Here is a 72,089-nt window from a genome sequence, read left to right as displayed (position 1 = left end):
CCATGTTGCCGGTGGTTGCAGTGTCTGCTCTGCATTCGGTGCAGAGCTCTTGCTCTGCGCCCTTTTCCCGGAGAGTTGCTGTGCGATGAATCTGTTGAAAAAGTCGAACAATTGTCTGTGAGCGGTAGGAGTGGTCCGTTGGCGTGGCTGGATGTTGGGATCTGCGGCCAATGCACGTGGGTGGTCAACCGGCTGATGGGGTCTGCCCCTGCTCCTGGTCCCGCGATCTTTCGACCTTCTGCGCCTCCGCCATCTTGGTGAGGCTGCTGATGATGATGATGAAGAGGAGGGGCAGGAAGATGTTCTGTCTCCTTCATGTTCCCTCCTTGCAGGTTCTGGTGTGTTGGCTCCTGTGAGGCACATTGTCCTGTCCCTTTAGGTGTGCAGAGTTCTTTTCCATGCTTGCAAAGGCACTGTCTGTATCCAGGCTTGCCTTTTGCTGTGTCTGTGCCTTTAAGGGGGCGTGGCCCAGTGCATTGATATCATCCTGGGATGAGATCGAGGCAGTTTGAATCTCAGGGCTAAAGGCAGCATGGCCGCATGGCTTCGATTTTGAAATCGGAGCAGTCCCGAGTTGGTGCAGCTGGAATGGCCAGCGGAGGGGATAGGAGACCCTCAGCCGTTTTTGCCACTGTCTGCACTTCTATGCTCTACCCTAGGCCATGGAGCAGCCGTCGGGGAGATATCCTGTAGTCGGAAAGTTTCAGGAGCAGCCTACTTTGTTTTTGCTGGGCTTCCTGAGGCAGCAGGTAATCAGGGGTTGCTTTTTGGCTGCATTTTTTTTTTTTTTTTTTTTCTTCGCTGGTCTTCCCCCATGGTGTGCAGCTTTTGGAGCCGATTTCTTCTAGCCCTCTGAGACATTTTTAGGCACTGAGGGCAGGCTGCCATGAGGTGTGCTTCTCCTAGGCAATGGATACACACCTCATGGGGGTCCAAGGAGCTCCTTTTTCGTTTGCAGTCTGGGCACTTCTTGAAACCTGGTTTTCCTGCAGGCTTTTCTTTTTTTGCCATTCTTCTTCTTTTCTTTCTTTCTGGGTCTTTTTTTTTTTTTTGAATGGAGAGCTGTGATCCGTCCGTTTGGGAAGGGCGGATTAACTAAACTGGATTAGTGAGGGACAGCACAGGTATATATAGGGCTACCTGCACATGCTCAGATGAGGCTCCTAAAGCCTCACCCGAGCTCTGGGAGAGCAAATCCGAATTGGGAACGTAGATGACGTCACCAAAAGTGGGGCTGACTTATACTGCTTGTCCATGGAGAATTAACACTTGTTTGAGAGAGAGAAAGAGAGGCGTAGTCAGTAGAAGGAAGAAGGTGTTGATGCCCCTGTACAGGTCATTGGTGAGGCCCCACTTGGAGTATTGTGTTCAGTTTTGGAGACCGTATCTGGCGAAAGACGTAAGAAGACTTGAGGCGGTCCAGAGGAGGGCGACGAAAATGATAGGAGGCTTGTGCCAGAAGACGTATGAGGAGAGACTGGAAGCCCTGAATATGTATACCCTAGAGGAAAGGAGAGACAGGGGAGATATGATTCAGACGTTCAAATACTTAAAGGGTATTAACGTAGAACAAAATCTTTTCCAGAGAAAGGAAAATGGTAAAACCAGAGGACATAATTTGAGGTTGAGGGGTGGTAGATTCAGGGGCAATGTTAGGAAATTCTACTTTACGGAGAGGGTGGTGGATGCCTGGAATGCGCTCCTGAGAGAGGTGGTGGAGAGTAAAACTGTGACTGAGTTCAAAGAAGCGTGGGATGAACACAGAAGATTTAGAATCAGAAAATAATATTAAAGATTGAACTAGGCCAGTTACTGGGCAGACTTGTACGGTCTGTGTCTGTATATGGCCGTTTGGAGGAGGATGGGCAGGGGAGGGCTTCAATGGCTGGGAGGGTGTAGATGGGCTGGAGTAAGTCTTAACAGAGATTTTGGCAGTTGGAACCCAAGCACAGTACCGGGTAAAGCTTTGGATTCTCGCCCAGAAATAGCTAAGAAGAAAAAAAAAAAAAAAAATTTAAATTGAATCAGGTTGGGCAGACTGGATGGACCATTTGGGTCTTTATCTGCCGTCATCTACTATGTTACTATGTTACTATGTGCTCAATTTCCGACCCCGGCTCAATTCACTCACCACCCTCCAGACCTCATCCACAACGTATGCGATCAGCGCATGCAATTGAGTAAAAATACATGTAAATTTCTTAACGCATCAATTCATGAAACCATTTCATCCAAACCGACTGGCCTTTCTGTTCCAAAAAGTTACGACTGCTGAGGACCAGTCGTTTACATCCTCGTCAGCTATTTCTGCCTAGCAACTGACACGTGCATGTTAAGAACCCCATCAAAAAAATCCAACATATTTCAAAACTTTTAAATATATGTAAACCTTCATGTACATAAGCGTTAGAAATAATTTTTATTTCTTTTTTTGGAATGCGCATAGCGAGCGCGGGAGTGAATCTCAGATTTATAATACGCATTGCAAGAAAATCGCGGATTAACTCCGTGCTCTCCTTGCGCGTTGTACATTTGAAATCTCAATGCCAAATAACAAAAAAAAGTCCCGCTAATGATGTCCGCAATTAAACCACGCCCCATTTCTACGCAGTGAAGTCCTAAAGAGCTAGCGCACGCGCTATGAGCTTCAAAACCAAAAAAGGATACAGGGCGCACGCACGTCGATCAATGTTTCAGCGCCGGGTTTACGATTGAATCATTTGCATGGACAAGCTTTACTGAATCGATCGGCTACAATGACATGGAAATGGATAGCACATGAATAGGATAGATTTCGGGACTTTAGTGAATCCTGCCCCAAGTATAGACAGTTAATGGAGTGGGTTCATTCTTAAACAGTCAAAGGTTTGTTTTTTTCTGTTTTGCCTTTCCCGGTTATCAACTTGTTCGCCTGCAGCCTGGGCACAATTAACAGTGAACCGAGGGAAGTCCGTGAATGAGCTGATTGTGTGGGGCTTTGACACTTTGCTTAAAGTCACCTTATTTATATACTCATTGACTCCTCTGGTGTTTAAAACTTCAAAGACCAGATTCCTTACAGTATATGTTGATCCTGATTTAAAAAGGCTTTTTTTTTTTCCTGTCTAGAAAGCATATAAAAGGCTTCCTAAATCAGGGCCTTAAGTGCCTTACAACCTGGCAAATTTGCACCTCTATTATGCTCCGCAAAGCTCATTATCCATATGCAAATGAAACGCAATGGCTTTACATCCTGTATGCAAAAATCTTATAGAAGGAACCTCGTTTGCATATGTGGTGAATGGTACCCTGAAGGGGCATTAGGAATCCCTAAAGGTTTGGAACTTTTATTGCATTGGAGGTGGAAGATAGAAATCCTTGCCACGCTATTTTATTGTCATTTTCCCCTGTATCATTTCCTCTACCTGTCTAAGATTGTAAGCTCTTCTGAGCAGGGACTGCCTTTCAGCGCTTTAGAAATAATAAATAGTAAGTAGTTCCTCCTAGCTAACAGAATAGCCTTCTTCTAAACTAGGAACCCAGAGAACCAAAAAGAGACAAACGGACACAGTACTACTCGAAAGGGTCCAGAGAAGAACAACAAAAATGGTTAAGGGACTGGAGGAGTTGCCGTAAAATGAGAGGTTAGAGAAACTGAGCCTCTTCTCCATTGAAAAGAGGAGACATGATCGAAACATTCAAGATAATGAAAGGAATAGACCAGGGGTCCCCAAAGTCCCTCCTTGAGGGCCGAATCCAGTCGGGTTTTCAGGATTTCCCTAATGAATATGCATGAGATCTATGTGCGTGCCCTGCTTTCAATGCATATTCATTGGGGAAATCCTGAAAACCCGACAGGATTCGGCCCTCAAGGAGGGACTTTGGGGACCCCTGGAATAGACTTAGTAGATAAGGACAGGTTGTTCACCCTCTCCAAGGTAGAGAGAACGAGAGGGCACTCTCTACAGTTGAAAGGGGATAGATTCCATACAAAAGTAAGGAACTTCTTTTTCACCCAGAGAGTGATGGAAAACTGGAACGCTCTTCCGGAGGCTGTTATAGGGGAAAACAACCTCCAGGGATTCAAGACCAAGTTAGACAAGTTCCTGCTGAACCAGAACATACGCAGGTAAGGCTAGACTCAATTAGGGCATTGGTCTTTGACCTAAGGGCCGCCATGGGAGCGTACTGCTGGTCACGATGGACCACTGGTCTGACCCAGCAGCGGCAATTCTTATGTTCTTATGCATAGAAAAAAAGACTTCAGCTTCTAAAACAGTGTATTACCAACTGTGTGCTGTGGCAGATTCCAGGTGTGACATGAAAGACCATGGGCGCTTCTCCCCCGCTCCCTCCCCCCCCCCCCGCGGCAATTGAGGGATTTCCAAAACCCAGCAGTTTGTCTGAGTTTTGAAAGGCCCGTGAGTTCAGGGCTGCGTCTACAGGGCCTTTGAGCATGTGCGGACGTCGACGTGATGATGTCACATACATGCGTTTGATGTCACCGGTCGACGTTAGCGCATGCTTAGAGGCCCTGAAGACATGTCCCGGAGTTTAGAGTGCCAGGGCAGAAAAAGTTTGAGAGATGCTGTTCTAAAACATTTATGAGGAAAGACTAGAACGGTTAGTGCTCTTCAGCTGAGGGGAAATGTAATCGAAGTCTACGAAATCCTGAGTGGCGTAGAACGGGTACAAGGGATCAATTTTTCATTCCGTCAAAAACGACAAAGACTAGGGGACCCTCAATGAAGTTGCAGGGAAATACTTCTAAAACCAATTGGAGGAAACTTTTTTCACTCAGAGAATAGTTAAGCTCTGGAACGCGTTGCCAGTGTTAAGAATGGATAGCGTAGATGGTTGTAATAAAGGTTTGGACAAGTTCCTGTACATTTTGACTGGTAACATCCCTTTCCTCAGAGCGATCTCCATTGACCTCTACTCTCTGTCGCCTACCGGTTCCTGACCCAATCCGTCACTTTGGGGCCCGTACCGAGGACAATCTCTTACATGCTTGTGTGGAACACTGTCAAAGGCTTTGGAGAGACATCCACAGGCAATGATGAACATTCTTGCAGAAGTTTGACAGAGGCTCGGCATTTGGAAGAGGTTTGTAAAATATAGTAGGGATTTTCCACTTCCAGATTTGGATATCTTAATTCCCTTCTCCAAGTCCTTTCTAAAACTGGCCTTCAGTTGTCTAGCTGTCAGGAGTTACTTATATAAAAATATTTATATCACATACATCCCAGAATCTATGCGGGATACATACAGGATACTACATTCTAAATAACAACCGCATCACATTACAGTTTATGCAAAAGCTTCTCATAAGTAAGATGTTTTCAAGCTTTTACGAAATAATAAAAAATGATGTTACTAAGGGCCAGATTCTCAAAACTTAAGGTTCTTGTTAATGTGGTCGCTAGACCGGTTCCAGCCGGTTTAGCATGGTCTTTTCCGATCTTTCTAGCAGTCGCCTATTCTGCCATGCAAATGGGCTCATCAGTAATTTAAACGAGCGCTCCGGGCCATTCTTCATCATCGCCGAGTGATTCTCCAAACGTGGCATCAACTTTTTGGCGACCAAAATCAGTGACTGGTCTGGGGATGCTGGTTCTGTGAAAAATGCATCTGGGGTATGTGTTTTGACTGTAGCTCATGACCCCCCCCCCCCCACACACACAAAACAAACATGATTCACATAAATTATAGTCTTTTTTTTTTTTGGGGGGGGGGGATGACAAAAGCATGCTTCTTGAGCATGTGTATTATAGCCATGTCTTATGTGTTTCTGTCTGTAGTTCATGATCAAATTTGACATTAAAAAACAAATTACAAGATTTATGTGAATTATACGAGTTTTGGGGCGCGGGAGAAAAGACATGTCTTATGCGAACTTGTTGAAAACCGACGTTGCATCTCCCCTCTCTTCCCTTCCCTTCATCCAATAGCTCTGGAACACCTATGATTGACACATCGTTTACGGCGTTGCTTTCCCGCACATTTTCACTTCTTTCAAGAAATCCATTAAAACAAACTAACACCGCATTTCAATCTTCCCCAGATCCTACAACCTTCTAACTAAATTATCTATCTTGTAATGACCCTGATACAATGTCCAGACCTCCCCCGAAGTAACCCGCTCTACTTTGTAACCTTCCTGGAAATGTCCAGATAACCCCTTGTGTAATCCACCTTGAACTGCAAGGTAATGGCGGGATAAAAATCACGAATGCAATGCAATGTATTCTGCGCTTCTGCCGATCCCTGTCACCAGCGACTCATCTCGTGTAAATTTAGCGAACCTTTGCTACTCTCTGCCAACCTCATTTGCATACGCAGTTTTTGGAGAACGACTCGCCTCTTTGAAATCGTTACAACAACGGCTGTGACAGTGGCCCATCAGTTTTGAGAATCTAGCCCTAAATCCCCTTTCTTAATTCAGGAGTGAGCACACTAATTTGAAATCATATGCATTTAGTTGTAAGTAGAAAAATAAAGTTCATTTGCAAAGCAATAGATGTTCTCTTTAATTTTCTTTAGACTTGTAGGGAAATACCATTGTTGTTCTGTGATGATACAATAAATTTCACTCTCAAAATCACAGCTCTGAATATATTTGAACAATTAAATGTTTTAAAATATTTATAAAGTGCTCAGACCCGTAACCATTTTAATCCGTGATAACACAAGACTAATATGGGACCATCATCACTCTTTACGGTCCCACTACCACTCGCTGTATACCAGGGGTGTCCAACCTGCGGCCCGAGGGCTGCCTGCGGCCCAGGTCAAGGGTGATTCCGTGTTTTCCTCTGCTGCCCCCGGGTGTTTACCGTCTTGCGGCAGCGTTTGTGCGTCCCCAGAAACTTTTTCGGGGGCCAATGCGGCCCAGGGAAGTCAAAAGACTGGACACCCCTGCTGTATACCATGTATGAAGAAATATAACTGCTTATCTGAACTGGCGAGTGGTTGTTAGAAGCTGGTATCTGTAGTCTTGATTAAAGTGCAAGTGCTCAAACATGCATCAGTGTAAAACTATAGCCATCATAAAATCGATGACTCGAGTTTCGTGGGCTCTTCCTCAGGAGGAGACACCATTGCCGGCTATTACCAACTCGGAAGGCAAGGAAATCAAGACTTTAATTTTTTTTTTTTTTTTTTTTTAAATTCTTTATTCATTTTCATAATTACATTAAATTAATCACATTAACAGTAAATATATCATTTAACATTCTATTATTTGTGCAGTACATCCTTTTTTCCCCCCTTCCCTTCCCATCCCTCTCTATCATATGTTCTATAATCATATAAATTCTTTATTCATATTCATAAATTACATTAAGTGTTATTTATATCTCTATTCCTCTTCCCTCCCTCCCATCCCTAAACTTCATTTTTGTATGATATATGTTAAAATAAAATATCCCCCCCTTTCTTCATAAATTAATAAACATAAGGGAAATATTTCTACTTAATCTTGACAATATTGTGTTAATGGTTTCCATACATCCTGAAATTTTTTAAAATATCCCTTTTGTAACGCAGTAAACCTTTCCATTTTATATATGTGGCATAAAGAATTCCACCAAAATGTATAATTTAGTCTTTTCCAATCTTTAATTTTTTAACACTAATAAGAGGAGAATCATTTTTGGTAAAGCATCAGCTTGTGGGGTTTTTGGCCAACTAAAATGTCTTTTATTTCAGAAAGCCTGTATGATTGGGCATAAATGTATTATGCAAATTTTGGTTGCAGAAAGAATCTCCAAGTTTTGGGCATTGGAGGAATCAATTCCATCGCTTATTTTTATTTGAGAGTTGGGAGGTTCGAGGTTCGCCTAAAAAAACTCGTCTTTTTATGGAGGTTTGGGATCCTTATATTCGGAATCTTTTACCAAAAATACGAAGTTTGGTTATCAATGATTTATTATGAAAATTAGGTTTACTAATTACATTCCAGTTATTCATTTTAATTCTTTATTTTTGTCAACTTTCATCCAGGGTGAGGGATTTCATTTAGGGGAAGATAGTGGGTAGGGGATGGAATTAAGGGGGGTGTAGATAAGATTGAATTCATTCATATGGAAATTAAATTTGAAAGAATGATTTAAATTTGTATGAAATTTATTGTAATTCTTATTGTATTGAATGTATTTTTGTATTATCCTATTGTACTGATTATTTGATTGTTATACATAAAGAGGAGTTAGGTGGACTTATGGTTACCTGCCCCCAGGCTCGCCCTGTTCCACCTACATCACACCCATCTTGCCTCCAGCCCCACCCCCCTTACCCTGTTCATGCGCCGGGATAGCATCCGCACATGTGTGAATGCGAAGCGATTATGTTGTACACATACGCGGATGCGATGTAATGAAGTCACCGCGCTGCATCCACATTCACGGACGTCATCCCAATGTTGAAAGCTTTTCAAAATTCGGACAAAGGGCAGGGTTTTTAAAAGCTGTCAGGACCCCCCCAGACATGTCCGGGGAAATCCAGACGTCTGGTAACCCCAGGTGGAGGGTGTGTATGGGGGGTGGGGGGGGAACACTAGAACTCTTTGATCTCTGAAGTATTCAACGCTACATGCAAATCCTATGTGTAATGGTTCCTTAAATCTAAACAAAATAAATGCTGTTGGTCTATCAAAACAAGCAAAAGAAACTGAAGGGAGATAGGTTCAAAACGAATGCAAGGAAGTTTTTTTTCACCCAAAGGGTCGTGGACACTTGGAATGCGCTACCGGAGGACGTGATTGGGCAGAGTACGGTACAAGGATTCAAACAGAGACTGGACGGATTCCTGAGGGATAAAGGGATCGTGGGATACTGAGAAAGCTAACCAGAAAATAAGTATAGAAACCCGACCAGGTCGTGCATGTGCAAGACCGGAGGGCTAGGACTTTGATGGGAAGATAGGACGCAATAGGAAACCAAGGTGGCATGGGGGCCCCTTCTGGTGACTTGGACAGGTCGTGACCTGTTTGGGCCGCCGCGGGAGCGGACTGCTGGGCAGGATGGACCTATGGTCTGACCCGGCGGAGGCACTGCTTATGTTCTTATGTTCTTAAATCAAGAATTGCACTAAAAACGTCATCTTCCATCAACACGTAAAGCACATGTTTTATGCCATATTTTGCTTTGAATATCTTTTGATGGTAAAAGCAGGGGTAGGGAACTCCGGTCCTCGAGAGCCGTATTCCAGTCGGGTTTTCAGGATTTCCCCAATGAATCTGCATGAGATCTATTTGCATGCACTGCTTTCAATGCATAGTCATTGGGGAAATCCTGAAAACCCGACTGGAATACGGCTCTTGAGGACCGGAGTTCCCGACCCCTGCTCTAAATTATGTTATTAAATTCAGTGACATTTAAATTATAGATTAGAATCCCAGATCCACTGTTTTATTAAAAGGTGGCGCAGGTTTGTAATTGTAAGTGACAGATTATTTCAGGGGTCTCAAAGCCCCTCCTTGAGGGTCGCAATCCAGTCGGGTTTTCAGGATTTCCCCAATGAATCTGCATGAGATCTATTTGCATGCACTGCTTTCAATGCATATTCATTGGGGAAATCCTGAAAACCCGACTGGAATACGGCTCTTGAGGACCGGAGTTCCCGACCCCTGCTCTAAATTATGTTATTAAATTCAGTGACATTTAAATTATAGATTAGAATCCCAGATCCACTGTTTTATTAAAAGGTGGCGCAGCTTTGTAATTGTAAGTGACAGATTATTTCAGGGGTCTCAAAGTCCCTCCTTGAGGGTCGCAATCCAGTCGGGTTTTCAGGATTTCCCCAATGAATATGCATGAGATCTATTTGCATGCACTGCTTTCAATGCATATTCATTGGCGAACTCCTGAAAACCTGACTGGATTGCGGCCCTCAAGGAAGGACTTTGAGATCCCTGGATTATTTGATATTTCATTTCCATTCATATCTTTCTAATCTGTATAGTTCTACACCAGGACTGCCGAAGTCCGGTCCTCAAGATCTACTGGCAGGCCAGGTTTTCAGGATATCCACAATGATCATGCATGAGATTGATTTGCCTACCAAGAAGGCAGCGCAGGCAAATCTCTCTCATGCATATTCATTGTGGATGTCCTGAAAACCTGGCCTGCCAGTAGATCTCGAGGACCGGACTTGGGCAGCCCTGCTCTACACAGTTTGCAAACAATATTGATAACAAGCAGTCAATAGATTGGAATTTTATAAGTTCAGTTTAGACAGGTTAATGCACACCTGACTCAGCTTATGAGAAAATGCCCGACAGATCTTTAGAAATGTTTTATTTGTGTAGACACAGCATAGGAATGACCCTTTTTTGAAAATAAGCATGAGTCTTTCCCAGAACTGACTACCACAGAAGAGTAAAGTAGCATCTTCAGTGCTCCTGACTCAAAGAAATGCTCTTTTTCACCCAGAACAAAAGTTAACAATAACAGGGAAGGCTCTTTAAAACTGCTTTTCGCTTGCCACTGTTTTCAGAAATGACCGCGTAATGACCTCTCTGCATTGAGAAGTCTTTATGAACTCAGGCTCAGATGCTCTACGAGCGCCGTTATAATTCTGTGGGTCGCTTTGGTGCCGGTAAATTGTCCGATTTGAAAATGGGGGGTCGATGTTCAAACAGCTTCGCACGCCGATGAGGTTCCTGGAGGCCTGCAGAAATCCCGTGCGATCAGTCGGAGAAAGTGACCGACGCGCGCGCAGAATAGTCCACAGAAAGCGGCATGAACGTGCGCATAGGTGTACCTTAAAGGAGCGCGTCATAGGTGCACGTCATAAGGGGAGGGCCGAAATGTGAAAATATTTATTTTTACACTGCTTCGGTGGGAGAAGTGCTCCCCTCATGCAATCAAGTTTCAAGTTGTATTTCGGTTTGAAATACCACTTACAATTTATCCTAAGCAGTTTACATAAAAACATAATCTAAAAAATCAATTTAAAACAGGGAGACTTGAAAAGTGATAGGGAATATGTTTTGCGTTTATATTTCCGACATATTAAAGATAAGTTTTTGGGCTCAAATGTTAGAATTTTTCCAGACTTAGCTCAGAAAACCCAGAAGCATATGAAGGAGTTCTTGGCCCTCCGGCCAAGAGTCCACACTCTTAGGGCTCCTTTTTTGCTTAAATTTCTTGGCAAAATGTTATATTTCTTACCAAAATAGAAATTTCCTGTTTTTTGTGCCCAAACAGCTTTTAGACTTTATAGGACCAAAAGAAGGATTGGTATCAGTCCATGGATTAATGACCTGTCATAACTGGCTGTAGAATGGATAACCATTGCCATTACTCTAATATAAATGTGTTTAGTTAATTAAAATTTCATTTCCTTTCTTGTTGGACTACCGTATTTTCGCGGATATAACGCGCACCATTGTAAAACGCGCACAGGGGTATAGCGCGCAGAAATCACGATGATATGTACAAAAACTTTTCTATACCGCGCTCAGGCATATAACGCGCATGCTGCCCGACTCTCCTTTCGCCCGCCCTGACTTTCCGTGCGCTGTCCCGACTCTCCGTTCACCCCCCCTTTCCGTGCACTGTCCTCCCTTGAAGTCCTGTCCCCCCTTGAAGGTCTGTCCCCATCCTGAAAGCCTGATGCCCCCCCCGACGTCCGATTCATCCCCCCCCCCGGCAGGACCACTCGCACCCTCACCCCGAAGGACCGCCGACTCCCCAACAATATCGGGCCAGGAGGGAGCCCAAACCCTCCTGGCCACGGCGACCCCCTAACCCCACCCCGCACTACATTACGGGCAGGAGGGATCCCAGGCCCTCCTGCCCTCGACGCAAACCCCCTCCCCCCAACGACCGCCCCCCCCCAAGAACCTCCGCCCGTCCCCCAGCCGACCCGCGACCCCCCTGGCCGACCCCCACGACACCCCCACCCGCCTTCCCCGTACCTTTGTGTAGTTGGGCCAGAAGGGAGCCCAAACCCTCCTGGCCACGGCGACCCCCTAACCCCACCCCGCACTACATTACGGGCAGGAGGGATCCCAGGCCCTCCTGCCCTCGACGCAAAACCCCTCCCCCCCAGCCGACCCGCGACCCCCCTGGCCGACCCCCACGACCCCCCCACCCCCCTTCCCCGTACCTTTGGAAGTTGGCCGGACAGACGGGAGCCAAACCCGCCTGTCCGGCAGGCAGCCAACGAAGGAATGAGGCCGGATTGGCCCATCCGTCCTAAAGCTCCGCCTACTGGTGGGGCCTAAGGCGCGTGGGCCAATCAGAATAGGCCCTGGAGCCTTAGGTCCCACCTGGGGGCGCGGCCTGAGGCACATGGGCCAAACCCGACCATGTGCCTCAGGCCGCGCCCCCAGGTGGGACCTAAGGCTCCAGGGCCTATTCTGATTGGCCCACGCGCCTTAGGCCCCACCAGTAGGCGGAGCTTTAGGACGGATGGGCCAATCCGGCCTCATTCCTTCGTTGGCTGCCTGCCGGACAGGCGGGTTTGGCTCCCGTCTGTCCGGCCAACTTCCAAAGGTACGGGGAAGGGGGGTGGGGGGGTCGTGGGGGTCGGCCAGGGGGGTCGCGGGTCGGCTGGGGGGGAGGGGTTTTGCGTCGAGGGCAGGAGGGCCTGGGATCCCTCCTGCCCGTAATGTAGTGCGGGGTGGGGTTAGGGGGTCGCCGTGGCCAGGAGGGTTTGGGCTCCCTTCTGGCCCAACTACACAAAGTACGGGGAAGGCGGGTGGGGGTGTCGTGGGGGCCGGCCAGGGGGGTCGCGGGTCGGCTGGGGGACGGGCGGAGGTTCTTGGGGGGGGGGCGGTCGTTGGGGGGAGGGGGTTTGCGTCGAGGGCAGGAGGGCCTGGGATCCCTCCTGCCCGTAATGTAGTGCGGGGTGGGGTTAGGGGGTCGCCGTGGCCAGGAGGGTTTGGGCTCCCTCCTGGCCCGATATTGTTGGGGAGTCGGCGGTCCTTCGGGGTGAGGGTGCGAGTGGTCCTGCCGGGGGGGGGGGATGTATCGGACGGCGGGGAGTCGGCCGGGCAAGAGGGCTTGGGCTCCCTCTTGCTCCGATCGTGGATGCGGGTGCGGGTGGGAGCGCGTGCGAGCGGTCGTTCGGGGTGGGGGTGCGAGCGGTCCTGCTGGGGGGGGTGAATCGGGCGTCGGGCGGGGTGGGAACTATGTTTAAAAACTTTTCTATACCGCGCTCAGGCATATAACGCGCGAGGGGTATGCGCGGTACGTAAAATCACGTATAACGCGCGCGTTATATCCGCGAAAATACGGTAAATAGTAGATGAGATTTCTATGCACATATTTTTGTGTTATTTGATTTCTTTCTGTGTTATGTATCTGATCTGTTTCAAGATTGTAATGCTTGATTAAAAATTTGAAAAGGTTATAAATAATAATTTTTAAAAAACCAGGGAAGCTAACAGAGACAATTAAGATAACAAGGGGGCAAACCCAGGATACAAGAGGAAAACAGTCAGGATTACATTATTACATTAAAAATAAAAAATTGATAGGGAGAAGGAAAAAATGAAAGGGAGCCCATCCCCCCTCCAAATATGACGCTCTTCTACCTCGCATGCAATGGGAAACCTAAGCTTTGATGCGCACAGCTCAGATGCGCCTTCAATACGCTTTTAACACTGCCGGCACCTCCGGACCTGCAGGTCATTTTGGAGTGGTAAAAGTCATCGCTTCATGTCAGATTATCACTAGGAGTACTAGTTTTAATATTAATGACATTATTTTACTGCATTTAACCCCCCCTCCCCTACACACACACTTTTACGAAAGCGCAGAAGAGGTTTTTAGTGCTGGCCGGTGCGCGGAATGCGTTGCTCCGACGGTCAAAGAGTTCCTACGAGCATCAGAGCAGCGCAAGAGCATTCGATGCACTTGGCCAATGCTAAAAACCTCTTATGTGCTTTTGTAAAAAGGAGGGGGCTTATAGAGCAGAGTCAGAGGTTGCTAGGAAGCACAGAAAAGACCGCAATGAGCCATTATGTGCTTTGGGAGGTAAAATACTTTGACGCTAAACCAGTAAGATCTGGTTTAGCGTCGATCATTCAAGGCATGGTGAATGTCGAGCATCTGGGTTCCGCAGACAAAGCAGCCTTTGGCATCTGGCATCTAACACCGCTCCTCTGTTAATTTCTGCTTTGTTTCAATTACTTTTCTGTGTTTTAATTATGCTTTTTTTTTTTTCTAATTTATAACATTTTTATTGAAGAAATCAGTAAATCTATAATAATAAAATGCTAGCCGTGCCTGCGCACTCTCGCCATGTCATCAAGGACGTGCCAGAGTAAATCAGGGCAGTAGAAGGACCCGAAGCAGCGTGTGAAGACTGCTGCACACGCTGGAATCGCCAGGTTCGTAGTCGGAACCGCGGAAAGGGAAAGGGGGGGTAGAGGAAACACTAATGCTGCTGCACAGGGAAGTGGTGTGGGGGGGGGGGAGGGAAATGGAGGGGGAGGGAATGCTGCTTTGGACAGACAGACAGACAGAGGGAGGAAGGGAGACAGAAAGAAAAGAAAGACACAGGGGCAGGGAGATACACAGAAAGACAGACAGACAAAGGGGGCCAGGGACAGAGACAGACAGAAAGAAAGACAGCCAGCGGGAGGAAGAGAGAGACAGAAATAAAGACAGACAGACAGACATATATTCTAGCACCCGTTAATGTAACGGGCTAAAATACTAGTATACAATATTATAATACAATAAAATAGTCATTAAATTAAAATTCATCATATTAATTTCCATCAAATATCTTTCATTTCTTCAAAATATATTTCCAAAATATGGTGATGTTGATTTGCAGTGAATTGTTGAAAAAGAAAAGACAAGCACATGACCTTACGTTGTGTCCCCTTTTTTTCGATGACTGTATATATATATATTTTTTTAATCTTTATTAATTTTCAAATATTAACAGTGCATTACAAAAATGTTAAACATAAACGAATCAGGAAAAGCACTTTAAATATTCTGAAAACAATCATTTTCTCCCCCCCTCCTTCCTCCCATTCATCCATAAAAGTATAACCACATATAGAATTTCAATAAACTAAATACAAGAAATAATGATGCCTTCCCACCTCCCTCCCTCCCACCCTGGATGTGTAAGGAAATTACACTTCCCCCTCCCCATTCGCCGTTTCGGCAATCGCGATTTCACATATTCGCGATTTTTGGGGGGAGGGGGAAAAAAGACCCCCCCCCCACAGTTTAGCTTTCCCCCTGGCATCCTGGCCTTACCTGGTGGTCTAGCGGGCTTTCGGGGCAGGAGCGGTCTTCCTACACTCCTGCCCCGTGTAGATCGCCAATAGGAAATGGCTGTGGGGAGTTCCCGTCGTAGTCTCGAGAGACTACGGGAACTCACGGCAGCTATTTCCTATTGGCGATCTGCACGGGGCAGGAGCGGTGGAAGATCGCTCCTGCCCCGAAAGCCCGCTAGACCACCAGGTAAGGCCGGGATGCCAGAGGGAAGGCAGGAGAGAGGCAGGAGTAGGTCAGAGCCGGACCAGAAGATATTCATGGTATTTCACCACTCGCGGTCCGGCTCTGCCCCATCCCCCGCGAATCCGGAGGGAGGAGTGTAACTACTTCAGCTTGTCTGCGGTGTTCTTTGCTCACACATTTAAAGACAATAGACTGTTTTCAGTTCAATTCTTTATACGTGAGTTTGCAAACCATTGGACCCCTGAGGAAGGCGTGTTCGCCGAAACACGGACCGTGTAGGGTCCGGGTGGATTTTTATCACCATATTTTTTATCATTGTTCTTTTTTAATTGAATTTTCATGGTTTTATATGTCAGTGTTTAATAAATTATCTCCAGAACATCTGTAGCCACAGTTTTTGGTTTTGTTTTCATCGGTGGATTGTTTTCACTGTGGATCATGGAGTCTCCCCATTTTTCTTTGTTGTGCTAAAAAGAAAAGGTACATGACAACTAATGTGATTCAACAAATGATGTCAACGGGCTCCACACCCTTCTAAATGCGTTACTATATCCCAAAAATTCAGCGTTCATTCTTTCATATTTGTAACTGCAACATAAGTTCGCCCACCAAAAAGTATAATTAAGTCTTCCAATTGCGTGTAATCATCTGTATTGCTGTTCCCGTCATTATTAAGAAAAGCCAGACGATGACTGTATTTCTATCATTTATCCTCACTGTCCAGTCTTATTAAATGACACATCCCTTAAATTTATTTAGAATTGTAAGCCGCTGAGGCTTTTCCGTATGTGTGGGATAGGGACTGGGTAAAACGAGGACCTCGCAGACCTCGCAGATCTTAACTGCACGCCCCTAAAAAATTTGCTCACCTCGGGGGCGAGCGGGATCCGTGAGGACCGAGGGAGTTAAAACGAGGATCTTTGCGGACCCGGGCGGGCGGGAAAGATCTGCGAGGTCCGCAGCCAGCAAAGGTAGAACCTAAAAAGAAAATCTCGCGGACCCCACAGAACTAGAAGTGCAGAGCATTAGACAGAGAGCAGCCTTGGCATGGCGGTCTGCACCAATCCTTATATTTTAAATCCTGCAGACCCCTGAGGTGAGCAGATCTTTACGGGTGTGCAGTTACGATCCGTGAGATCCGCAGGGTCCATGTTTTACCCAGTCCCTGCTGGATAGAAAGTGTTAACAAACTTACCCCCTCCTTTACAAAGCCGCCCTAGCGTTTTTAGCGCCGGCCACGGTGGTAACAGCTCGGACGCTCATAGGGATTCCATGACATTGGAGCTGTTACCACGGCAGCCGGCACTAAAAACGCTAGCGTGGCTTTTTAAAAGAGGGTGTTGGAAACTTGGATAGCTCCTGTGCCGTGTACTAATTCCCTAGGACCTGTATATTTCGAAAGACCTGTTTCAAGGCATCAACTGACGGTTTTAGGATTCCTTCTCTTCCCCCAAATTAAGGGCTAGATTCACTAAGGACACCGATCGTGTCCCCGACCACTTTGCAACCTGATTTTCCTCCGATCCAATTCACTAACCTCGTGGCCGATCTTCCTCTGACCCGATCCGCGCGTGCAAATGAGGGGAATCGGCATACACAGTTGGAAGGACGCGATTCGCTAAACTAAAGAAAGCACACCGACTGGGTTGGCCGATCCGAAAACAAGCGACTGGTCAGGACCAATCGCTTGAGCAAAAACCCTGCTCTCTGCCCCGATCCCCTCCTCTCTGCCCTGACTCTGTGGTTTTAACCCGTGGTGCAGCCACACTTTCAACCCGCGGGTTAAAACCACAGGCTCGCGAATGTTTCCAGCTCTTAACAAAAGAAAAAAAAAGTTTCGAGCTCGGCGGTGAGTTTCAAGTTTCAAGTTTATTAAGATTTTGATTTACACGCAATATCAAATATTTTCAATGCGTATTACAAAAATTAAAATTGGGGAAATAAATAAATCATTTAAACAATAGACATAAAAACATATCCATAGACAGTAAAGAATACATAAGGACTACTGGGATAAAATTACATTTATTTAAAATAAAAATAATTAAAAAAATATATATAGGGAGGAACAACATCAGGAAAGGTATAGATAGGGGAAGAAGGAAAAAAAAGATTATCAAATTTAAGAATCAAATGCATCTTTATAAAGGTAACTTTTTAAGTTTTTAAAAAACTTTTCTAGAGAGATTTCAGCGCGTAGAAAAATAGGAAGTTTGTTCCAGAGCTGAGGTCCAAAAATAGAAAAAGTTGTTTTTCTTCTAGTGCCTATTATCTTTAGTGTTGGAATGGTTAATAAATATGAGCACGGTTAATAAATGGTTAATAAATATGAGCACGCGCAGATCATCTACAGGCAAAGGAGATGGTCTGTGCATGCGTCAAGATCGCTGGAGAGTGATCTGTGCGGTTGATGGGGGGCATGAGGGTGCTTCGTGAATCAGCCCCCCCGGCCACGGATCGGATCCCTCACAGAGCGGATCAAATCCGTGGCCTTAGTGAATGTAGCCCTAAGGTAGAAATCTATACTGACTTTCGTGCATGTTGCCAAATTAGTGTTTGTGTGTTAAAATGCAAGACCATGTACATACAGTGTTCCCCCGGTTGTTCGCGGTCGGCGGTTCGCGGTCCCGGTCATCCGCAGTATTTTCCGACCACAAACCGCCGACAAGGAGAGGACAGCGTTAGAGGCAGGAAAGAGCAGCCGGAGCGCCACGAGGGCAGGAAATCACTCGCGGTACGCTCCGACCGCCTCTTCCTGCACTAAGTTGGGCAGCTCCTGATTGGATAAGGCCCGACTTAGTGCAGGAAGAGGCAGTTGGAGCGTACCGCGAGTGATTTCCTGCCCTCGCGGCGCTCCGGCTGCGCTCCTGTTGCCCTCTCCCACTGCCCTCTTCAGGCTCCCCCATGAAAACCGTATTCGCGGTTTTTCGAGATTCGCGGGGGTTTCTGGAACGGAACCCCCGCAAATATCAGGGGAGTACTGTATATATAAGCAACTTTATCTCATTTTATGCCACTCACAATTTTTTTCCATTGAATAAAGGGGGCTCCTTTTATCTACAGGAAGAGGCGGTCGGAGCAGACTGCGAATGAGGGAGTCCACGATTCGTGAACCGCAAATTTGCAGGGGCTGTTCTCCCTGGAAAAGAGGAGACTTAGAGGAGACATGATACAAACTTTCAAGATCCTGAAAGGCATAGATAAGGTAGACAGGGACAGATTCTTCAGACTGTGGGGAACAACAAGTACAAGGGGGCACTCGGAGAAACTGAAAGGGGATAGGTTTAGAACCAATGCCAGGAAGTTCTTCTTCACCCAGAGAGTGGTGGACACATGGAACGCACTCCCGGAGGTAGTGGTGGGGCAGAAGACACTACAGGGATTCAAAGAAGGTTTGGATAAATTCTTGAAGGAAAAGGGGATTGAGGGATACAGATAGAAGTAAGGATAGGTTTTTTTTAGGGCAGGGAACACTTGACAGGTCATGGACCTGATGGGCCGCCGCGGGTGCGGACCGCTGGGTGCGATGGACCTCTGGTCTGATCCCGGTGGAGGCAACTTCTTATGTTCTTATGTTCTTACTGTCTTTCCCCGAAAATAAGCCCTAGTTGAAGCGCTAATTTTTGGAATAGGGGAAAACAAAATAAAAGTCCACTGCTGGTACCTGGATCTTCATAAATGCCGCAGCAGACCCTTCTATCACTCCCTCCCCACGCCGACCGCGAGACCAAAAAGGCAGTGTCGTGGCAGCAATCTAAACGGGCTGCTTCGGGCCTTCTCACGTCGGGGCGTTCCTCTGCGGCGTTGCTGATGACATCATCAGCAACGCCGCAGAGGAACGCCCCAACGTGAGAAGGCCCGAAGCAGCCCATTTAAACTGCTTCCGTGACGCTGCCGTTTGGAAGTAGGTAATGGTATGTCCGTATCGCGGTCGGCGTGTGGGAGGGAGAGCTGGAAGGGTTGGCGGGGGTTCGGCTGTGCGGCAGGGGGGATAGAAAGATGCTGTGGGTTTGTGACTGGGCATTGTTTCCCCAAAAATAAGCCCTAGTGCGTTTTTTTGGGCCGAAAAATAATATATGACAGGGTCTTATTTTGGGGGAAACATGGTATATATAAGTACTTTATCTCATTTTATGCCACTCGCAATTTTTTTTCCATTGAATAAAGGTTATAAACATAGAAAAAAAACATTATATATAACTGTTTTATGTTAAAGACCCGCTACTAAGGGCAGATGAAGGTATGGTGTGTATGTTACTTTCTACTCTTTCTTCACTTTATCATAGGGATGAGTATATTGCTTTCAGGAAGCACAAGGATATATTTTCAAGGAATGGACTTTATAAGCTAATGCCCCGCACGTGATCCGTGTCAGAGGAAGAACTTTCCCTGAGATTGAGAGCAGCGAAAGTCGAAGTTCGGATGAATGATAATGAGGAGTGTCAAAGAGAGCCAATCAAAGGGAATTCCTTGCCCTGGGTGCAGAGCCCCCGGGAGCTGCCGGAGTTCATTGTCCGTATGATAATGAGACAGAGCGGGCGGCAGATGCTCGCGTGCCTTTACAATCCCGAAATCCCACCAACAAATTCCTCAAACAGAAACTTTGAGGGATGTCTCGGCACCCTGGAGATGGTGACAGCCCCAGACTTTTCTGCAGGCCACCTGCTAACCCTATTGTTTCAGATAAAGGGGGAGGGGGGGGGAAGTTGCTTGCTGTCCCTTGCAATGACTTTATGGTACCATTTTTTTTTTTCCCATCCTGGAAGTACTGAAATAGAAAGAGATGTCAGATTTTTTTAAAAAGTAACATTTGTAACAACTATGCTCAAAAAGACCTCAGTCAGGGGCCGACGCTCAGATTTCCGACATCCGGAAATAAACTCGGGAACAGCACCGAAAAATAGCTCCCTAGTGCTCAACACTTATTGCATGCAAATAATATGTACGCTATGAGACCAAAAGTAAGGGGGGAAGAGCTCCTGTAGTAGTGATGGCTACAGCCTCAGCACCCTGAAGTTGTGGGTTCAATCCCCCACTGCTGCCTTTGACTCTGAGCAAGTCACTTAATCCTCCTCTGCCCCAGGTACATTAGATAGATATGTGAGCTCACCAGGACAGACAGGGGAAAAAAGTGCTTGAGTACCTGAATAAATTCATGTAAATTGTTTTGAGCTCTCCTGAGAGAACAGCATACAAAATTTTAAAAAATAAATAGAAACATAGAAGATGACGGCAGATAAGGGCCATAGCCCATCAGGTCTGCCCACTCTACTGACCCACCCCCAAGTCTACTATCCTAGGGATCCCACTCCCGGTGACAGGTTCCCTTGGCTTAACCCTCTAAGGGATCCCACTGGGCATCTCATTTGCTCTTAAATTCTTGCACGCTGTTTGCCTCGATCACCTGCACCGGGAGCTCGTTCCAAGGATCAACCACTCTCTCGGTGAAGAAATATTTCCTGGTGTCGCCATGAAATTTCCCGCCCCTGAGTTTGAGCGGATGCCCTCTTGTGGCTGAGGGTCCTTTTGAAAAAGAGAATCTCTTCTTCCATCTCGATACGGCCGGTAATATACTTAAACGTCTCGATCGTGTCTCCTCTCTCCCTACGTTCCTCGAGTGAGCACAGCCGCAAATTTTTCAGCCTTTCCTCGTACGATAGATCCTTGAGCCCCGAGACCCTCCTGGTGGCCATCCGTTGCACCGACTCTACTCTGATCACCAGAGCTGGTATTATGACATCATAATGCCTCATTCCACCAATGCCTAAGAGCCAACCTCATCGGTGATGTCACAATGGCGTCATTGTTCTATGCTGGCTCACTTCTGCTATTGTATCGGAGGAGAGTATGGTGCAGTGTTTAGAGCTACGGTCTCAGCACCCTGAGGTTGTGGGTTCAAACCCTACCCTGCTCCTTGTGACCCTGGGCAAGTCAATCCTCCACTGTCCCAAGTATATTAGATAGATTGTGAAACTCACCAGAACAGAGAGGGAAAATACTTAAATTACCTATACGTAAACCGCTTTTAATGTAGTTGTATAACTGCAAAAAGGCGGTATACAAGTCCCAATCCCTTTCCCTTGTACATGTGCTCGGTGAAACCTGGAAGTGAAGCATACATCAGCACTGTTCCTCTTCATCTTTAAATATAAGCCTTTCAATTGTGTTTTCACTTGAAGACACATATTTTAAGTACAGGAAACAGGCGTCAACCTGGGCTTTCATTTTCGGCTTTTCTTGGACTCGCGTTCGTGTTTCTCGCTCCCAGCTCTTAGAGGCTTTCGGGGACTTCCTTCCACTTTCCAAACTCAATCAAAACCAGGAGATTTTAAGGAGAAATCTATGCAAAATCCTCTGTTCAAACACCTCAATGCCAGCTTCGTGCTGGTATTAGGCTTCTAGCAGTGAGTGGCTTTTTTTTTTGTACACTGTTCTCGACTCCTTGAGTAGCGTGCTTTTGCTCCAGACGAGACACTAGAGTGAGGAGGATCATCTCGAGGTACAGCCAAGAACGCGACTCCTTGTGATACTGCTAAGTGCTCAGGCTGGACTGCAGGAAGCAGAGTTGTGGTAGGAGCATGTTTGGCAAGCATATTACCAAACTAAAAATCCAAGATGGTCTGGATTATAGCCTCCAAATGTGACACTGAGACTTGAGGATCTGGTATATTTGGTGTGGCTATAGTCTCCGAGGAAGCGGAGGAAGAATGACTTTTCGACTTGGAGACATGCTTCTTGGGTATCTTTGATAACCACTGCTGGTACCTGAGGAAATGGGAGGAAAGAGGAAATGACCTCATTAACACCTGTTTGAGGAGGAAATAGGAAATAAATGGGGAGGAAATAGGAAATGACCTCATTAACACCTGTTTGACTATATTTAAATAATATTTGCGCTAATTATGAGGGGTCCACATGGTTTCCTGCACTACAGCCCTCTGAAAATGTTGTGTGCTGATTAACGGTATGCAAGTCAAACGCTAATTGGATCTAGCACCAGTGTTAGATTTTGAGCATTGGCCTGTCAGAGAGCTTGAAGGTTTCTACATGGTTGTGGGTTGAGCTGATAACCCATCCCTACCTTTTGGGGTGAATTTTATAAAGTCACTCTGAAGCTTTGGATTTTCATTTTCAACATCATCAAAGCTGGAATTAGGCTTAGGACGCCATGTTTGGAAGATGACCAGAAACTGGAGCTCAGTAGCCCCCAGTCTCTAATCTACTATATGCTTGTCTCCTCATCTACAGGCACTGTTGACTTAAATTCAGCCTTGAGCACCTTTCTCAAAGCAGTTTGTATATTATGTGCAGAGGGAAGTATGGGGAGAAGGACCTTGGGGTGACAATGTCTGAGGATCTGAAGGCGACAAAACTGGGTGATAAGGTGGTGGCTGTAACCAGAACGATGCTAGACTTTATAGATTAAGTAACCAGCAGAAAGAGGGCGGTGTTGATGCCCCCGTACAGGTCGTTGGTGAGGCCACACTTGGAATATTGTGTTCAGTTTTGGAGGCCGTATCTGGCGAAGGATATAAGAAGGCTTGAAGTGGTCCAGAGGAAGGCGACAAAAGTGGTAGGGGATCTGCACCAAAACAAGTATGAGAAGAGAATGGAAGACCTGAATATGTATACTCTAGAGGAGAGGAGGGACAATGGAGATATGATATAGACTTTTAAATACTTGAAAGGTAGAAACATATAAACATAGAAAATGACGGCAGAAAAGGGCCATAGCCCATCAACTCTGCCCACTCTAATGACCCACCCCCCTAACTCTACCCTCTTAGAGATCCCACATGGGTATCCCATTTACTCTTAAAATCCGGCATGCTGCTGGCCTCGATCACCTGCACTGGAAGCTCATTCCAATGATCAACTACTCTTTCGGTGAAGAAATACTTCCTGGTTTCGCCATGAAATTTCCCGCCCCTGATTTTCAGCGGATGCCCTCTTGTGGTCAAGGGTCCTTTAAGAAAGAAAAAAATCATCTTCCACCTCGATACGACCGGTGATATAGTTAAACGTCTCAATCATCATGTCTTCCCTCTCCCTACGTTCTTCGAGAGAGTATAGCCACAATTTATACTCTCCCAAAGAACGTAGGTATTCATATAGAACCAAAGATTTTCCAGAGAAGGGAAAATGGTATAACTAGAGGGCATACATTGAGGTTGCCAGGTGGTAGGAGTAATGCTAAGAAATTCTTTTACACTGAGAGGGTGGTGGATGCCTGGAATGCCCTCCCAAGGGAGGTGGTGGAAAGGAAAACGGTGACGGAATTCAAAAACACATGGGATATACACAGAAGATCTCTACTTAGAAAATGAATGGTATATATTGAAGAGCTAAGGCTGATACTGGGCAGACTCACATGATCTGTGGCCCATATTCAGTGGAGAGTGGGGGTTTATGTATTGTTTTTAAGATTTTGCATGGTATCTTTGCTCCTCTCGTTCCTCTGCCATGAAATGTTTTTAGATTTTCACATGCGAGAGCCTCTCATCACTTTGAACTTTCTCTCCCTTCTAGGAAAGGAATTCAGGGAGTTAAGAATTTTAGCAGCTCTCTGGCGTTTAAATTTCCCCAACTATGGAATGAACTTCCCCCCTAATTTTGAGGTGCCCCAGTTCCTTCCAGCTCTTCCGTAAACTTCTTAAAAACTTTTTTTATTCGCTAAACATTTTGAGAACTGACTCTCTTGTATTTCAGTTCACTTAATTTTTTTAATTTATTCTTAACCGCATCCTTTGGTTGAAGATCCGGTATATGAGGTTAAGTTTTAGTTTAGTTTAACTCCAGTAAATTGGAACATGAGGACATTGATGGGCAGACTCTACAACAGACATGTCAAACTCTGGCCCGCGGTGTCTAATATATACTGGACCCCAACACGGTCCGTGTTTCGGCTAAGTAAGCCTTCCTCAGGGGTGGGCGCCAGCACCTCTCTGCCCCACCACACCACTCTCACTCCATCCCTCCCCCCTGCCTGTTGCTCACTCCAGCCTGGTTTCCCACCCCCCCTCCCCTGAATCACTTCCAGGTCATGGGGCCAGGAAGTGACTTTAGAGGGAAATCCAACACTGCCGCAAAGAGCATACTGGAGAAACCACTTGTGCTGGTGAAGATTTTAGGGTTCGGGGGAGGGAATGAGCAAGTATAGAGTGGGGGCGGGAAGGAGCATAGATACAGAGAGGAAGGCATGCGAGGGGGCTTCCTATCCTTCACCCTTTCGGTGAAGAAATATTTTTTGGGAAATTTCATGGCGACACCAGAAAATATTTCTTCACCGAAAGGGTGGTTGATCGCTGGAATAATCTTCCACAACAGGTAATTGAGGCCAGCAGCGTGCCAGATTTTAAGAAAAGATGAGATTGGCATGTGGGATCTCTTCATGGAGGTAGTTAGGGGGTGGGACATTAGGGTGGGCAGACTGGATGGGTCGAAGCCCTTTTCTGCCGTTATGTTCTATGTTTCTATTTGGCATGTGGGATCTCTTCATGGAGGTAGTTAGGGGGTGGGCCATTAGTGTGGGCAGACTAGATGGGCCGTGGCCCTTTTCTGCCGTCATGTTCTATGTTTCTAGATTCACTATCCTTACCGATCTTGTCCTGACCACGTTGCGACCCCGACCTGATTCACTAACATTCCTCCTGATCCGATCCGCACCCGATCCAACCCGCGCATGCAAATGAGGGGAAATGGCATGAAAATGTAGGAAGGCAGCGATTCACTAAACAAAATCAGGAACACCGACTGGGCTGGCCGATCAAAAAAGAAGCGACTGACACGTCCTTTCCGACTGTCCCGCTCTCTGCCGCCCTGCCTCTCTGCCACCCTTCGAGCCCGTGGTTTTAACCCACGGGTTTAAAGCGGGGCTGCACAGAACATGCCGTAGTGCAGCCAAGCTTTAAACCCGTGGGTTAAAACCAGTTATGTGAAACTGTTACACGGGCAAGACCTGATTTATACACACCAAGCTATGTACAAAGTCAACTTCCATTTCTCTGATATCACTCAACAGTTTTAGGACAAGGTTTAAACCAGGGGTGTCCAACCTTTTGGCTTCCCTGGGCTGCATTGGCTGAAAAAATTTTTTCCCGGGGCTGCGCAAACGCTGCAGCAAGACAGAGGAGAGAGCCGTCAAGACAGTAAACACCCGGGGGGGGGGGGGGGCAGCAGAGGAAAACACTGCATCGCCCTCGTTGGACACCCCTGGTTTAAACCTAAACTAAACTAAACCTTAAGTTTATATACCGCATCCTCTCCATGAATATAGAGCTCGACACGGTTTACAAAAGTTTAATAAAGGAAGAGAATAGCGCATTGAGTTTGGTGGATTGAGAATAGGGGGGAGGAGAGCGTTACGTTTTTGTGAAAAGACTGGTTTTCAGATGCTTACGGAATAGTTGGAAGGAGACCTGAGTCCGGAGTGGGGTAGTAAGGTTATTCCAAAGCCCTGTAATTTTGAAAAAGAGAGATTTTCCCAATTTTCCCGCATAGAGGATACCATTCCATTGTCCAGAGTTTAGGCTGGCATTCTTAATTTTAAGAACTGAGAACCTGCGATGGCTCCAGTCGACCTCAAGTGTAGCAGTTCCTTGACTCTACTTCCCAGAACACGCTCTCCTCTACCTCTCCGGGGGCTTGCCAGTGGTGCTGCCTCTGGAACCAGTTGCTCTGGTTTTCCTTTATTCTGATTCATTTATATTTGATGCTCTGTCACAGGGCAGAAACGTGTTCTGTTCCAAAGCCCCCCCCCCCACACCCACCCCCTTCCTTCCTCGCTTGTGCAGAGAGTAAACGCATGCGCAGACCATCTACGGGCAAAGAAGACGGTCTACGCGTGCGTCGGGATCTCTCTTCAGCGATCTGTGTGGTCGGTGTGGGGGGCGTGCCTCCGATCGCGTGAAGACTCGTTGTGAATCGGTCGCCCGGCCACGGATCGGATCGGACCGGATCCGTGAGGTTAGTGAATCTAGGTCCATGCCACTGAGTGCATGAAGCGCAGTATTTACCAGCCAGCACTGAGACTGTTGCCACTGGGTTTTAGTCATTCCTGTCATTTCACATTCATCCCTGACTGATATAAATTCAAACTCTGACGTTTTGTCTGTCACTGACACTTCCCACACACCTTTTGGTATTTTATTAGAAATGGCAGATTTTCATTATCCCTGTCTCTCACCCACCCATCCCTCCCTGTTTCTCACCTTGCCCGCCCCTCCCTCTTCCTGGGAGACTGTTGTTGGAATGCTTTGGTGTTTCACTTATATATGTTGAGTGTCAATGTTTGCGTATTTCTGTTCTGAGGAAGGGTGACCTTCAAAAGCTAATCAAAAATGCATTAAGTTCGTCCAATAAAAAGGGTATCACCTTATTTCTGTTATGTTTTGTTTTCTTTCTATGCATTACCTTTAAAAGTAGACTAACACCATTTTGCTCCCTGTGTATTTGAAATTCAGATACATTGCCCCCCTCCCGTTACATTCAACGTCTTGGAAATAATTCCTATTACCGTATTTCCACACATATAGACCGCCCCTCTGCATAGGCCGCACCCATGTATAGGCCGCAGAAAAGTGCGGCCTAGGTTTAGAAACCGGAAGATAAGCCGCCCCATGGTATTAGCCACGGTTTATCTTCCAGTACCTCCTCTGCCTTTTCAAAATCTTACCCCCACCCCCAGTGCCTTTTTCGGAGCCCCCTGGACGGCGGACGGCAAATCTCCAGCGGTGCGGGGCAGCTGCGATCTCTTCAGCATCCGCCCTGCCCACGCACCGCCCGCTGAATGGCTGACATCACCGTGAATGGTTTTCTTCACCCGCCCGCGCTCCAGCTGCCCTCTCCTGCCTCCCTTGCCTTTGGACAGGCGAAAACCCCACAAATTTTGGGGGAGTACTGTATTCAGCATTTAACAGCTTATGATGAAACGCGTAAAAATAGGAATGGCGTTTATGGGTCCTATTTAATCAGTTACCTTGGCCAGTTAAGCGCTAATATTAGCACTTCACCAGCAAAATGGCGTCGTAAGGGTGAGCGGCGCCTGGGACGGTGGTTCCCCTCCCCCTCCCTCTTCCCCACCTCCCTGCCGCCTGCACGCCCCCTTTCCTTTCCCCCCCTACCTTTTCAACTTCTCCGCCGTGAGCAGCACGCCCACGCCGGTGTCGGCTCACCCTTCGACGTCACTTCCTAGGCGCGACTCCCGGAAGTGATGTCAGAGAGAGAGCCGATGCCGAAGCGGAGAATAACCTCGCGCTTGGGAAGTAAAAAGGATACGGGACACGCACGCGTGGCAAGGAGAGGAGCAGGGGAGTCGGAGAGAAGGAGTGGGTGCCGCGCCCTTGCTATGTCAATGCACCTCGATCCACCTCAGTATGGCTCTTTTATGTTATCAATAATAATAAAACCCTTAGCGTGCCTCCATGTGCGCAGTACAATATAACCGCCCAGCAGGGAAGCGTCTCAGCGCACGATAATATCAATGTCGGGGAAGCAGGCTTAAATCGGCAGTGGTGGCTAGAGGAGCAGGGAGAGAAAGAAAGACAGGGAGGTAGGGAGAGAGACAGAAAGAAAGACAGGGGGAGAGAAAGAAAGGGGGGCATGGAGAGAGAATTATAGACAGAAAGGGGCCAGGGAGAAAGACAGACAGAAAAAAGGGGGGGCAGAGAGAGAGAAACAAACGCCTCAGCGCCCCGCTGTGCTAAAAGTCTACACACCTATTCTAGCACCCGTTAATGTAATGGGCTAAAAAACTAGTTTCTTTATAAAAGGCGCAAATGCTTTTCCACAAAGTTGCATCTCTCTAATACAGAAGTAAATTTTGTATGCATATGTGCCAGTATGAATTAGTGCATAGATATACGTATTTTATAACGTACACTATAGATAATCTCGTTGTAACGGACTCGCTTATATCGGAATATCGTTTATAGCGGACGAGGTCCGCTGGTCCCGGCCGTGCGCCTTTATGAACATGCAGAAAATCACCACATATAGCGGACTCGCATATAACGGACAATTTGGTCCCCCAGAGCCGCTTTTAGCTGTAGTTTTGTTCGGCTATAATGGACCTACAAGCACTGCCTACAAGGCGCATGGTGTGCTGGTGATATAGTATCAAAATGCAGCCCAGAAGAAAATGACAGATTATTTTTCTTTTCAGTACGGTATGACATAACGCTTTAGAACAGTGTTCTTCAACCACCGGTCCATGGACCAGTGCCGGTCCACAGACATTTCCTGCCGATCCACAGGGCCAGCACATGCATCAGGCCCAAAACAGTGTTCTCCCTGCCCTTTTGTACTTGCCATTAATGTTTCTTCCATTTACTATAGCTATTGTATTTCTTCCCTCTTTACCTTGTGTGTCTTTTGTTCGTTCGTCCATAATAACTTTGCATGTATTATTGTTCGCTTTGTAGTTTTTAGAATGTATGTATTAACTGTAATATTGTTTGTCTAAAGGAAAAATTTTTTACTCTGTACAACGCTTTGTAGAATCGATAAAGCGTTTAATCAAATAACTAAATAAACAATAAACAATTCTTCAACCGCCGGTCCACGGTGCGATCGATGCGGCGTTATCTTCGAGCCAGCTCCCTCTTCCTCACTGATTCAGTGCACAAAGCCACGGGCAGCGGCTCCTACGGGCGTCCTGCGCCTGAACCGGAAGCCTTCCCTCTGACGTTGCAACGTCAGAGGGAAGGCTTCCAGATGAGGCACGGGATGTGCAAGGTGCAATTAGTACTATTATGGGGGAGGGGACTGGGGTGGAGATTGGGTAGAGATGGGCAGGGTCTGGCCCACGACTTAGCCCCGTGTCCTTCAACCGCCGGTCCACAGAATAATTCTTTTATTTCTACCGGTCCATAGGTGTAAAAAGGTTGAAAAACACCGCTTTAGAACATCTTTTAGTGTTCTGGTTTTGCAATCATTTTGTGCCATATCAATGTTTTGCTGAGTTTTGTTCTTGATGTTGCTGATATGCTTTTGCATTGACTGTTTTTCATTGATTGTACGTTGTTTCAAGTTGACCTAAATAAAGTTTTTTTAAAAATGCAACTCTGGATAGAACGGACTGTTTTTCCAGGTCCCTTGATGTCCATTATAACGAGATTATACTGTAACATCATCCCTAACTACCTTTATCCCTCTACCCTCAGGAATGCCTAGATGTACAGTATGGGGTTGATTTTATAAACGGGTGTCCCGATTTGCTGCTTATTTTAACGAATCCTGCTCACTCCTTAACGGTGGCGCTGGATCTCATAGCGGAATATGGATTTTTCTCAGGTTTTATCATTAATCTTGAAAAATCAGTGGCTTTGCCGTCACATTCTTTTATTTGTGAACAGTGGAAGGGTGAATTTCCTTTAAAGTGGGCTGATGGGGCTATTAAATACTTGGGTGTGTATATTCCCTCTGATCTTTCTTTATTATATGATATTAATGTTCAGCCCTTGTTCCATAATTTGACCGTTCGTTTACGTTTGTGGCAACCCTACCCTCTTTCTCTTATGGGAAGGGTGGCCCTTCTCAATATGATAGTTATTCCCACCTGGCTATATGTGTTTCAAGTTTTGCCGCTTTATTTATTGAGTCGAGATGAGACCAAATTCACCCGCTTGGTTCAGCAATTTTTATGGCGGGGCCGTCGTGCTCGGATACCTTACCGACAGGTGGCGACACCTACTTATAAAGGGGGTCTGGGCCTGCTGAATCTTCGTTATCTCACCGTGGGCTGCGGTATGAGGCATATCAATGACTATTTCAGAGGTACATCCGATTTTACTAACACGTTTTTGGAACTTCAGTGTTTTTCGGGGGAGCATTTTAGTGCTTATTTACATTCTGTCCCCTCTACTCTTTCTTCTGACTCAAGGATTCGGGTGTTTGGCCTCCCCTTGCGTAGGGTGTGGAAATGGGTATGTAAATTTCATAACATTAGTAATAGTGAGTCCCCTTTCCTGCCTATCCGTTGGAATAATAATTTTTTACCTGGTACTAAAGGGTCCTGGTTTGCGAGGTGGGAGGCACGGGGGTTGCATTTTTTATTTCAATTGCTGTTGGATGATGGTTCGATAAAATCGTTTGACCAATTGTGTCAGGATCATGGTCTTGTACTTGCAGATCGTTTTGCCTATTTGCAGATTAAACATTATGTGCACTCTTTGTCCCGGGCTAATTTATGCCGTGCCAGACATGAATTATTATCTGATGCCTATACCTTCGATTCTCAATTGAAGGTTCCCCTTCGATTCCATCATAGGCATTTACAAGATGCAACCCCCCTGCCTGGATATGAAGGGCTTCGGACATCATGGTCACAAGATTTGGCGATGGTGTTCTCAGAAGACTTTCTTTCTCGTGCTGTAGCCAGACTGGTAATGTTAAGGAAATACATGTACTTTTGGAAAATGCAATACAAATTAATATTTTGGATGTATGTGTCACCCCATAGGGCATTTTGTGCAAAATTTCGACCTACTGACTTTTGTGACAAATGTGGCCAGGGACCTGCTACATTGGGACACATGTTATGGCACTGTTCCGCTGTTCAGGTCTTTTGGACTAGCCTCTTTGTATATATTGGGACAATTTGGAGAGCAACTATCAGAGCGTCATCTACATTGCTTTTTGGAGTTGTTCCTTCTCATCATCCCAGATTGCCAGGACTGAGTGCTTTTCTTCGCTGGTCCATTCTGATGGCGTTGAAGTGTATTTTCCTGTGGTGGTTGGATTTGGAAGCTCCGGATATCTCGTTTTGGCGTACACAGATGATTCTTCTATTATCTTGGGAACGTAGAGACATTTCTGATTTTTCAACTTTACGGGGACAGCGATTTACAACAGTGTGGGAGCCTTTCTGGAATACATTGACTTCGGTGGCCAGAAGTCGTATTTTAAATTGTTGAATGTATCATTTGCTATTCTATTTCTTTTGTATTTTGTGTCGGGAACTCTGGATTGGGGGGTTGGGGGTGGGTGGAGGGTGTTTTTTCTTATAACTAACTTGGAGTGCTACTTTTCTGGATGTTTTAGTTTCTTGTGTAATCTTGTTGACTCCAATAAAAATTATTTGACTATAAACGGGTGTCCCGATTGTAGGCAGGGGTAGGGATCCTACCGCCATCTCACACGCAATCGGGATGCACGTTTATTACAAAAAAATGCAAGTGGGGAAAGAGGCCTACACTCTAGGTGTATGTCAGGCTCCTACGGGGATGCATAGAGACACTTACGAACACCCAAGGCGTGGTGTGGGCGTGGCCTTGGGTGTCTGTAAGCTTCCCTAGGCATCTTGGTAGCTACTTTAAATATAGGCCTACATATATATATATTTAATTTTCTATACTGTTCTCACAGGAGAGCTCAGGACATTTTACATGAGTTTATTTGGGGGACTCAAATATTTTTCCCTGTCTGTCCCGGTGGGCTCACAATCTATCCAGTGTACCAGGGGCAATGGTAGGGATTAATTGACTTGTCCAAGGTCACAAGGAGCAGTGTGGGTTTGAACTTGCAAACCCCAGGGTACTGAGGCTGTAGCTTTAACCCAATGGTCTCAACTCGCAGCCCGGGAGCCACATGCGGCCCGCCAGGTAATATTTTGAGGTCCTCGGTATGTTTATCATAATCACAAAAGTAAAATAAAACAGTTTCATGATCCTATGTCTCTTTAGCTATAAATGACAATATTATTATTAAGATTTAGCCAAAAGAAAAGATTTGTAAACTATAAGGAGTTTTTACCTCATGCTAAATTGTCATTTCTTTAATAAGACATTAACTATTTTTTTTCTGAGGCCCTCCAAGTACCGACAGATCCAAAATGTGGCCCTGCAAAGGGTTTGAGTTGGAGACCACTGCTTTAACCACTGCGCCACACTAGAAATCAAAATGTAGTAAAAGAGAGCTCAAGTATAGGGCAATGGAACCATTGTGACATCACTGATGAGGTTGGCTTGTAGGCATTGGTGGAATGAGGCATTATGATGTCACAATACCAGCTTTGGTTATCAGAGGCTGGAAATTTTCACACTATTTATTCATTCTATTTTCTATATCATTCTCCCAAAGGGGCTCAGAATGGTTTACATGAATTTATTCAGGTGGTCAAGCATTTTTTTTTTTTTGGGGGGGGGGTTAAGTGACTTTCCCAGGGTCACAAGGAGCAGCGTGGGTTTGAACCCACAACCCCAGGGTGCTGAGGCCGCAGCTTTAACCACTGCACCACACTCTTCCCTGCTTGTTAGTGAAAATAGACACAATTTTCTACAATCCATTGTTTAGTCCTAGGAGCAGCATAAAATCTGTTTTACTACTTGGGATCTAGCTAGGTACTTGGGACCTTGGTTGGCCACTGTTGGAAACAGGATACTGGACTTGATTGACCTTCGGTCTGTCCCATTATGGCAGCTCTTATGTTCTTATGTGAACCAAGTATAGGACAATCAAGTCATTGTGACATCACTGCGGAGGTTGGCTCTGAGGCACTGTGGAATGAGGCATTATGACATCACAGTCTCAGCTCTGGAATGTTGCTACTCTTTGGGTTTCTGCCAGGTCTTTGGGATATTGGGCTTGATGGACCTTGAGTATGTCCCACTATGGCAATTCTTATGTTCTTTTGTGAGCCAAGTATAGGACAATCAAGCCATTGTGACATCACTGCTGAGGTTGGCTCTGAGGCATTGGTGGAATGAGGCATTATGACATCACAATATCAGCTCTGGAATGTTGCTACTCTTTGGGTTTCTGCCAGGTACTTGGGATATTGGGCTTGATGGACCTTGAGTATGTCCCACTATGGCAGTTCTTATGTTCTTTTGTGAGCCAAGTATAGGACAATCAAGCCATTGTGACATCACTGCTGAGGTTGGCTCTGAGGCATTGGTGGAATGAGGCATTATGACATCACAATATCAGCTCTGGAATGTTGCTACTCTTTGGGTTTCTGCCAGGTACTTGGGATATTGGGCTTGATGGACCTTGAGTATGTCCCACTATGGCAATTCTTATGTTCTTTTGTGAGCCAAGTATAGGACAATCAAGCCATTATGACATCACTGCGGAGGTTGGCTCCGAGGCATTGGTGGAATGAGGCATTATGACATCACAACATCAGCTCTGGAATGTTGCTACTCTTTGGGTTTCTGCCAGGTCCTTGGTACCTGGGTTAGCCTCTATTGGAGACAGGATACTGGGCAAGATGGACCTTAAATTTGTCCTAGTATCGACACGTGATCGGTGGCCCCTTCACAAGATCGGTGTCCTTTAGAGAATCAGGCCCTATATATCTTACAAAAATATGTGCTTTTCTCAGAACATTCTCGTGTTTATGCACTCATATATCTCTGGACAATTCTGTTAAAGCCTGCTTAAGCTTTTCTACACACATGTGTCCCTTACAAAATTACCCCTTTAACGAATACAAAGCTAGTTACTGTGCATGGAAATAGTCATTGCCCTTCCGTGAATATCAATCCCTTTACACAGGATATTATTTGCCTAAGCCGGTTTCCTTGGACAGCAGCGAAGTTGGTATTAAGCTATTGTTTGCAGACCAGAAGGCCACTAGCCCTATAAATTGCCATAAAAATGTCCATATGTTCGCTGTAGTGGGCCCTAAGTTATTGCAGCCAATCAAGAAGCTCTCCTGGGACCTTAATATTTCATGGGATCACACTGCCGTAGATTTCCCTTACAACTGGGCCTTGAGTTGTCAACAAAAATGTGTCCAGTTACGTTCCATCTGTGTTTTGGCAGTCTCATTATGGACCAGACAAAAAGGAACAGAAGTCACTAGAAGGCAAATAGCACAGTTAATAATCTATATATATAAAATCGGATGTATCTGTGTATGTATGTTCCAGCATAACTCTGAAACGCATGGACAGATTTCAACCAAACTTGGCATACACATTACTTACTATCTGGGGGACAAACACTGTGGGGGTGGGAAGGGGGTGACGTAAAAATGAACAAAAACGACAGATTTTAGTGTCTACCCCATAGTGTTTTCGGGCTCGCTGAGATGAATAATTAGCATTACTCTGAAACGCATGGAGGGATTTCAACCAAACTTGGTACACATATGACTTACAATCTGGGGACAAATAATGTGGGGTGGGGTGGAGGGGGTGACATGTAGGTGGGGGTGAGGGGGTGGGAAGGAGTGACATAGATAACGACAGATATTAGTATCTAATTCATAAACGCATGGAGGGATTTCAACCAAACTTGGTACACACATGACTTACAATCTGGGGACAAATATTGTGGGGTGGAGGGAGGAGGTGACATGTAGGTGGGGGTAAGGGGATGGGAAGGAGTGACATAGAAAACAACAAATATTAGTATCTAATCCATAAACGCATGGAGGGATTTCAACCAAACTTGGTACACACATGACTTACAATCTGGGGACAAATATTGTGGGGTGGAGGGAGGGGGTGACATGTAGGTGGGGGTGAGGGAGTGGGAAGGGGTGACATTGAAAACGACAGATATTAATATCTAATCCATAAACGCATGGAGGGATTTCAACCAAACTTGGTACACACATGACTTACAATCTGGGGACAAATATTGTGGGGTGGAGGGAGGGGGTGACGTGTAGGTGGGGGTGAGGGGGTGGGAAGGGGTGACATAGAAAACGACAGATATTAGTTTAATCCATAAATGCATGGACAGATTTCAACCAAACTTGGTATACATAAGACTTACTATCTGGGCACAAATACTTTAGGTGAGGGGGGAAGGGGGTGGAAAGGGGGTGACATCGAAAACGACAGATATTATTATTTAATCCATAAACACATGAAGAGATTTCAACCAAACTTAGTACACATATGGCCTAACTTGGTATACATATTACTTATTATCTGGGGAAAAACACTGTGGTGTTGGGAAGGGGGGTGATGGAAAATTATCAAAAATGACAGATATTAGTATTTAACTCATAGTTTTCGGGCTCACCGAGATGAATACTGACACTCCCAATGCTGTTTAAGTCCAAGTTCAGCCCCATAGAGAGGGACATTCCTGTGGGACATATGGGGGTGGTGGAGCATGTGTGTGTATGTGTGGGGGGGGGGAGATGTGGGACATGGGGGTGTGATATGTGGGGGTGAGGTAGTGGATCATGTGTGGGGTGGGACATTTTGGGATAAATATCTGAGCAATGCCGGGTAATCTGCTAGTACTGTAATTATTAAAATAGGGCAGGGATTCATTTTTGCTTCTCCCAGCCTTGCATTTCTGGCTTAACAGTGCAAGAAGTTGATCTTGGAGGCTCATTAGCAAATACCCTTCATTCTTCATCTCTGCAGAGTTTTCTTTTGCTTTTTTTTTTCCTTTCTTACAGTATAAGCAGTAGTAGTTTCTTGTGAAACATGGATCCCTGCGTGCAGGGCCGGATTTTCCTATAGGCTAACTAGGCTTCAGCCTAGGGCCTCAAGATCAAGAGGGGCCTACATTCAAATTGTTAGCAAAATTAAAATTACACTATTCTAAAAACAGTGAACACTAAAACACTGAACCGAAAATAAGGAGAAATTCTACGCTTCGGGATCGGAACCGGCTCCGGCCGCAACGGGACGCCGACGGCTTCTCCCTTTCTTTTTCTTGCCCTGGGAGGAGGATCGGGGAGGGAAAGACGTCAGTCCGGAAACAGCTGGGCAAAGCCCAGCCCCGCGGGGAGAGAGGCAAAACGTGGATCCGTCAGGATAGGGCGGCCCAGACTGGCATCGGGGGTGGGGGTGGGGTGGGGGGTTTCAGTGGAAGGGGGATGGGAGGCAGGCAGGCTGGCATCGGAGGGGGGTGGGGGGGTTTAATGGAAGGCAGGATGGCATGGGGGGGTTGTTCAATGGAAGGGGGATGGGAGGCAGGCGGGCATCAGAGGGGGGGTGAGGTGAGGAAGGACGCACTGGGGGCACTATGGACATAGGAAGGGGCAATGTTGTGTGTTATGTTTGATTAGTTATTGTTACAAGTACTATATATGGTGCTGAGAATAAATGTCCAAATAAGTGTTCTTGACTTTTTTTTATTTATTATCCGTGTCACATTTTTTATAAAGGTTAGTACCAATAACAACATGTTTCATTTAACATATTGATATATATCACAGTAATGATGTATTTTATTATCTCTCATGTAATTTACAAACTTAAAAATGGGAGGTGAAAGGGCCTCTTAAGTGGAATAGCCTAGGGCCTCTTTTCATCTAAATTCGGCCCTGCCTGCGTGCTGGCATGGAAGTATGTGTGATTGCCCTCCAGGAGGGCAGTCGCACTCTGCTCACGTGCCTAGCGGCGGTCACAATTAAGACACTCCAGAAGAGGTGTCTGCCTGCCACACGTGGGAGTCTCTCGTCCCTTTTATCAGCTGAAGTTTACCATGTCAAAGGTGGACCGGCTCGTCGAGAGACATTCAAACAACCAGCTTTCCACCAGATCCAGGAGCAAAGGATTGCAAAAGAGGCCTAAAAGCTTCGATCTCCAAAAACCAGTGCCAAAGCAAGAGAGTTAAGCACATAAAATGCACAGAGTGGTATTTGTCTGTGGACCAAACAATTCCAAGCTCTACCTCCCCCCCCCACACACACACACTTTAGAAATCAACTACAGGGTTTTGCCGTTAATGGGTTGCAATTAACAATCGGCACTTTTTGCAGTGCTTTGTAATAACAAATGTCTTTTAATGCATCAATTACACTTTTTTCCCCCTCCAAAACGGATCAGAAGCAGTTAGGAGCTATAGAGTTGGCTGTCAGAAGGTACATAAAACGCAAATTTCGCTGGAACAAAAAGATTGAGCCTCTGAAAATAAAATTACACTTTATTGCAGGATACGGAACCAAAAAAAAAAGGATAAACTGTTCTCCTAAATTAAGCCATTAAGAGCTGATCATGCGCAAACCATTTTAAATATTTGGGTCTGCAACACTGAAGCTATTTCTTGACATAAATAATTCATATGGCGTACTCTTTTGAGGGGAAAAAAGGGATAAACTGTTCCCTCCCTTTTAAACAACAAAATACCCTAACATTAAGAATACCGTTTACCCCCTCCAATTCACATTGTATTGAAGTAATTAATAAAATTATAATATAAAATGAAAAAAAGGGAGGGGAAAGGAGGAAGTAGGGGGAAGGGGGGAAGGGAGGTGGGTGTGGTGGGGGTAGATTTGGGTCATATGGAAATATATTTTGAAGGAATGATAGAAATATGTATGTAAACATTATAATTGTGAATCTATTTGAAATGAAATATTTTGTATTATATTATATTATTTCCTTCAATTCCTTCAATAAAATGTTATATATATATAAAAAAGAATAGCATTTAAATGAACTGTTTACCCAATTTTATGGATGAAAAAGAAGCTGTACTCGGAGTTGGATAATGTGTGTATAGATAGATATATATAAAGCTGTCTGTAATCTAATGGAATTAATCTTTGAATTCCCTCCACCCTGTTTGAAAAGACCAACTAATCCAAATCCACCCCAACCTCTTTTTTTATCTTTTGCTCTCTTGGTATTTGCAAAGGGGTTCACTAAGGCCTGGATTGATTTCATCATCGTTCGGATTCTTGGGAGATTTAGGTTAGACGGCCGTAAGTAACATAGTAGATGACGGCACATAAAGGCCCGAACGGTCCATCCAGTCTGCCCAACCTGATTCAATTTAAATTTTTTCTTCATAGCTATTTCTGAGCAAGAATCCAAAGCTCTACCCGGTACTGTGTTTGGGTTCCAACAGCCGAAATCTCCATCAAAACCTACTCCACCCATCTCCACCCTCCCAGCCATTGAAGCCCTCCCCAGCCCATCCTCCACCAAACGGCCATATACAGACACAGACCGTGTAAGTCTGCACAGAGCTGGCCTTAGTTCAATTTTTAATATTATTTTTTGATTCTAGATCCTCTGTGTTCATCCCACGCTTCTTTGAACTCAGTCACCGTTTTCCTCTCCACCACCTCTCTCGGGAGCGCATTCCAGGCACCCACCACCCTCTCCGTAAAGTAGAACTTCCAAACAGTTGCTTCTGTTCGTTTTTCTGCTTTGCCTATTGGGGTTCGGGAGGGAGGGAAGGAAGAAGAGATCTGAAAAAAAAAAAAAAAAGAGCTCCAGACTTGTAAAACTGTGTTATTCATGGGGGCAGAATGTTCAGCAGCGTGACCCATCGCTAAATACATTCATTATGGGCATTTCTATTCTAAACAATTTGCCACACGGTGCTGGTTTGAGAAAGAAATAGAGAAGGAGACAATGGCTTATAAAATGCTTTTGAATGCTTTAAAAGAAGGAGTATTCCTGCTGGGAGATCATACCCTCCTGAGGGAGGGAGCGGGGGGGGGGGGGGGAGGGGGGAGGAGAGTTCTCCCCACTACTTGAACTCTGAGCCCCAAAGAAAATATGGAGAAACTCAGAGATTTCGTTTAAGCAAACAGAAGAGACGCTCCAACTTGGGGGATGATTTGAAAGGGTCCATAAGACAAGAAAAAAGAATAAAAAATATATCAGCCGGAAAGTGTGAGCAAAATTATGAACGGGAGAAAGTTTGGAACAAAAAAAAAGGAATGGATTTTCTATAAAATGCAGCAGTGGAAGCCCAGAGCAAACTTTTATATCAAGTATGCATCGCATGCCGAGAACAAGTAAAACAAATTAATGTTAATAAAATAGATTTGAAAGGGTAGACTATAGATTTTTTTTTTTTTTTTTGGCAGTGCCTGTCCCCTTGTTTCTCGATTGAACAGAAAATGGGGAAACAAGGGGACAGGCACTGAAAAAAAAAAATCTATAGTCTACCCTTTCAAATCTATTTTATTAACATTAATTTGTTTTACTAGTTCTCAGTATGCGACGCATAGTTGATATAAAAGTTTGCTCTGGGCTTCCACTGCTGCACTATAGAAAATCCATTCTTTTTATTTTTGTTCCAAACTTTCTTTTTTAGATCCTCTAATCTCCGCCGATCCTTCTCCAAATCACACCCAAACGATCGGATGCCCAGCCCGGCGCTCGGCACCGACGTGAAAAGGGGGGAAAACGTGGACCCCGCTTCGCCAGAGAAAGGAGACGAGAGCGTTAACGAGAGCCGCAGGCAAGAAAAGTTTTATGATCGGGAGAATAGAGGAAACCTGCGTGGAGGAAAGCGATCGTGTGCCTACGAGAAATAGTCATGCAAAAGTCAAAAAAGAAGAAATCCTCCGAAGCCGATTTAAAGTTTCTTTTTTCTTTTGCTAATTTGTCGCCCAGCCGGTCCCCGGGAGTGGGAGGAGCTACCTCCGCCCCCGCCCCGCCCCCACCTCCCCTTTGATTTGGGAAGCAGCTGATTGGCTGCGAGCGGTTCAACAGATGCCGGGCGAAATCTTTGGGTCCGAGCCAAAGTAGAGTTGTACAGATTTTTTTTCCTCCCCCCCCTTTTTATTATTATATTTTTTTTTAGGCTGGAGTCAGCAATCGGTGCTGTTTAGTCTGAGCTGAGCAGCTTCAAGAACGGACCCTCTGCTGTCCGCAGCGGATCTCAGGCGGCCGCTGGGTTAAAAAAAAAACAACCCCAACCGAACGCGCGGTAGCGAGTCTGGATTACGCGCGCAAAACCCCCAACTCCTGGGCGCTCGATCTAGCCGCTCCGCGCGTTTGCCGGGACCCAAATGCGCGCGTGAAACCCCCGACCCTCCTCTTTTAAAGCTCCGCTTCGGGGGAAGATGCGCTCGGTCGTCCTGCTGGCGCTGGCCGTGCTGTCCCTGCCCCGGAGGGCGCTCTGCAAGAACCTGAAGTACCGCATTTACGAAGAGCAGCGGCTGGGCTCGGTGGTGGCCAGGCTGTCGGAGGACGTGGCCGACGTCCTGGCCGGCCTGCCCGCCGTCCGCTTCCGAGCCATGCAGAGAGGCAGCGCGCCCCTGCTTGTGGTCCGGGAGGACAACGGCGAGATCAGCGTGGGGGCCAAGATCGACCGCGAACAGCTGTGCCAGCGCAACCTCAACTGCTCCATCGAGTTTGACGTCATCACCCTGCCCACCGAGCACCTGCAGCTCTTCCACGTGGAGGTGCAGGTGCTGGACATCAACGACAACGCGCCCCAGTTTGCCCGGGCACTCATCCCCGTCGACATCTCGGAGAGCGCCGCCGTGGGCACCCGCATCCCGCTGGACAGCGCCTTCGACCCGGACGTGGGCGAGAACGCCCTGCACGCCTACTCCTTGGCGCCCAACGACTATTTCGACGTCGAAGTGCGGACCCGGACGGACGGGGCCAAGTATGCGGAGCTGATCGTGGTCCGGGAGCTGGACCGGGAGCTGCGGTCCAGCTACGAGCTGCAGCTCACCGCCTCGGATCGGGGGGTGCCTCAGCGATTCGGATCGTCCATCCTCAAAATAAGCATCTCCGACTCCAATGACAATAGCCCTGTTTTTGAGCATCAGTCCTATGTCATTCAGCTGCCGGAGAATTCGCCGGTGGGCGCTCTGCTCATTGACCTAAATGCCACCGATCCGGATGAGGGCGCCAATGGCAAAGTGGTGTATTCCTTCAGTAGCCACGTGGCTTCCAAAATTATCGAGACCTTCAAAATAGATTCTGAGAGGGGGTATTTGACCTTGCTGCAGCAGGTGGACTATGAAGCCATTAAGTCCTACGAGATCGACGCCCAGGCGCAGGACTTGGGGCCCAACTCCATCCCGGCCCACTGCAAAATTATCATCAAAATTGTGGACGTTAACGACAACAAGCCTGAAATCAACATCAACTTGATGTCGCCTGGCAAAGAAGTGGCTTACATTTCCGAAGGGGTCCCCTTGGACACTTTTGTTGCACTGGTCCGTGTCCAGGACAAGGACTCTGGCCTCAACGGGGAGGTCGTTTGCAAGCTCCATGGCCATGGTCACTTTAAACTTCAAAAGACCTACGAAAACAACTATCTCATCTTGACCAATGCCACGTTGGACAGGGAAAAGAGATCCGAATATAGCCTGACTGTCATCGCAGAAGACAAGGGGTCACCAAACCTCTCTACAGTAAAGCACTTTACCGTCCAGATCAATGATGAGAATGACAACGCTCCTCGCTTCCAAACCAACCGATATGAAACGGTGGTCCTAGAGAACAACGCCCCTGGAGCGTACATCACATCTGTAATGGCCGCTGACCCAGATCTGGGAGAGAACGGACAAGTGACGTACACCATTTTGGAGAACTCTGCGCTAGGATGGTCCATCACCACCTACGTCACAATTGACCCATCCAATGGTGCAATCTATGCCCTTCGGGCCTTTGATCATGAAGACGTGAACCAGCTGGTCTTTGTGGTGCAGGCCAGAGATGGGGGTACCCAGCAGCTGGCTAGCAACGCCACAGTGGTGTTAACCATCATTGACGAGAATGACAACGCCCCGGTGATCGTGGGGCCAGCACTGCGCAACCACACCGGGGAAGTCTCAATTCCTAAAGACGCCGGGAGCGGGTTTCTGGTGACTAGGGTACGGGCCACAGACAGAGACTCGAGCATGAACTCTGAGCTGATCTGTTCCATTGCAAGTGGCAACGAAGGCGGGATCTTTATAATGGACCCGAGATCCTGTGATATCTATTTGAACGTTAGTCTGGAAACATTCCCTTACACCGAATGGGAGATCCTTGTCTTGGTTCAGGACAAGGGAACTCCCCAGCTTAGTACCAAAGCACGGCTCAAGTGCGTTGTTCTGGAACATTTGCATTCGCTGTTAAGTACGGAAGCTACTTGGATGAGCTCAGCGTCTTCAGACCACTCCATGATCACAATTTTCTCTCTGGGGGCCGTTTGTGCTCTGTTGCTTATCATAATGGTCACCTTTGCCACCAGATGCAACCGAGAGAAGAAGGACACCAGATCTTACAACTGCCGGGTCGCAGAATCGACCTACCAGCATCACCCCAAGAGGCCTTCGAGGCAGATCCACAAAGGGGACATTACCCTGGTGCCCACCATTAATGGCACGTTGCCCATCAGACCTCATCACAGGTCTTCGCCTTCTTCATCTCCGACCTTGGAAAGAGGACAGATGAGCAGCCGGCAGTCTCAGCACAGCCGTCAGTCTCTCAACAGCCTGGTGACAATTTCGTCTAACCATGTGCCGGAGAATTTCTCGCTGGAGCTGACCCACGCTACTCCTGCCGTTGAGGTAAGATATACGCTGAAACACACATTTACGTGAAAGAAAATAAGATATACTGAGTATCGGGGACCGGCTTTGCCTGTTTTTAATGTCGATGGGAGGCAGCTGAATATGGATCCCGTCTCGGCTTGTTGAATAAGTTTTATAATCTCTTGAAGTGCATGCAGTGGATGTGGCAAATTAAACTTTCTTTTGAAGTAAGATCCTATGTTGCTAGGTTTTAGGGATTTCCTTTCTTTAGTGGGTTTTTTTTTTTTCAATGTATTGATTGATATGTGTAATGAAATTGAGCAATTGTTTATCTAAAAGGTCCTATGCAGTGACAGGAAAGTGGGGGAGGGGGGCGATCCGCCCCAGACACCGTCTTGGTGAGGGCGCAGGTGCCTGTCCTCTCCGCCCCCACTCCTTTACTGCCCCCCGCCCCACTGCCACACATGCATACCACGTCCCTTCCCCCGTATCTCTGTAATGTTCCTGGCACGAGCAGCAACCCACGACCCGCTGTTACACCAGCGTCGGCTCCTCCTCTGATGTCACATCCTGTACCCGCGCCTAGGAAATGACGTCAGGGGAAGGGTCGACGCTGGCGCGACAGCAGGTTGAGGGGGCTGCTGCTCGCACCGGGAATGCTACAGAGGTATGGGGGAAGGGAAGCAGTGCGCACACGGCAGGAGGGGACGGGGAAGGAGGTGTGGGGGGCAGAGAAGAGGACGGGGGAGGGTCACCACCGCTCTCCCCCAGGGCGCTTCTCACCCTCGCTGTGCCACTGGTCCTGTGGAACTCTGTATATGGGTGACGAGTCAAAAGCGGGTGGGACAATTGCGCGCCGACAGAGCCGCTCAGACAAATGTACGCAAGACGTCAGCGCGCCGGATTAAAAGTTAACTTTAAAGCGCTCCGCTGTCGTTGGTTTCCCTAAAAAAGAGAGAAAAATTACACTTTCCACTTTCTCCCTCCACCCCCCCCCCCAACGGCAGCAGCAACACTTCTAAGTAAAGTGGAGGGTTCCCTCCCACGCCCCCCCATCGGAGCGCTTTAAAGTTTACTTTTAATCCGGCGCGCTAACGTCCGAGCGGCTTTGTCAGCGCGCGGTTGTTCTGCACATTTTAATCTATGTACCCTGTATACCAGGGGTCTCCAAAGTCCCTCCTCGAGGGCAGAATCCAGTCAGGTTTTCGGGATTTCCCCAATGAATATGCATGAGATCTATGTGCATGTACTGCTTTCAATGCATATTCATTGGGGAAATCCCGAAAACCTGACTGGATTCGGCCCTCGAGGAGGGACTTTGGAGACCCCTGCTGTATACTAGTATCAGTACTGTCTATTCCAGGGCTGCCCAAGTCCGGTCCTTGAGATCGACTGGCAGGCCAGGTTTTCAGGATATCCACAATGAATATGCATGAGAGAGAGATTTGCATACCAAGAAGGCAGTGCAGGCAAATCTCTCTCATGCATATTCATTGTGGATATCCTGAAAACCTGGCCTGCCAGTAGATATCGAGGACCGGACTTGGGCAGCCCTGGTTGCACCTAGTTAGGTTGCAAACAAGTGTATTTTACACAGAAGTGTACTCTTAGAAGCAGTGGCATAGTAAGGGGACAGGTGAGGGGGCAGACTGCCTCGGGTGCCATCTTGGTGGGGGCGCTGGCACTTCTACGCCTCCATGCCATGCTCCCTTTCCCGCCCCCTCCCCTCATGCCTCTTTAAATCTTTGCCATCAGATGTTGTTTGCACCAGCCTAGCTCCCTTTGATATCACTTCCGGGTCGCAGGGCCAGGAAGTGACATCAGAGGGAAAGCCAATGCTGGCGCGAGCAGCAGGCCAGAGAAATTGCTCACGCTGGTGAAGATTTAAAGAGGTGTGCGGAGCGCGGAAGGAGTGACAGGCAGAGAGGAGGGTGCGGGGGGGGGCACCACCCAGTGGCTTGGCGAGGGTGAGAGGTGCCCCTCCCCCACTCTCTTCTCCGCCCCACCTCCTCCTGCCACACGTGTGCGCGCCCTTTCCCTTCCCCTCTTTAACGTTCCGGGCTCTTCCTCTTGACGTCACTTCCTAGGTGCGGGTCCAGGAAGTGACATCAGAGGAAGAGCCGATGCTGGCACGAGCAGCAGGATGGGGCTGCCGCTCATGCCTGGAACATTAAAGAGGTACGGGGGAAGGGAAGGGATGTGCGTGAGTGGTAGTGGGGAGCAGGGAAGGAGGGGGGGGCGGGTGGAGAGAAGGACGGGTTTAGGGGCCCCCAACAAGACGGCACCCGGGGTGGACCGCCCCTTACTCTGCCACTGGCGCCACCGCCCCGGGTGTCTCCTGCCCTCCCTACGCGACTGGTTAGACGCCACAGCAGCGCACATGACTACTGTTATTTTCTGAGTAGCAATTTGCACCCCTTGCCTGGGACTTCATCTTTCCCCCTTTCCTCTAGCAGGTCTCTCAGCTGCTCTCTATTCTTCATCAGGGACAGTATCAGCCGAGACCAAGTTTCCGTGGCAACAAGTATTCCAGGAGCTACAGGTGAGCACTTGAAGATCTTCTGATCCGGTTCTGCGAACCGCAATTTAAAAAAAAAACAAAAAACAACAAACAAACCAGTGTTGCGAGAAAACCCTGCGGCATCCCTGACCACTTCTCGGCTCTCTTTCCGGTTTTCCAGGTACGCCCTTCAGGACATGGACAAGTTCAGCTTGAAAGACAGCGGTCGCGGCGACAGCGAGGCTGGGGACAGCGATTATGATTTAGGAAGAGATTCTCCAATTGACAGACTGCTCGGGGAAGGATTCGGCGACCTTTTCGTCCCAGAAGGGCATCGGATTCCTGCAGGTAAGGGAAGGCTGAGGTGTGCAGTGAGCGCGCTCGGTCCTGATAGTCACGTTTCCGTCGGCAAAAGGAAGACACAAGGAAACTCTCTTTTCCCCTTTGTCCCCGGCTGTATTTGCCATCATGTCTCTTGTTCTCTGTAGTGCCCTGTAGAATTCCAGCAACAAATGCACAGCTGGAACAATCAGGATATAATGGCAAACATCTGTCTGAAAGCTACTCTTAAGTAGTTGCAGTTTACGCTTTGAACAGCAGCTGGCTCTGAACTATCAAATCTGGCAGGTCCAGGTGTTTGGACTCAGCATCAAGGAGATTAATGTTCTGTTGTTAAAACTAGAATGCTGGAAGTGGCTGTAGCCTGTCTGTCTGTCTTGGAAACGAGGGTTGTTGGTTTTTTTTGTGTGGAAGGCTGGATTTAAGATTCTTGTGAATAAAGAGCTGGAGGCAGGCTGCTGCTTTTAATTCGGTGAGGCCCGACCTTGATGGTGACCCGTCAGATGCACGCAGGACGTTGGTGCGCCGACAATTCTGCCCCGACGTTTGCACGCAGGACAAAAGCGCGCCGCCCCTTTTACCCTCTCTGGGCCTTCCCGTTTGCGCTCTGAGGGGGGGGGGGCGTACTCACCTCCCACTGCACTTTAAATTCCCGCTCTCCTCCTGAAGCCTTCCCTTTTCTGCTCTGAGGGGGTGGGGGGGACCCCCCACTACAATTGCGCTCTCCTTCAGGGGGATGCCGACGCGCTCGATTGCCGCTACACTTACAATTGCACCCTGAAAATTCTGCTCCCTTCATGCACGTGCTATAATGTGGGGGGTTGTACCCCCCACAGCCCCCCCCCCCCAACGGCAGCGTGAAGAGTATGAAGTAAACTGGGGGGGGGCCCCACACCCCCCCGTCGGAGCTCTTTAAAAGTAACTTTTTAGGTGGCGCGCTGGGGTCTTGCGCCGAATTGTCTGCGCTGCTATGTCGGTGCGCCGAAGCCTTGCGCGCTTTTGTCCCGTCACCGGATGAAAATTAGGACTGGCTAAAGTGTTTCTCTCCTGAAACTGATTTATTCGGCAGCTTTGAAAACTGTAAGCTTTCCACAAATGAAAACCACTGAATGTGTTGGCATTTGATCTCTGCTTGTATTTCTGGATCCAGACTTGCGGGGCAGGGTTGATACAGTTGTGAGTTTATCCCGGCGCATGCTGGGACTTGTCGTTGTGATTTTCCCATTGCATTTCCTAAGAAAAAGAAGACTCCCAAGTCCCAGCCTGCACTGGGGTCACCCACTGCTGGATCAACCCTGTCCTGCATATCTGGATCCCATTTCACAGAAACCCTGATTCTGGTTTGAAATGGGCAGTAAAGACTAGGATTACCATGTGGCTCCAGAAAAAAGAGGATGGATTGAGACATCCGGGTTTTACTTGTATTGTTCTCAATGGAAGTAAAACCCAGATAGCTTAGCGGGGTTTAAAAAAGGTTTGGATAATTTTCTAAAAGAGAAGTCCAAATGGGAAATCCATTGCTTAATCCTAGGATAAGCAGCATAAAATCAGTTTTACCTCGTGGGATCTAACTAGGTACTGGGGATCTGAGTTGACCACTGTTGGAAACAGGATCCTGGGCTTGATGGACCTTCAGTTTATCCCAGTATGCAATTCTTATGTCTCAATCTATCCTCCTTTTTTCTGGAGCCATATGGTGAAAGTAAAACCCGGCTATCTTAATCCGTCTTTCTTTTTCTGGATTCATACGACAACCCTAGTAAAGACTCTCTGAAACAGGAAACAAAACATCGACAAGGGGAAAAACTTAGAACATAATCTATCCCCACCCTTTTCACACTTGACATCTTTTTTTCATTTCTTCTCTTTTCTGCTTCTTTTCTTCTTTGATATATCTAGCCAAAGTCTTCCCCCCCTACCCCATTACTAATGACTGTTTGCAGGTGGTTAATCTTATTAAAACATTGGGCATTCTCTTCCCACTGCAACAAGGGCATACGAGAGGGCCACGGCAGTGTAACATTAGCGAGGCACTGCTGTTCTTCTCTGAAAAGAACTGAAGAAAAGTCTGAAGATTTATGCTCCCGGGGGCAGGGGGAAGCAGAAGGAGTGTGCTGAAAACAAACTAGGAGAAAACTTTCTGGAGAGAAGCAGCTATAAGGAAAACAAAAGAAAAACTTGGGGTGGAGAGCAGAGTGGAAAGTCTGTCATGCTCAAATTTCATGCCGTACATTCTTTAAAGCTTTTTAGACGGATGGCCTAAGCTATTTAAGATCCCCGGGGTAAAGGGCGTTTTGCTATATTTTATGACCAGTGCACACACAAAAAAAGTCAACGCAATCAGAATTAATGATTACAAACTTAGGTAGCCCTGGTAGCAAGGGGGGGAGTGAGAAGGAGGAAATATACACTGCTTATTCCTAGGATAAGCAGCATAAAATCTGTTTTTCTCCTTGGGATCTTGCCAGGTACTTGTGACCTGGGTTGGTCACTGTTTGGAAACAGCGCTTGATGCACTTTCGCAGTACGGCGATTCTTAATGTTCTTATGTGAGCCAAGTATGGGACATTCAAGCCATTGTGACATCACTGCTGAGGTTGGCTCTTAGGCATTGGAGGAATGAGGCATTATGACATCACAGTCTCGGCTCTGGAATGTTGCTACTCTTTGGGTTTCTGACTAGAGGTCTGCACAGGAATGGGGATCGCGGGAATCCCCCCTAACCCACGGGGACCCCCCTCTGGCCTACGGGACTCCCACGGGGACCTCTCTCTAGCCCACGGGACTCCCACGGGGATGGAAGGCTTTGGAAGCAGGGTTCGTCCATATAATATAACGGACACGTCAGCCTTAGTAAAAGAGGGGGGTTTATAAGTTAATTACCTGAACAGAAAACAAAAAAAGGGTTCCACCAAAGAGATTCCACCAGGAAAACATCAGTTTCCAAGTTTAGTTTCCAAGTTTATTACAAGATTTGATTAATCGCCTATTCCAGGTTCTAAGCGATGTACAGCTTAAATTCCAAAGTTAGGGTAAACATACATGATTACGCAAACACAAAAGAAACTGTGGAATTGATGATCCTGTCAGAAGTAATTGCTGCTTTTTATGGGGACGGGCGGGGATGGAGGTAATTCCTTGCGGGGACGGGTGGGGACGGAGAGGATCCTGACAGGAACGGGTGGGGACGAAGAGGATCCTGGCGGGGACGGGTGAGGACGAAGAGGATCCTGGCGGGGACGGGTGGGGATGGAGAGGATCCTGGCGGGGACGGGTGGGGACGGAGAAGATCCTAGCGGGGATGGGTGGGGACGGAGAGGATCCTGACAGGGACGGGTGGAGACGGAGAGGATCCTGACGGGGACGGAGAGGATCCTGACAAGGACTGGTGGGGACAGAGAGGATCCTGACAAGGACGGGTGGGGATGGAGAGGATCCTGGCGAGGATGGGCGGGATTTCTGTCCCCGCGCAACTCTCTACCATGAACATTTCTTGTGGCAGCCGTAGTATTTCACTGGCTGCTTTTTATGGGGACAGGCGTGGATTGAGGTAATTCCTTGCGGGGACAGGTGGGGACAGAGAGGATCCTGGCGGGGACGGGTGGGGACGGAGAGGATCCTGGCGGGGACGGGTGGGATTTCTGTCCCCGTGCAACTCTCTATTTCTGACGTACTTGGGTTGACCACTGTTGGAAGCAGGATACTGTGGGCTTGATGGACTTTCGGTCTGTCCCACTGTGGCAGTTCTTGATGCTGCTGCGGAAAATGCACCGAAGCCCATAGGAACTAAATGGGTATTGGAGGGTACATTTGCCACAACAGCACTGCTACTGCGGCATTGTAAAAGGAGACCTTAGGGTTTTTTGTTTTTTTTTAACAAAGTTGAGGCTTGTCTTTTCCACCGTGGGTGTAAAACCCCATGATTTTTCTGTTAAATTCATTTATGGCTATGCGCTGACGTTGCCATTAGCACACGGCCATTAAAAAAAAAAAAAATTTACTGTGTGAGTACTTACTGTTACCTATTTTGTAGGTAGTAAGGGCGCGCTCGTTATCGGCGAGCTTACCAGTTAGCATGCGATAATTTAGATGCAATAACTGGTTAGTGAAGGAATGCCCACTCTCCATCCCCGACACACCCCTGAAACAAAAATTTTAAAATATTTACTGCACGGTTAGCACACGCACATGCAAAACTAATTCAGGGTGCTTTAGTGCGCTGTTAGGCCATTGCTTCCGTGCCTAATATTCCTTAGAGCAGGAGTGTCCAACCTTTTGGCTTCCCTGGGCCGCATTGGCCCCCAAAAAAATTGTTTTTGGGGCTGCACAAACGCTGCAGCAAGACAGAGGAGGGAGCCGGCAAGACGGTAAACACCCGGGGGCAGCAGAGGAAAACACGGCATCGCCCTCGACCGGGGCCGCACAAAATACTTCATGGGGCCGCGTGCAGCCCTCGGGCCGCAGGTTGGACACCCCTGCCTTAGTGCATTTGCTTCTATTGAGTCCTCATTTTCTATAATATATATATTAAAAAGATAGATTGTGAGCCCACCGGGACAGATAGGGAAAATGCTTGAGTACTTGATTGTAAAACCGCTTAGATAACCTTGATAGGCGGGATATAAAAATCCTAATAAAACTTGAAACTTGATCAAATAGCTCCACACTAAAGCTGAGCCAGTCCTGCTTTCACTCCATGGCCTGATTTAACATAAGAATTGCTGTACTGGGACAGACCGAAGGTCCATCAAGCCCGGTATCTTGTTTCCAACAGTGGCCAACCCAGGTCCCAAGTGCATATTTTATGCTTCTTATCCTAGGAATAAGCAGTGGATTTCCTCCAAGCCATCTTAATAATGACTTAAGGACTTATTTTTTAGGAAATTAGTGAAAGTTATTTTTTTTAAACCCTGTTAAGCTAACTGCTTTCATCAAAGTTTAATTACACGTTGCGTGAAGAAATATTTTCTCCATTTTGTTTTAAATCTACTTAGTGGATTTAACGCATAACCCCTAGTCCTAGTAATTTTGGAAATGAGTTGCAAGACATCACTTAATCTCTGTAAATATGTTTAGTAAGAGAAGGTTGAGAGGAGGGATCCTGGATTTTTCTTACACAAAGGCTTCCCAAACCTGTCCCACTGCCAATCTGGATTTCTGAATGTCTTCCAGGAATGCACACAAGATAATCGGGTATAGATTGATCTAACATCTGTAAATTTAGCTTGTGCACGTTCCCTGGGTATCCGACTGGCTCTGCAGCTACCATTACAGGGTTGGAAAATCCCTAATCTAAGAGACCTATTTATCAAGGTGTGTTAACTCACTAACATGTTAAATACCAAAACCCATGCTGAAAAGGGGTTAAAAATGTATTCATGTTTAAGTTTACTAATTTACTGCCATTTCTAGCAGCTTACAATCATAATAATAACAATTATCAGAAAGTGCTTCAAATTGTTTTTTTTATTTATATATTTATAAGTTTTAATATTTATAATACAAGAGTCCTCTTGTTACAGAAATTCAGATATATAGTTAAACAAGAAATCATAATATAATAGAAATAACAAAGAATGATAATACCAAACCCCCACCCCCCAAAAAAAAAACCCCCAAAAAACCCAAACAAAAAAAACCTCTGTGGAGTGACGATGTTCTTAAATGGACTTTATTTGAAAGTCCACATAAAAGCCTTAAAGGACCTAGTCCGCTAGGGATACAGGACCCAACACGGTCCGCGTTTCGACAAAAAGTCTTCTTCAGGGGTCTCTGGGGGTCCTATAAAGGTGAGTACGTGGGAAGCAATTGTGTGGTGAGCTGGAAGTGAGACACTGCTTGTGTTTGCAACATTCTAGAGCTCAGATTGTGATGTCATAATGCCTCATTCCACCAATGCCTAAGCTCTGTCCTCATCTGCACAAGCCTCAAACACTTTAAAATCCTAAGTAGCAACATTCTAGAGCTCAGATTGTGTTGTCATAATGCCTCATTCCAACAATGCCTGAGCTCCGTCCTCATCTGCACAAGCCTCAAACACTTTCAAATCCTAAGTAGCAAAAAACAAAAGGAATTGACCCAAAAATATCCACAAAGAAGAAAATCCAGAGAAAGCCAAAAAACCTCTGTGGAGTGACGATGTTCCTAAATGGACTTTATTTGAAAGTGTCAAAGTTCCAAAGGTACACTGAAATCATCCACATAAAATAATTCCATCCACATAAAAGTAAATCATCCACATAAAAGCCTTAAAGGAACTAGTCCGCTAGGGATACAGGACCCAACACGGTCCGCGTTTTGACAAAAAGTCTTCTTCAGGGGTCCCTGGGGGTCCTATAAAGGTGAGTACGTGGGAAACAATTGTGTGGTGAGCCGGAAGTGAGACATATAGGAAATACATTTTTTTAAAAATATGCAATATTTCACAATAATTAATTATATACTCTTCCTTAGACCACTAAAGCACTCTTTGAAGACAAGATGATAATAAAGATAAGGAGATCTCACAACAATGTAATCTTCTTTTTAGGTAAAGAAGATGATTAATCCCGGTATAATCTTATCTAGCAGCTCTTATTTATTTAGTTAATTTAATCAATTTTTGAGAGTCCAGAAAACTACGAAGTTGTTCCGGTGCAAAATATACATATTTGTTCCCAGCATATTTTGTCACACATTTACAGGGATAACTTAATAAGAAAGTCCCTCCCATTTTTATGATTTCTTCAGAATAATTTTCTCCGCTCTTGAGTAACATAGAAGCATAGAAGATGACGGCAGAAAAGGGCTAGAGCCCATCAAGTCTGCCCACTCTGCTTACCCACCCCCTGTCTATGCCCTAATGACCCAATTTTCTTATCTTGACCCTCGTAGGGATCCCACATGGGTATCCCATTTATTCTTAAAGTCTGGCACGCTGTCTGCCTCGATCACCTGCACTGGAAGCTTGTTCCAATGATCAACCACTCTCTCTGTGAAGAAATACTTTCCGGTGTCTGCAGGAGCCACTCTCTCCTCCTCTCTCTATTGGCTAAGGCTCTTAACATTTGCATCTCCTCTTCCTATAGGCTAAGGCTCTTTACACCTGCATTGTGATGTCATAGAACTTTCTGATTATAGAAACATGATGGCAGATAAAGGCCAAATGACCCATCATAGAAACATAGAAGATGACGGCAGAAAAGGGCTACAGCCCATCAAGTCTGCCCACTCTGCTTACCCACCCCCTGTGTATGCCCTAATGACCCAATTTCCTTATCTTGACCCTCGTAGGGATCCCACATGGGTATCCCATTTATTCTTAAAGTCTGGCACGCTGTCTGCCTCGATCACCTGCACTGGAAGCTTGTTCCAATGATCAACCACTCTCTCTGTGAAGAAATACTTTCTGGTGTCGCCATGAAATTTTCCGCCCCTGAGTTTGAGCGGTTGCCCTCTTGTGGCCGAGGGTCCCTTGAGAAAGAAAATATCATCTTCCACTTCGACACGTCCCGTGAGGTACTTAAATGTTTCGATCACGTCTCCCCTCTCCCTACGTTCCTCGAGAGTGTAGAGCTGCAATTTGTTCAGTCTCTCTTTGTGCGAGAGACTCTTGAGCCCCGAGATTTAGTAACATCAGGGAAAATCCAGATTTTTTCTCCAGAAACAAATTTTGGGAAAGACGAAAATAAGTCTTCATTATCATATTTAAGTCCTGCTCAAACGCTTCAAATTGTTATTGGTAATGTAATTCGCATTCTTGAGAGCATTAGCAGGCTAACCCGTCTGGTGCTATAGGCCAACTGAAACCAGTGGTTCTGATTCCTACTGAAGCCGCAGCTGAAATTTGCAGCGTGGTTTGAGCTGGATCTGGAACTGAAAATGGTGTCCCACCTAGGGTTACCAGACGTGTGGATTTCGGACGGCGTTTCAAAACCCGACACTTTGTCTGGGTTTTGAAAAGCCTCTTCAAATCGAGTCGGGCAGGGAGGAAATCCGCACATGTCAAAGTGGCGCGAAGCAGGAGCACGACCTTTGCGCTTTCTGCCTGGTTCCGCGCCGCTCAGTGATTGGCTGATGTCAGTCATTGAGCGGCGCGGGACCAGGCAGGACACGCTCCTGTGTCGCGCCGTTCTGCTTCCAAAGACAGCCATTCGGCAGATGAGCACCGCAACTTTTAAAAAGGTACCGGGGGGGAAGGTGTATTCGGGGGGGGGGGGAGGTATATTCGCTTCATAAGACCCACCCACTTTTCCATCCCCTTTTTGGGGGTGGAAAAATTGTGTCTTATGGAGTGAAAAATACAGTACATGTACTTAGTAAAACAGGATTCTTAATGAGAGGGCAGAGAATAAGTGTGAAGGAGAAACCATGATGGAATGAGAGACAGACAGACAAACATCGTGGGGTATTTTATGACTTTAGAATGTGTTACCTCCTCCTCCTTCATCCCATGCCCATTTGTCAGTCCTAAGCATCTTCATCCTCCCCTGCTCTATAATCAGTACTTCCAGGCCTTTGCAGGTTATCAACTTTTCTCTTTCTTACTAGCAGTCCCAGCCCTCTGCTTCTTGCTTGCTCCTTTCCCCCTTCTCCATTTTCCTTCCTATTTCTTTCCAGCCTCCCATTGCTTTCTCCGTCTATTACTACTATCTGAGGAAATACTTTTTTTACGGAAAGGGTGATAGATGCGTGGAACAGCCTCCCGGAAGAGGTGGTGGAGACAGAGACTGTGTCGGAATTCAAGAGGGCCTGAGATAGGCACGTGGGATTTCTCGGAGAGAGAAAGAGATAATAGTTACTGCGGATGGGCCATTTGGCCTTTATCTGCCATCATGTTACAATGTTTTATAATGTTCTATGACATCACAATGCAGCTGTAAAGAGCTTTAGCCTATAGGAAGAGGGGATGCAAATGTTAAGAGCCTTAGCCAATAGGGAGAGGAGGAGAAAGTGAATGCTGCAGATGGGCCATTTGGCCTTTATCTGTCCTCATGTTTTTATGTTTCTATTTCTTCCCCCTGTAGAGCTCTAACTTTCTCTGCCTCCCCCTCCCAGGTTTCAATTCATTATCCCTTCAGCCTCTTTTATAACTAAAAAACAATTGTAACGTTACTGGAAATGTCCAGTTAGCTCTTTTGTAATCCGCCTTGAACTGCAAGGTATAGGTGAAATAGAAGTCACTAATGTAATATAACTATTTTTCTTCCTGTCTCTTGTCTCCCCCCTCCGTTTTTCATTAATTCTTTTGTTATCCCTTAAGGTCTCTACTTTTTGCCCAATCCTCCAAATTCAACAAGTAGACAAGGAGATTAATCCACACCTTCCACCTATATTGTCCCCCTTAGCCCTATTCTTAAAGTGTATGCTTCTATACTTTGATTAGAGAAAAAGGCATGGCTGCCACGGGGACAGCACACACAGTCTTATTATTCCTGTATGATAATAAAAATTGCAATGGACTTGGTTACCTTCTGTGCCAAAAGCCCGTACCCTGCTATGCTATGTTACTCAAGTCCCTTCCCCCTAAACTTTGTCTGCCTTTTGTCCTACCTGGTTCCCCTCTGTGCCCGATAACATGGTAGCCTCACCTACGGAATCTCCACATTTCTCCTTGATGATAATTTGATAGCCTGTAATATTGTACCTAGGCTTCCTATGTTTTCTGTAACCCCCACCAGTCCTTCTGTTACCCCCGCTTTCTGATACTACTGTTCCACTGTTACCCACCCAGAGCTTTCTGGGAGGGCGGGAAATAAATCAAAATATATATGTAAGATCGATGAGCTCCATGTTTTCTATAGTTGGGGGTAAAACTTTGGAATTCACTTCCTGGAGTTTTGAGACCGTGTCGAGATCGTATGAGGTTCAAGAGACAGCTAAAAACCCAACTATTCGTAGATGTCTTTATGTGACGTTGAAAGGGAGGTCATCGACCTAATCGGGGCTGTGCTATGTTCCTTAGGACTGAGAGATGTTTAACATGGTAGGAGTTGAAATTTGATGTAGTAATATCAACGTCCGATTTTGTTTATTTTGGGGACATTTTGTCTGTTTCAATAGTATGTATGTGTTTATGTGCACCGCTTAAATCTTAAGCAGTTTATAAATGTTTAAATTTTATTTATGTATTTATTTACCGCCTATCGGGGTTGTCTAGGCGGTTTACAATCAGATACTCAAGCATTTTCCCTGTGTGTCCTGGTGAGCTCACAATCTATCTAATGCACCTGGGGCAGCGGATGATTGAGTGACTTGCCCAGGATCACAAGGCGCAGTGCTGGATTTGAACCCACAACCTCAGGGTGCTGAGACTGTATCTCTAACCACTAGGCCACTCCTTCCTCCAAAATAAATAACTCAGTTTAGCTCGGAGAAAGGACCCGACTGCTCACTAGTGTACTCTAAACTATATATCGTCTCTTTTTCTTGGTGTTAGGGTCCATCTGGTCAGGGACCCTCAACAACTGTTCCTTGGGTGTGAGCATTAATCTAGCTCTGTTGCAAACCGCAGAACTACCGTGTTTCCCCCGAAAATATGACCTACCCCGAAAATAAGCCCTATCATAATTTTTGGGGTAGGTCTTAAAATAAGCCCTACCCCCAAAATAAGCCCTAGTCCCTGGATTCGACAGCAGCAGCGCTTCCCCCTTCCTTCCCTCCCTCCGCCCCCGCTGCGCAGCCAAACCCCTGCTGACTCCCATCTTTCCATCTCTCCCGTCCGAAGCCCGCCGACCCTCTGACCTCGAGACCTACTACCTCCCTCCACAGAGCAGCGTCGGCAGCACTCTAAACAGGCTGCTAAGCGGCCTTCTTCCGCCGGGGCATTCCCTCTGCTGCATCACTGATGATGTCATCAACAATGCGGCGCACGAAAGGCCCCTGCCGGAGAAGGCCACGAAGCAGCCTGTTTAGAGTTCTGCCAACGCTAATCTGTGGAGGGAGGTATGTAAGTCTCGTGGTCAGCGGGGTTCGGATGGGAGGGAGAGATGGTCAGCGGGGATTCGGCTGCATGGCGGTGGGGGGACGGCTGCTCAAGGGTTCTGCAGCTGCACAGAAGGGAGGGATAGAAGCTGGGCAAGGGTTCTGTTGCATGAGGGAGGGAGGGAGGGAGGGATAAAAAGATACTGCAGATGGAAGGCACAAGGGGATGGGTGAGAGGGGAGAAAAGATGCTGCACATATGGGGGAGAGAAAGGAAAGAGAAAGAATTGGTGTGGAGGAGAGGAAGGGAGAGATGATCATTGTACATGAAAAAAATAAGACCTACCCCGAAAATAAGACCTAGTGCATTTTTGGGGCCCAAAATTAATGTAAGACACTGTCTTGTTTTCAGGGAAACACGGTATATCTCCATGCAAACCCTGGGTCAAAACAAGACTGGTTGAATTTGTCCCTTTCATCATGGAGCTATATGTTTGCATAAAGGGTAAAGCAGTGCTTCTCAGCTCGGTCCTGGAGTCCCCCCTTGCCAGTCAGGTTTTCAGGATATCCACTTTGAATTTGCATAAACTCGGTTTGCATACACTGCCTCCATTATATGCAAATGTCTTTCATGCATAGTCATCGTGGATATCTTGAAAACCTGACTAGCAAGGGGGAGACGCCAGGACCGAGTTGAGAAACACCGGCGCAAAGTACTGGAACGGCTTTCAGAATCCAGCTAAGAAAGTATAATTTATGGAAATCTCTTAAGCAATTATAGAGCTTGATTTTAGAACTGAAACAATCTTTGTCCTCTCTTGCAGCAATGAGATTCTGCACGGAGGAGTGTCGGGTTCTTGGACATTCCGATCAATGCTGGATGCCGCCCCTGCCTTCGCCATCTTCCGATTACAGGAGTAACATGTTTATTCCCGGGGAGGATCTTCAACCAGAGCAGCCAGTTCAGCCACCGCTGGAGCGGCAGGAACCGGAAAGTGAGCCGCCGCCCCTGGATGCGAGCGAAAATAAGAAGAGCTTTACGACCTTCGGGAAAGAGTCGCCGGACGAGGAAGCGGCCGACATCTGCAACTCCTCTCTCCTCTCAGAAATGAGCAGCGTCTTCCAGCGGCTCCTGCCGATGTCCTTGGAGGCCTACGCGGAAAGCAGCGAAGCGGACCGTTGCAGCTCGTTAGAGCGCAGGAAGGGGCACGCGCCCGCCAAGACTGTAAGTTACCCGCAAGGGGTGGCGGCCTGGACAGCCGGCGCGCATTTCCCCACTTCTGCCAACAACGCCGCACCCCCTCTGGGGACTCACTCGAGCGCCCAGCCGTCTTCAAAATGGCTGCCGGCCATGGAGGAGATCCCTGAAAATTACGAGGAGGACGATCCTGACGGTATGCTTACCCACTTTAGTGACAGTAAACATGAACTCATGGACGCTAGCCAGCTCGTAGCTGAAATTAACAAGCTGCTCCAGGAAGTAAGGCAGAGCTAGAAGTTCTTGGGCTCATCTTTTTTTTTTTTTCCATATTTATGGAAAACGGGAATAAAGAAAACGAACTGGTGTTGCTAACAGGTTGCATTTATCATAAATGTGTCTGTGTATGTTGAATATTAAAATCTGTATTTTCATATGTACACAATGCAAGTGTGATTATTTCTATCTGTATTTTAAAAATACATTTGTACCTTATATTTATGTGTAATTTAAAAAATAAATTCTATTTTTGTAGTCCATCTGGTATGTTTTCTTTTTTTTTTAAATAAATCTTTATTAATTTTCTAATGTTAACAGTGCCATACAATGAATTTAAACATAAACACTACACAGAATGTACTTTAAATACACAAATAATTTAAAAAAACAATCATTTTCTCCCCCCCACCTCCCCATAATTAATAGAAGTACATATTTAATTTAGGTTCATAGACAATGGCGCGAAAGACAAAGGCGCACCCAGACAATTGAGCGCAGCGCGGAGGCGTGCGCCGCTCAAAATTACTGTTTTTAGGGGCTCCGACAGGGGGTTTTGTTGGGGAACCCCCCCACTTTACTTAATAGACATCGCACAGGCGTTATGGGGGGTTTGGGGGGTTGTAACGCTCCACATTTTACTGTAAACTTAACTTTTTCCCTAAAAACAGGGAAAAAGTGAAGTTTTCAGTAAAATGTGGGAGGTTACAACCCACCACAACGCGGCGCGATGTCTATTAAGTAAAGTGGGGGGGGGGTTTCCCCCCCCACACACCCCCATCGGAGCCCTAAAAACAGTAATTTTGAGCGGCGCGCGCCTCCGCGCTGCGCTCAATTGTCTGGGCGCGCCTTTGTCCCGGCACGCTTTTGACCTGACACCTTAATTTCAATAATATAGATAATTAAGTATAGCAAACAATAATGCATTCCCTTCCCCCACCCACCCACACTGTATGTGTAAGGAAGTCAAATAAAAGGAAAGGTACATGACAGTTATTGCGACTCAATAAATGCAGTCAACGGGCTCCACGCCATTTTGAATGCGTTACTATATCCCAAACGTTCTGCGTTCGTTCTTTCATACTTGTAACTGGAACATAGGTTTGCCCACCGGAAAGTGTAATTCAGTCGATCATAACTCTTCCAGTTGCGTGTAACCATCTGGTTGGCTATTCCTTCATTATCAAGAAAAGCCGGCTTCTATGTCGATCCAAAGAAGGTTTAATATGTAATACAGTACCGCAAATTATGGCTTCATAAGTCATTGGTATCGATGACCCAAGTACAACATTGATTTGTCCCCAAATTGACTTCCAAAAATTAAGTATCAACAGATGATCCAACGTCCCTATATTAACATGACAATGCCAGCATCTGTTAGACTTAGAACTGTATGTTTTCTTAAGTGTATGGACAAAGTATTTATTTATTAATATACATTTTCTATACTGCTAAAACTACACAAACAGAACTAACCCCCTTCCCATTTTACAAAGCCGCGGTCACAGCTGCTGTGCGGCAAACACTCTCACGCCCATTAAATCCCTATAGGCGTCAGAGCGATGACCGCGGCTTTGTGAAAAGGTGCCCTAAGCGGTTTACAGCCTGAAAAAAATAAAGGGCTCCTTTTTTACAAAGCCGCGGGTAGGGGTTTCTACCGTGGGCCGACGAGGTAAATACTCCGACGCTCATAGGAATTCTATGAGCGTCGAAGCATTTCCTCGCCGGCCCACGGTAGAAAACTGTACCGCGGCTTTGTAAAGCAACAATTTCTGCAGCGCTGCCAGATGCGCGCAGCGCCGTACGTCGAAAGCCAGCGAAAACGAGGAGAGAAACTCCAGCTGTTGAAAGGACAGATAACGCATGCAACTTACAGAAGGAGTAAAGATGAGCAAAAGGAGATTCCTTTTGGTGATAATTAGATATTTTTCCAATAGATAATGTTGGTGCATTTATTATATCATTTGAAAACTGTAATGAAATGTGTGGAGTGGCAAAACCACATATTCCTTCCCATATTTAAGAACATAAGAACAGCTTTACTGGGTCAGACCAATGGTCCATCAAGCCCAGTAGCCTGTTCTCACGGTGGCCAATCCAGGTCCCCCCCCCCCCAGAATAGCAACATTCCAGAATCCAAGAATAACATAAGATTCTAGAACCCCCAGAGAGTATCAAGATTCTATGCAGAATCTCAAAGAATAGCAAGATTCCGGAACCCCAATGAGAGCAACATTCCAGAGCTGAGATTGTGATGTCATAATGCCTCAGTCCACAGTGCCTCAGAGCCAACTTGATCAGTGATGTTGCAATGGCTTCATTGTCCTTACTTGGCAAACGTAAGAGGATAAGAACAGCCATACTGGGTCAGACCAATGGTCCATCAAGCCCAGTATCCCGTTCTCAAGGTGGCCAATCCAGGTCCCTAGTTCCTGGCCGAAACCCAAGGAGTAGCAGCATTCCATTCAGAATCCTACAGAATAGCAAGATTCCAAAACCCCAAAGAGTAACAAAAGATTCAGGAACTCTAAACAGTAGCAATATTCCATGCTACCAATCCAGGTGGCTTCCTCCATGTCTTTCTCAATAACAGACTATGGACTTTTCCTCCAGGAACTTGTCCAAACCTTTCCTAAAACCAGTTATGCTATCCGCTCTTACCACATCCTCTGGCAACGCGTTCCAGAGCTTAACTATTCTCTGAGTTTTAAAAGTATTTCCCTGTAAATTCATCGAGCGTCCCCTAGTCTTTGTCATTTTTGACGGAGTAAAAAATCCTTTCCCTACCTGGCCCTCTTCTCATTCTTCCTCGGTATTCCAATTTCACTCTCTTTCAGCTAACCAGCCTTTCTCTTATAATGTTTATCCCTCTTTGTTGTTTCTTCCCATCAGTCCCAAACTTATTTGTGGTCCTTCTCTTCTTCTCTTCCTAAACTCACTGTACGTTTTCCATCTCTATCTTGCCCATCAATCTCAAGCTTGACATCTTAAGTCGGGATAGAAACAGTGGGGGGGTCATCGCTGTCCATTGTGCTGCATTTTTAAAAGACGCTATCAACTGAGAACGATGAGTCAGTGAAGAGTTCTGTCTCACTGTCCACCCGATGGACATTTCTATATTATTATCTTCTTATTACGTTGTCAATACACACTTAATGAAATTGGGATTGAGTCTTGAAAGAAAATTGCTTCTTAGCGGTTTTAGTGCGCACTACGTTGCCTCGCGTGCTACACGCTAACGCCTCCATAGAGCTGGCGTTAGTATTTTTCGTGTAGCACGGACTAATCTTCAGCGTGCGCTACAAACGCTAGTGCACCATCCACTAGGGGCCGAGAAAGTTCCGGAATGGAACATGTAAACCACTTTGGTTGCTCTTTGGAAAGGCAGAATATCAAATGCATGACCCGTACTCCGTCTTTCTCCTACATGTGTGAAATCCACTTTCCAAGGTAATATATAGAAACTAGTCTTATAGCCCGTTACATTAACGGGTGCTAGAATATGTGTGTGTATGTGTGTCTTTATTTGTTTCTCTCTCTCCTTAGCCGCTTTCTGTATTTCTATCTGTTTTTTTTTTTTTCCTTGGCTGTCCACTACCACTCCTTGCCTGCTCCCCCTGTCCATTCTCCCTTCCTTTTACCTCCCCTGTGTCCTCCACCACCCCATCACTACTCACCTTATCCAGCAGAAGCCCTTCTCCCTTTGTTTTACCTCCCCCTGTCCATCATCACCTCCTTCCTGTTCCCCCTGTCTTCATTTTTCTGCCCCCCTCCCTGTTCCTCAACACCTGTTCCCCTGTCCATCAACCCCTTTTCTGCCCCTCCATTTCCGTGTGTTGCAGCATTTCCCTCCCACCCCACTTCCCTGTGCAGTATTTTCCTCTCCCCATACCTTCCTGCTGAACTCCATGGCCTACTTATGTTAACGGCCTGCAGCCGCCGCGGCCGACATCCGCCTGGGGGGGGAGGAAGAGAGAGACAGAGCTTCGGGTGGCCATCAGCCGCGGCGGCCGACATCCGCCTCGGGCCACCGCGGTCAACATCCGTCTGGGGGGGGGAGGAAGATAGAGAGCGAGCTTCGGTCAGCCAGCAGCTGCCACGGCTGACATCCGCCTCGGGCCGCCAGAGAGAGAGCGAGCTTGGGGCGGCCAGCAGCCGCCGCGGTCGACATCAACTTGTCTTGCCTTGTGAGACCAGACCGTAAGCCGCGCATGCGCACTTCCTATGTGTGCTACAGCTCACTGAAAACGGACGCACGCTTAGAAAGTGCGCATGCGCGGCTTACCGTTTTATTATATTAGATGAAAACAAAATAAGGTAAAACCTTTTTTATTGGACTAACTCAATGCATTTTATGATGAACATTTATTCAGATCAGAAATAAGCAAATGTTGACAAATATCAGTATACCAGTATATCAGAAAAACATGAAAGCATTTCAGTGTTAGTTTCACAGGAGGAGGTAGGAGGGGTGGGTGAGCAGGAGGGGTGGGAGGGTAGATGGCTGAGCAGGAGATGGAGATGTGCCAAAGCAGTTTTAAATATCTTTTTAGTGGGAAAGAAAACCTGGATCTTTGCTAAGTTCTGTCTCCTAATAGCAAAATCCAGATTATCTTTGGTTTTAAGTCTCAATAAAGCAGGGGTAGGGAACTCCGGTCCTCGAGAGCCATATTCCAGTCGGGTTTTCAAGATTTCCCCAATGACTATGCATTGAAAGCAATGCATGCAAATAGATCTCATGCAAATGCATTGGGGAAATCCTGAAAACCCGACTGGAATACGGCTCTCGAGGACCGGAGTTCCCTACCCCTGCAATAAAGGCAAAAGTTATGCGATAGATGTTCAGAAACCTCCATGGGATGAGGGCAAAAGGGAGTAGACGCAGGAATAATCTAAGGAAATAGTTATAGAAAGGGCAGTGAATGCATAGGGAAGCCTCCTAATACAAGCAGTGGAGATGAGGATGGTATCTGAATTCAAGAACGCATGGGACAAGTACAGTGGATCTGTAAGGCAGGGGTAGGCAATTCCGGTCCTCGAGAGCTGGAGCCAGGTCAGATTTTCAGGATCTCCACCATGAATATGTATGAGATGGATTTGCATGCACTGCCTCCTTGAGATGCAAATCTATCTCATGCATATTTATTGTGGATATCCTGAAAACCTGACCTGGCTCTGGCTCTCGAGGACCGGAATTGCCTACCCCTGTGTAAGGGAAAATAAACTTAATACAGTAATTGATGTAGATGGGTGGCTTGGTAAACTCTACAGACTTAATCTGCTTCCAGTTTTCTATAATTTTATATTTATCCGGACTGATTCATCAAAAAACCCTCCCTATGAGTTTTTAATGGGAACATATACCCTTGGATTCTATGATGCTGAGAGCCTAAATTTTCAACTACCATGCGCATTTGGGTTCACAAGTAATAGAATAGTGCCAGATGTCCAATTAAATTGTTAAATTAGACTCCGATTGGCTTTAAGAACCAATAATAGCACTTAAGTGGCATTAATTGGTGCTAATTTGTATAAGAATATAAGAGTTGTCTTAAAAATGTTTAAGAGCAACCAAGACTTGATTGTGAAAGATAATCTTAATCTGAGAAGAAAATTAGAAGCACTTAAAAACAATAGTCGGTTTAACAATTTACGTTTGATTAATTTTCCAAAGGTTGCCTCAATTCCTCCAGGAGAAATGATAAAACGCTACTTTCTGGAAAATTTAAAAATTCCTGAAGGTTCATTGCCACCATTGTTAAGAGTGTACTATTTGCCTATTAAAAAAAATCAGGAATCTCAAAAAAAAGATGAGGATGGTAGTCCACAGGAAAATCCTTTGGATGTTACTGCTTTACTGGAACAATCTGATAGAGAGGTGGCTAGTCCAGCCACTCTCTTACTGACTGTAGCTTTGGCTCCAGACAGAGATTGGATTCTTAAACTTTTTTTAAAAAATAGATCCAGAGATTTCCTTGGCTTCCATATTCAAGTTTTTCCTGATGTTTCAAGAGAAACTCAGAAAAGAAGGAGGGAATTTTTATTGTTAAAACCAGGTGTGACTCAGATGGGGGGATTATTTTTTCTTAGATACCCTTGTAAGTGTGTAATAAGGTATAATTCCCTCAAATATATTTTCTTTGAACCGTCTCATTTGACTGCTTTCCTCTCCATGAAGCGCCTTGAAAAAGAGTAACATCGGTGTCTTAATTATTAAGCTTTCTTTCAGCACAGATGACGTGTTTTGGTTAATTTTGTTATTGTACTAAACTCACTCCTAATTCCTGAATCTTGGATCCATTATTGAGGACTAGTGTACGATTAAGTTGGAATTACTACCTTTTATGTAATTTTGGTTTATTTTCATTTTGAGAATAATCAAAGATATGTTTTCTTGATTGCACTTTTCTGTACAAGATGGTATGCTTGTTAAAATGTTAAAATTTTATAAATAAATAATAATAATAAAAAAAAAAAAAGAATATAAGAGTTGTCATACTGGGACAGACAGAAGGTCCATCAAGCCCAGTATCCTGTTTCCAACAGTGGCCAACCCAGATCTCAAGTAATTGGCAGAATTCCAAAAAGTAGCATCATTCCAGAGCTGAGATTGTGATGTCATAATGCCTCATTCCACCAATGCCTAAGAGCCAACCTCATCAATGATGTCACAATGGCTTGATTGTCCTAGACTTGGCTCACATAAGAATTGCCATAGTGGGAATTGCTTAGTTTACGTCAATAATAATTGATTATTACTGCCAAATTATCAGTGTTAATTGACTTGTTATTCAAATTGCTCGCAAAAATTAGGTACATGTCCAAATTTCCATGCGCAATTTTATTGTGCCATATATAGGATTAGACTGTTTTATTTATAAGAAAAATCAAATACAAACTGAAAATCGTTTATGGGTTACTGTTTCTATGCATGGGGATTTTTGAGGTGACCATTACTTTTTGTACCTTGAATGCATTTTTCGCAGCCTACTTTTTCCAGCAGATGACTAGTGATTGCACATTTTGATGTGCTGATTAATATTTTCAGCAAACATTGGCACCGTGTGATCACACATGGCACTTACCAGGAAATATTTACAAGATCATATGGATCAAATCCATCCACGCTTTGGCTCGTAGTATGATGTTTTCAGCAGAGCTCCCATCTGTTTAGGTAATCATTTCCAAAGACTGATAGTCATTCAAAAGTTATTTTAAATGGCATAGTAGGAGTGGGAGATATTCTAATTAATACCATGATATAAACTATTTTCCATATCTGGGGCTTCTATTGTAACTTAAACGTGGTCTGTGACTCAAATGAAATAGAAACATAGAAACATAGAAGATGAGGGCAGAAAAGGGCTACAGCCCATCAAGTCTGCCCACTCTGCTTACCCACCCCCTGTCTACGCCCTAATGACCCAATTTCCTTATCTTGACCCTCGTAGGGATCCCACATGGGTATCCCATTTATTCTTAAAGTCTGGCACGCTGTCTGCCTCGATCACCTGCACTGGAAGCTTGTTCCAATGAACAACCACTCTCTCTGTGAAGAAATACTTTCCGGTGTCTGCAGCAGCCACTCTCTCCTCCTCTCCCTATTGGCTAAGGCTCTTAACATTTGCATCTCCTCTTCCTATAGGCTAAGGCTCTTTACACCTGCATTGTGATGTCATAGAACTTTCTGATTATAGAAACATAGAAACATAGAAACATGATGGCAGATAAAGGCCAAATGACCCATCATAGAAACATAGAAGATGACGGCAGAAAAGGGCTACAGCCCATCAAGTCTGCCCACTCTGCTTACCCACCCCCTGTCTATGCCCTAATGACCCAATTTCCTTATCTTGACCCTCGTAGGGATCCCACATGGGTATCCCATTTATTCTTAAAGTCTGGCACGCTGTCTGCCTCGATCACCTGCACTGGAAGCTTGTTCCAATGAACAACCACTCTCTCTGTGAAGAAATACTTTCCGGTGTCTGCAGCAGCCACTCTCTCCTCCTCTCCCTATTGGCTAAGGCTCTTAACATTTGCATCTCCTCTTCCTATAGGCTAAGGCTCTTTACACCTGCATTGTGAAGTCATAGAGCTTTATGGATATAGAAACATGATGGCAGATAAAGGCCAAGTGGCCCATCCAGTCTGCCCATTGGCAGCATCCACTATCTCAATTATATGTCCATAGAAAATTTCCTCATCATAGATTCTTGCAAGCAACACACGGCTTTAAGCACATTTTTTTTATTGCTGTATTTTTTCCTAGGAATGCAGCTCGGATAAGTAAATGCGTAACTTTTGAAGCAGACTCTCCAATGTTCTGAAATACTGATGCAGAGCAGTTGTGACTCGCCAATATCTGAAGGAAGAGCCCCTCCCTGTCCCCAGAACGTGCTAGAGCTGCAAGGCACCGAGTGGTGAGATTGTTCTTTTTATGGGCACATCATTCTTTGATCTTGAACGCACCGAATGTGACTTCCTCTATGTGAAGCTTCCTCAGGGAAAGCAACAGTAAAAAAGGACAGGGTCAACTTTGTTCTGTATTGTAATGCTCCTACTGGATGGTTTTAATGGTTATATTACTTACCCTGGACTTCTCTAGCGGCTGTTCATCCTCTCCGCTGGTGTATCGCCAGAGGCATGGTTATTTTATCTGTGCTGGAAAGTGACACTGAATGCTAATGCAGTGAGGAATGGTGGGTTTATATTATACACAAGGCAGTCAGTGTTGTCTAAAACAGTGTTCTTCAACCACCGGTCCATGGACCAGTGCCGGTCCACAGAAATTTCCTGCCGGTCCACAGGGCCAGCATGTGCATCAGGCCCAAATCAATGTTCTTCAACCGCCAGTCCACGGACTGATGCCGGTCCACGGACCGATGCCGGTCCACAGAATAATTCTTTTATTTCTGCCGGTCCATAGGTGTAAAAAGGTTGAAAAATACTGGTCTAAAACACAAAAATCGATATGTGCAACAGTGTAGCCTTTTGAGATTCCAAACGCCAATATTCTTAAAGTAAAACACGGAACAGCGTTAAAACTGGCTTAAAATATGGGAATGGGGTGACAGTGACAGACTCCCTGGAGTACTTTTTTCCCTCTCGTCTTGATAGCTCAGAATGGTTTACATGAATTTATTCAGGTTCTCAAGCATTTTTCCCTGTCTGTCCTGGTGGGCTCACAATCTACCTAATGTACCCGGCACAATGGAGGGATTAAGTAACTTCCCAGGGTCACAAGGAGCAGCGTGGGCTTGAACCCAGGACCTCGGGGTACTGAACCTGTAGCTTTAACCACTGCACCACTCTAGAAACCAGAATGGAGCAAAAGTGAGCCAAGTTAGGATAATCAAGCCATTGTGACATCACTGATGAGGTTGGCTTTCAGTCATTGGTGGAATGAAGCATTATGATGTCACAATACCAGCTCTGGTTATCAGAGACTGAAACGCTTCACACTATTTATTCATTCAATTTTCTATACTGTTCTTCCAGGGGAGCTCAGAGTGGTTTACATGGATTTATTCAGGTACTCCAGCACTTTTCCTGTCTGTCCTGGTGGGCTCATAATTTATCTAATGTACCTGCGGCAATGGGGGGGATTACAGTAGGTGACTTGCCCAGGGACACAAGGAGTTGAACCCACAACATCAGGGTGCTGAGGCTGTAGCTTTAACCACTGCGCCACTCTACAAATCGAAATGTAGTAAAAGTGAGCCAAGTACAGGACAATCGAGCCATTGTGACATCACTGATGAGGTTGGCTCTTAGGCATTTTTGTAATGAGGCATTTTGATGTCACAATACCAGCTCTGGTTATCAGAGAACTGAAACGCTTCACACTATTTATTTATTCCATTTTCTATACTGTTCTCCCAGGGGAGCTCAGAATGGCTCAATGGCTTATTCAGGTACTCAAGCATTTTTCTCTGTCCGTCTTGGTAGGCTCACAGTCTATCTAATGTACCTGGGGCAATGGGGGGGGATTAAGTAACTTGCCCAGGGTCACAAGGAGCAGCATGGGTTTGAACCCACAACCTCAAGGTGCTGAGGCTGTAGCTTTAACCACTGTGCCACACTCTCCCTATATGGGCTGCATACATAGCAAAAATGCATCTGCTGGATATTTGTGCCTTAGTAAAAGGGCCCCTAAGTTTATGGCCTCAACTACTGTGACCCCCACCACACCAGCTCTCCACACGCAACACTGGCTACCTGTCACAAAACACTGCACAGGCCCACAAGCGATTCCACAGCATAACACCCACCTACATTACATCCAAGGTACCCCAGCACCCCCCCGACCGCCCACTCCGCTCTGAAGCAGAGAGACGACTGTGCATCCCCCCCCCAGGATGGTCGCTCCAGAGGAAAACGGCTCGTAAGCGCTCATTCAGCCACTTTACCCCCTGACTATGGAACCAGCTGCCTGAACAGATAAGATCTCAGAACTCAATGATGTTATTCCGAAGAGCAGTAAAGTCCCTCGTCTTCAACTAAACGGACACCAGCAGACTAACTCCTCATCATATCACTCCTCTTATGTACAATGATGACATAAGGGAAGCCGCTGCTTGCCCTGGGATTGGTAGCATGGAATGTTGCTACTATTTGGGTTTTTGCTAGGTACTTGTAACCTAGATTGGCCACTGTGGAACTGGGCTAGATAACACCATTGGTCCGACCTAGTGTGGCTATTCTTGTGTTCTTAATTATGTCACACAAATAACTGACTCTGTTTAAAAGTATTTCCCTGGGACACTCGATGAAGTTACAGGGAAATACTTTTAAAACCAATAGGAGGAAATTTTTTTTCACTCAGAGAATAGTTAAGCTCTGGAACGCGTTGCCAGGGGATCTGGTACGAGTGGTTAACATCGCTCGTTTCAAAAAAGGTTTGGACAAGTTAAGAACATATGATTTGCCATACTGGGACAGACTGAAGGTCCATCAAGCATCAAGTTTCCAACAGTGGCCAACCCAGGTCCCAAGTACCTGACAGAAGCCCAAAGAGTAGCAACATTCCAGAGCTGAGATTGTGATGTCATAATGCCTCATTCCACCAATGCCTCAGAGCCAACTTCAGCAGTGATGTCACAATGGCTTGATTGTCCTATACTTGGCTCACATAAGAGATAAGAACAGCCATACTGGGTGAGACCAAAGGTCCATCAAGCCCAGTAGCCCGTCCTCACGGTGGCCAATCCAGGTCAGTAGGACCTGGCCAAAACCCAAGGAGTAGCAACGTTCCATTCAGAATCCTAAAGAATAGCAAGATTCAGGAATCCCAAATAGTATCAACATTCCATGCTACCGATCCAGGGCAAGCAGTGGCTTCCCCCATGTTTTTCTCAATAACAGACTATGGACTTTTCCTCCAGGAACTTGTACAAACCTTTCTTAAAACCAGCTACGCTATCCGCTCTTTCCACACTGTGGAATGAGGCATTACGGCATCACAATCTCAGCTCTGGAATGTTGCTCTCTTTGAGTTTTGGCCAGGTACTAGTGACCTGGAATGGCCACCGTGAGAACGGGTTACTGGGCTTGATGGACCATTGGTCTGACACAGTAAGGCTATTCTTATGTTTTATAACTGAACTAGTCTTTAAGTCCGTTACATTAACGGGTGCTAGAATAGATGTGTCTGTCTGTCTGTGTTTCTTTATCTCTCTCTCCTTGGCCGCTGTTTCTATCCTTCTGTCTCCCCCCCCCCCCCCCCCCGAGCCACGCTGTCTGTCCCCAGCACACCTCCCCCCCAAAGCAGCCCCCTTTCCCTTTCCCTCTCCCCCTGGCTCCCGATATTGATCTCCTTCTTACCCTCCCTCCATCCCGGCGTCTTCTGGCCTGCTCCTCTTCAAAGCAGCCTGCGATCATGCTGGCCGGCTTTAGCGAACCTAGCAGGCCGCTCTCCAGCTCGGCAGCACGTTCCCTCTGACGCGATCCCGTGCATCAGAGGGAGCGTGCTACTGAGGTTGGAGAGCGGCCTGTGAGGTTCTTTAAAGCCGGCCACGATCGCAGGCTGCTCTGAAGAGGAGGATCAGCGGCGGCAGCGGCGAGTGAGGGCGGGAGGTGTGTTCCCTGCCGAGGACGCGGGCAGGGAGAGAGCACAGTCGCGCGCCTCCAGCCCCTGCAAGCGCGGTGAGGTGTCAAATAGAATACTGCCACAGAAGCACACCTCACGGGGCCAGGAATCACGAATTTTCAAGAGCGCATACGCGCTCTAGGGGTTTATTATTATAGATGCTTATTTGCACACCTAACTTTAGGAGTCTGGCATGAGGGAATAGAAGAAAGAGATGGGGACTGACCTAAAGGAAAGTGGAGACGGGGGTATGGTAATATCCGGTTTAGCTAGGGGAGGATGACTATTCCTTTTTGACTGGGATATGATCTAGTTTTCTGTTGTTAAAACTCAGGTGCCAGGATAAATGTAATGCGAGTGCCGGAGGTATCCAACGTCTCACTTTCGGATTCTGAAACCTTTTAGTCGACACTCTGAAGTAAGCGATAAGATCAACGACGCATTCACGGTAGCACTGAGGAATAATGTACCATATGCAGGTTCTATTAAAACCTTCAATTATTTGGATTATGTGTTTCTGCAGGTGTGTGCGGCAGGCGGATTCACGGTAACTCAAAACTTGGTGGAGAGGTGCTTTAAGGATGCCGATCGATTGTTTCAAGGACTCTTTTTGGAAATGCAAGACAGCTGGTCGTTTTTAGTCCTTAACGAACATCTTTAGAAACAAAAGAAGCTACAGAAAAGACCCCGAGGAGATGCGGTTCAGTAGCAATACGATACGCGCTGCGTGGCTGTTTCTCTGCTTGCGCTTCGGCTCTTGAAAATTTCTGTCTTAACAGCTAATGCACATGAATAGCTCTAAACAGCAAAAACCAACACAAAACCTATTTAAGTCATAAAAGAGAGTGTGCCAAGATCAGATAAATACAGTGTGAAGCAGTGGGGAAAAATTGAAGTTATTTAATTCATCCTGTTCTTCCCAAGGAGCTCAGAACGGGTTACAGGTTAACATACGTAATATATGGTTTACAATTTGTCATGGTTAACATACAATATTGTGTACCCATCGGTTTGCGACCCCCTTTGTGACCCGATTTCCCTCTGACCCAATTCACTAACCTCTGTCCCGATCATCCTCCGATCCGCGCATGCAAATGAGGGGGAACGGCATTGAAATGTAGGCAGGCAGCGATTCACTAGCAAAACCCCTGCAACACCGACTGGGCTGGCCGATCACAAAAAAGTGACTCTTTCCGACTGCCATCTCCTGCTCTCTGCTTGCTGTCTACCCCGACTATCCAGCTCTCTGCCTCCGACGCCCCTGCTCTCTGCCGCGATTTTCTCCTGCCGGCCTGCTCTGCCCCTAATCTCCTCTCTTGCTCCCTGCCCCAACTCTCTGCCAATTTGCTCCTGCTGGCCTGCTCTGCCCTGAATCTCCTCTCCTGCTCCCTGCCCCCTGCCCCAACTCTCTGCCAATTTGCTCCTGCCGGCCTGCTCTGCCCTGAATCTCTTCTCCTGCTCCCTGCCCCAATCCTCTGCCAATTTGCTCCTGCCGGCCTGCTCTGCCCTGAATCTCCTCTCCTGCTCCCTGCCCCCTGCCCCCTGCCCCAACTCTCTGACAATTTACTCCTGCCGGCCTGCTCTGCCCTGAATCTCCTCTCCTGCTCCAACTCTCTGCCCTGAATCTCCTCTCCTGCTCCCTGCCCCAACTCTCTGCCAATTTGCTCCTGCCGTCCTGCTCTGCCCTGAATCTCTTCTCCTGCTCTCTGCCCCAACTCTCTGCCAATTTGCTCCTGCTGGCCTGCTCTGCCCTGAATCTCCTCTCCTGCTCCCTGCCCCCTGCCCCAACTCTCTGCCAATTTGCTCCTGCTGGCCTGCTCTGCCCTGAATCTCCTCTCCTGCTCCCTGCCCCCTGCCCCAACTCTCTGCCAATTTGCTCCTGCCGGCCTGCTCTGCCCTGAATCGCTTCTCCTGCTCCCTGACCCAACTCTCTGCCAATTTGCTCCTGCCGGCCTGCTCTGCCTCCGACTCTCCTGCTCTCTGCCCCAAGCGCTGTCCTGACTTTCCCCCGCAGAACGATCCAGGCACTCGGTTGGGGACGTGATTCCGATCGCCCTCATTTGCATGAGGGCGATTCGTGAATCAGCCCCCCGGACATGGATCGGATCAGATTCCTCAGGGATCATATCCGATCTATGCCCTTAGTGAATTTAGCTCATAGTCAGCGAGTTACAATTTGTCAAAACCAATTCACAGAACAACAACACATTTTTTTTTTCTTAGTGC

The 72,089-nt window shown here is 46.4% G+C and overlaps 1 protein-coding gene across 2 annotated transcripts; it reads left to right on the top strand.

Annotated features, from left to right (window-relative positions):
• The first annotated feature begins 39,949 nt into the window (after positions 1–39,949).
• On the top strand, positions 39,950–58,028 carry PCDH18 (protocadherin 18). Of its 2 annotated transcripts, none has more exons than XM_033939234.1 (4): positions 39,950–42,594; positions 45,015–45,100; positions 45,240–45,406; positions 57,123–58,028. In XM_033939234.1, exons 1-4 carry the CDS (start codon positions 40,144–40,146, stop codon positions 57,791–57,793), a joined length of 3,375 nt encoding a protein of 1,124 aa, XP_033795125.1. In that variant the 5' UTR covers positions 39,950–40,143; the 3' UTR covers positions 57,794–58,028. The 2 variants fall into 2 exon arrangements, with proteins under 2 accessions (XP_033795125.1, XP_033795117.1); XM_033939226.1 differs by having other exon boundaries at positions 45,012–45,100.
• The last annotated feature ends 14,061 nt before the right edge of the window (positions 58,029–72,089 follow it).

The sequence above is a fragment of the Geotrypetes seraphini genome, chromosome 1 (assembly GCF_902459505.1).
Source record: "Geotrypetes seraphini chromosome 1, aGeoSer1.1, whole genome shotgun sequence".
NCBI lineage: Eukaryota > Metazoa > Chordata > Amphibia > Gymnophiona > Dermophiidae > Geotrypetes > Geotrypetes seraphini.
The sequence above is the reverse complement of the archived record's forward strand: the minus strand, read 5'-3'. Positions and strand labels throughout refer to the sequence as shown.

What these genes read in the sequence shown, in the direction of transcription:
- PCDH18 (XM_033939226.1), top strand. Translation starts at nt 40,144, where the DNA reads ATGCGCTCGGTCGTCCTGCTGGCGCTGGCCGTGCTGTCCCTGCCCCGG. An exon ending in ACGCTACTCCTGCCGTTGAG is followed by an intron (nt 42,595 to 45,011) that starts GTAAGATATACG and finishes CCTTTCCTCTAG; the next exon opens with CAGGTCTCTCAGCTGCTCTC. An exon ending in AAGTATTCCAGGAGCTACAG is followed by an intron (nt 45,101 to 45,239) that starts GTGAGCACTTGA and finishes CCGGTTTTCCAG; the next exon opens with GTACGCCCTTCAGGACATGG.